The sequence below is a fragment of the Silene latifolia genome, unplaced genomic scaffold (assembly GCF_048544455.1).
Source record: "Silene latifolia isolate original U9 population unplaced genomic scaffold, ASM4854445v1 scaffold_156, whole genome shotgun sequence".
In the NCBI taxonomy this organism is placed as follows: domain Eukaryota; kingdom Viridiplantae; phylum Streptophyta; class Magnoliopsida; order Caryophyllales; family Caryophyllaceae; genus Silene; species Silene latifolia.
The window spans coordinates 1-72,089 of NW_027413141.1; the positions used below are offsets into that span (position 1 = coordinate 1).

The 72,089-nt window shown below is 38.2% G+C and overlaps 1 protein-coding gene and 1 non-coding gene across 2 annotated transcripts; one reads left to right on the top strand and one right to left on the bottom strand.

Annotated features, from left to right (window-relative positions):
- Window positions 1–5,146: 5,146 nt before the first annotated feature.
- LOC141637898 (small nucleolar RNA R71) lies at window positions 5,147–5,253 on the top strand. The gene has a single exon (XR_012541949.1). It is a non-coding gene; the product is annotated as a small nucleolar RNA R71 (small nucleolar RNA).
- A 16,190-nt stretch (window positions 5,254–21,443) lies between these two features.
- On the bottom strand, window positions 21,444–21,917 carry LOC141637886 (uncharacterized). The gene has a single exon (XM_074447294.1). It carries the CDS (start codon window positions 21,915–21,917, stop codon window positions 21,444–21,446), a length of 474 nt encoding a protein of 157 aa, XP_074303395.1.
- Window positions 21,918–72,089: the final 50,172 nt, after the last annotated feature.

Sequence of the window (72,089 nt, forward strand, 5' to 3'; positions counted from 1 at the left end):
TCTTCTTCTTTTCTTCCCTTTTCTTCATGAATTCCTTGGGGATTTCCTTGGGGACTCAAGGATCCTTTCTCAACAATGCTCTTCTACTATGCTATGTACAAAGGCCTTCTAGTCTTGTCTCTCCTTGATGCTTGGTCATTGAATATGATCAATTTAGCCTTGTTTTGCCATGAAAATGCAAGATTCTTACTCCTTTCCTACCAAAGGGATCAAAATCTGAAAGAATATGCAAAGCGAACTAAGATAAATGATAGTACTAAAGCTTGAGCATTGGTAGTCAGGGGAGCTAAATATCGCGATTATAGTCACATCAAATATCCATGCAACCTTTGCTTTCGTCGAAGCAAAGAGAGGTGATAAAAGACTAGGACCATTATTTAAACTAACACAATAAATAATGTAGATATGAGACAATTCGCGGGTCTCGCTCAGCCCCTTCAACTCGGCAAAACTGACCATGAGGCAGGATGCCTTCTTGCAAGGCAAGGTGGAGTCTTGCCAAAATGGCGACACATCCAATCATTAAGCACACAAAAACACATAATGGATGCATCTACAAAAGAATAGCCACTTTCCTCATCTAAGTGGTGGAAATTATCTACAAGGGAAGCGATTCAAGGGTACACACTCCTTCATAGATGCAATTTGTTCCAACTACTAAGCCTAGAAGGATACCAATAAATCACCTCCAAAATGTGTCAAGTTAGAAATTTTGCCTTTGTCCTCAATCGTTAAATGCTTTTGTCAGAATAGACTCCCTGGTGTTAGAAACAACTTTGGAGGATCGTGAATTCCCCCTCTTGCCTAGCAAGAAGAAGAGGGTCGTCCTCTCTACCATGCACAAAAATGGATATGATGGATAAAGGGATCAATAGATATTTGAGTTTCACTTTGGGAGTTTGCTTTTATTTTTGTTTTCCCCCCAATTTCTTTGGCATTTGACATTTGAGAACACTTTCTTTTTGCCATTTCTTTTGATTTTTGGCATTTCAATACTTTCATGACTTTTTGCATTTCTTTTGAACATTTTCAAGTCACCCTGATTAATGTGAGGGTGCCTTTATATTTGAAGCTTTAGGAGTTCTATTTTTTTTGCTCCTCTTTTCATTTGATCGCATTTTATGAAACTTTCTTTCTTTTCATTTCATTGAACTCAAATTGATTTCTTTTTTCTTTTGTAGCATTCCTTTGATGACAAAAATGTGGTAGAACATGGATGAATGATAGAAGTATGCATGGTTTCAATGGTCACCTTGGAATAAGCAGTATCCAAGGTTATCCACAATTACTCTTGACTAGGCCTTAAACCATTGGTCGAAGGATACTAGCATGACACATCTAGGGTGTTTTACAGTATTCTAACAAGCAAAGTCTTAAGAATAAAAGCATCTACTAGGGCCTATATACACTTGTCAAGCTTCCCAAGTAGACGGTTTCGCAAAATTTTCTAACATGCAACTACATGCCATGATGCAACTAGCATATAAACATCCTAATGCAAATGATTCTACCAACTAATATGACATATAAACTAAATGCAATCCTAAGTTCACATTGTTTACCGCATTCAATCAAAATAAAGCCACATAGTCATTAACATAAAAGAGGAAAAAGGAGATTGGAAAGATCATACCATGCGGTCTTCAATATCCTCATGTGTCGGATGTGGCGTAGTCAATCAATGTGAACAAGGATTAACAAACACAATATATACAAGACAATATATACAAAGGAAATGAACTTGTTTTTGGTTTTTCAATTTTTCAAATTTTTATGATTTTTTGAAATTTTTCAATTTTTATGGTTTTTGAATAAAAGTTAAGTGTTAGAATTCCGTCCACACTAATATGGGCATTATCTCGATGGCCAGGAAATGATCAGAATTATCCCAAAATGATGCATGATTTCTATACTAAATCAAGAATAATAAATAATGATACTGATCATGGTATAACACAATTAGGGGGATCTCAAAAGATCACAGACACACATGATAAAAGATTGAAAATCTTCAATTTCCAACTATACCCAAATCGATTTTAAGATGAAAGGATTTGCCTTTGTATTTCAAAAATCGACTCAAAGGTTGAAGATTTTTGTGCTTGGATTGATTATTGTTAGAAAAGGAGTGATTAATTGATGTTGTAAGGAAGTTTGGATTTGATTTTGTTGAATTTGGTTGAGGAAATCTTGTTTTGGTGATGGAGAGGATGAGGGTTTTGGGGTTTATGGGTAGTGTTTTGAATGAATGAATGAATGAATGAATGAATGTGGGAAGGGGTATTTAAAAACACCCGAAATTTTAAAACTGCAGGGGGAAGACGAGCGGATTCCCTTCGGGACGCTCGGATTCTACTTAATCTGGGTTCAGGAAATCTAGCCTAAAGACGGGCGTCTTTCAGTGAAGATGGGCGGATTTCTGCAATTCAGGACGAGCGGATTCCCTTAAAGACGAGCGGATTCTGTTATAGGAACTTTTCTTATTTCGCACTGGCAAAAAGACGGGTGTCTTCTTGCAAAGACGAGCGGATTCTTTCAGACGAGCGTCTTCTCTGCTGGGACGCTCGGATTCTCTAACAGTCCCAAATTTTCAACTTTGCAGCTCATTTGGACTGACGGTTTCAGCCATAGACGCTCGAATTCCCTCAAGACGAGCGGATTACCCATAGGGACGCTCGGATTCCACCTGGTCTACCCGGATTCAGTTCCATCCGTGCACTTGCATATCCCGTGTCATTTTCATTCTTTAAATCCCGTGTTCTTCATTGTAAGGGCACTACTAAGGCATAAATAGCCTAGGCAATTGCTATCCCCACACTAAGCTAAAGCACTACACATCAATAAAATCATTAGTCCCTCCCTCACTTCTCTCAAAAATGATAAATATCTTGATCAAAGCATAAAAATCCAAAAATGACAAAAATTGCAATGTAAGAATTAAAATGCAAGTTAGGGAGTTAGAAATATTTACAAATGGTGGTTTGGAGAGGACTCCACCAAATTCTCATCCTTAGTGAGATGTCATGGGGGCATGTCCAAGGTGTTGTTGATGTTGCTCAACACCTTGAAGAAGTAGTCAAAAGCTTGTTCATTATCATGATAAAGATCCTCAATAGATCTTTACCCTTGTTGTCCTTCATGTTGGTCTTGATCGATAGCATTACCAATGTAGGGATTGAAAATCCCTTCAAACTCATCGTCCCAAAGACCACAAAATTCATCTACTTGATCACTAAAGATCTCTTGAGTTGATAGAGACAACTCTCCCACTTTCTTGTCTTGGCCAATGAGGCCATCTTCTTCATTGCTTGACTTTGGTGAGCTTTTCAAGCTCTCTTTGTTACAATTTTCTTGCTCTTTGAATGGAGCATCATCGATTTTATTTTTCCATTGGAATTCCGACTTCTTCCTATCATCCTTCCGGCTATAATGATCAACCATAAAACATGGTTCATGCAAACGGGGAGCTCTCATGGTCTTGTCAAGATTGAAAGTTATGCTCTCATCTCCCACTTCTAGAGTGAGCTCTCCATGCTTCACATCAATCACCGCACCCGCGGTGTGCAAGAAAGGTCTACCTAGAATGATTGGAATATTGGAGTCTTCTTCCATGTCAACAATGACAAAGTCCACCGGGATGAAAAATTTCCCAACTCTTATGGGAACATCTTCCCATATCCCCAATGGTGTCTTTGTTGATCTATCGGCCATTTGGAGTGTGATATTGGTGCATTTAAGCTCTCCCATCCCTAACCTTTTACTCACCGAGTACGGCATAACACTCACACTATCCCCTAGATCACATAAGGCTTTGTTGATCGTGGTATCGCCAATGGTACACGGTATTGAGAAGCTTCCCGGATCTTTAAGTTTTGGAGGTGAACTCCCTTGTAGTATTGCACTACTCACCTTAGTGAAGGCGATAGTCTCAAGCTTCCGGATCGACTTCTTCTTCGTAAGGATGTCTTTCATGTACTTTGCATAGGCCGGCACGTGATTGATTAATTCCGTGAAAGGAATCGAGACTTTCAAATTTTTCACAATTTCCATAAATTTCCCAAGTTGGTCATCAAATTTGGGCTTGGCTTGACGACTCGAAAAAGGAAGTCTAATCACAATGGGTTCCTTCTCCTTGACCTTGTCTTCATTTTTCTTTGAAACTTCTTCTTTTGATGGTTCTCCATCCTTGGAGTTTTGCACAAATTTTTCTTTGTCACTAGCTTCCACAACTTCATCCTCAACTTGCTTCTCCGGTGCTTCATACATCGTACCACTTCTCAAGTGAATGGCACTAACCGTTTCATGTCTTGGGGGATTACTTTGAGGTGTTAATTGCCCCTTTTGTCTTTGTGAGCTTGAAGATGCTAGTTGAGTTAATTGGGTTTCCAACATTTTGGTGTGGGCTAGGATGTTTTTGATGGTGATTTCCTTTGCTTGACTATCCTTTTGCATATGAGTGAAAAACTCTAATTGATTCTTTTGCATTTGGAGGACCGCTTTTTGAACATCAAAACCTTGGTCATTTTGTTGATTGTATGGAGTTTGATTTTGGTAACCTTGGTTTTGGTTGTAAAAGGGTCTTTGATTTTGGTTTCTCATGGGAGGTGGGGTGTATTTTGGTTGAGGGTTTTGAACATTTTGGCTTTTGTATGAGAGATTTGGGTGGAATTTGGTGTTTTCATTGTAATAATTGGAATAAGGGGTACCACTCTTGTATGCTTGAAAAGCATTCACTTGTTCATTTGTTCCCCTACATTCACTTTGGTCATGTCCCAAAGTTCCACAATTCTCACATATCCCACTTGGGATTGATGAAGATGCCATCATGGCATTGACATGATGCTTTGGTGATTTTGAGGCTTCTTCAAGTCTAGCCATAGCCTTTTCGAACTTCAAATTGATGGTATCAATGTGAGCACTAAGTTGAGCACCCAGTTGAGTAATAGAGTCCACTTCATGTTTTCCTCCTCTAGTAGCCTTGCGAGGTCTACTATAATGTGAATTATGGACCGCCATTTCCTCAATATTGTTCCAAGTTTGATTGTCATCAACTTCGGTGAACATTCCATTTCATCCCATGTTGAGAATGTTTCTTGAGTCTTCATAAAGACCGTTCCAAATTTGTTGTACCAAGAACCACTCGCTAAGTCCATGATGAGGACATGAGCGACAAATTCCCTTGAATCGCTCCCAAGCTTCATTCAGAGATTCTTCATCCCTTTGCTTAACGCCCGTAATTTGAGCTCTTAGCATGTTAGTCTTTTCCGGTGGATAGAACTTTTTGTAGAAAGCTAGAGCCAATTTCTTCCAAGAATCAATTCCGAGAGTAGCCTTATCAAGGCCTTTCAACCATTGTTTTGCGGTGCCAATTAGAGAAAAAGGAAATAAGACCCATCGAATTTGGTCTTGAGTTACACCGGTTTAAGAAATCGCATCACAATAGTCGCAAAAAGTCTCCATGTGAGAGTGAGGGTCTTCACTAGGCATCCCCCCAAATTGGCTTCTTTGGACTAATTGGATAAATGCGGATTTGGCAATGAAATTTCCGGTTAAATGTTGTGGTGTGGGAGTACCATTAGGTAGGTTCTCCTCGGTTGGTACGGAATGTGATGAAAATTTAGGCATTGTTGGTTGATTTTGTGTTGGATTTTGTGTTGGGTTCTCCTCACCTTCTCTTGCAAAAGGGTTGATGAACTCAATAGTGTTTGGTTGAATATCTACAACCTCACCAATACCTCTCGAAGTTCTCCTAGCAAGTCTTCTATTGTTTGTCAAAGTCCTTTCAATTTCATGATCAAAGGGTAACAAGTTACCTTGTGATCTTCTAGACATTCAAAATATCAAACAACTTGAAAATAATTAGAACAAACCTTGAGGAGTTTTACTTCCCCAAGGCAAAGAAAGACACAACTAATAACAACTTAAGAAAATCTAAATCAAGTTAACACCGTCCCCGGCAACGGCGCCATTTTTGGTCGGACTCACGATGGAGGTTTAGCTTTCGGTACTTGTCGTTAGGAGCACCTAGACCAAAACACAATTTATAACTTCACAAACAACTCTACAATTAGTAAAGAGGCAAGTAAAGGTCGGATCCCAAGGGACGGGAATTGAGATGAGATTTTCAATTGCAACTAGTGGTATCTAAGGGTGTCATAATTTGGGGTTTGAAGTGGAAGATCACTAAACTAAATAGCAATAAAAGTAAACAAGCAAGATGATTAAAAAGGGATGTAAACAATTGATAAAAGGCATTAGGGTGTCATGGGGTCATAGGGGATTCATGGGAATTGATCATACAAACATATTCTCAAATTATAAGCAAGCAATTATTGTTGTGATGGATCGAGTTGGTTTATATCTTACAATCCTAGGAAAGTTTGGGTCCCGGAGCCGAATCTATTAGATTGTACAACACCTACAAGTCGACTTAATCTTCCCTACTCAACTATATGCATGGTCTAATGAGACTCGAGGTTGTTTATGTCTTACAAATCTCATTGAAAAGATAGGTGATGGGTAAAAAATGCAAGGATTCATAGGCTCACATTTCATCAAACATAACATGTGCATAAGTTGAGATCACAACAAGAAAGCAAATAAACTTTGAAAACATATTAATTTAAGCATGAATCATCCCTTATGTTGGTTTCCCCTAATTACCCATTAACCCTAGCTAAGGAAACTACTCACTCATTATCATGTTGAACGTGCTAGCAAGGTTGTCAATCATACCAACAAAGTGAAACATGATGAATAAATGAAAATAATTAACAATAATTAAAAAGGGATTAAGAGAATTATACCTACTAATGATTCCAATAATAAAGCAAAGAATCATAGAAGTACTTGATGATTGATTGGAAGGTTGCCAATCTCCCAATAATAACCCAAATAATCTTCAATTACCCAAAATGAAAGATGAACAAAAGAGAGATTAAGGAAATGAAACTTGTATTAAGACTTGATTAAATGTTGATTACAAGATTAAAGAGAGATTTGATTGATATTAACTACACTAGAGATTGCTAAGAAGAACATGCTAATCTAATTAGACTAATGAAGTATATATAGTGGGGATTAGTTACATAAATTAGGGTTTACTAAGGGCTTAAATGACGATTAAGTCCTTGAGGAATCGCCGGTCTCAAGGGAGACTCCGGTCTCCTTTTCGCCGGTCTTAGAAAAATATGCGCATCTTTCCTTGAAACTTGTAGAAGACGAAATGGCTGACACACAATCCGAGCGTCCAGGGCACGGGACGGGCGGATTGGGGGTGCTTTTGGACGAGCGGATTGTGGTGGTGGACGGGCGTATTCTGGTGGTTCTGGACGGGCGTCCACTGGGGGAAGACGCTCATATTGCCCTTGCTGGACGGGCGGCTTCCTTTTTCTTCATAAAATCCATGAGGATTTCCTCGGGGATGCAAGGATCTTTTCTCATCATTGCCCATCTACTATAGTATGTACAAAGGCCTTCTAGTCTTATCTTCTCTTTGATGCTTGGTCATTGAATTCAATCAATTTAGCTCTATTTTGCCATGAAAATGCAAGGTTTGCACTCCTTTCCTACTAAGGAAACAAAACCTCAAAGAATATGCAAAACAAAGGACTAAAGACAATAAATGACCCCAATATGCATTAAAAAGCATGGGAACAAGGCTAATTCGGGGACTAAATATGCTCTAATTATGGTCACATCAATTACTTGATCTAGAATAATAATAATCTTACTAAAATGACCCAAAATATTATTTTTGGTCTCTTAAAATTTCGGCCAAGAGAGGATGAATATTGAGATATTTTATTTCTCTAAGATTTCAAAAATTAGAGAGAATTTTAATTTTCTAACACTAGAAAAGAATTCAAGTTGCGAATGAATAATTCGAGAGAAAAACTCTCTATAATTACCCTTTGAAAACCGGGTATTGGGGGGGGGGGTGGCAAGGGCCAATGCATGACCAAGATACTCTTCACAAAAGCAACTAGGTGTGCATGACTATGAATTATGTTTTATGATTATGCTTTCCACTTAAAAATAATTAACATAATTTAAACCTAATACTCCCTCCTTATTTTTGGCACTTACAAAAAATGGGAGGTCCATTTTATATTTGTCATTTGTCAATTGTCACATGTTACTAGTCATGTGAAATTGTCATGTATTTTTAACATATTAAAAATCAACGTATAAATAAAAATACGTCATGTACAAAAATCGACTTATTAATTCATAATTACTTGTACCAAAAATGGTTTATCAATTATAAATCACGTCTTGTATTTACAATAAATTATTCATTCAGTTTCAATTGTTTCGCAAACAATAATTTTATCTAAGCAATAAAACAATTTGATTACTTAGACCGTATCTTTATTTAATTGAATTACAATAAGACACGTCAATAATACTCACAAAATCGTCCGTCAATTTTAAGCAATTTAATTAACCCGTATCGACATACGATTAATTAAATAATCAATTAAGAGTGTTACCCTTTAGGTATGACCTAAGGGGATCAACTGATCACCACCGTCGCACGACAGTAATGTCAAACTCTAGTCAGCCAATCATTACCGATATGTGTGGACCAGTTGACTGTAAAATATTACATCTCACATGTATTCTTAAAATGAGATTTAAACATGTGATCATCATGATCGACAGTTGTGATCGCATTATTGTTGGAGGACACATATTCCAACAATCTCCCACTTGTCCTCGACAAGTGTGCGTCACCAAGTCTCTTGTCCTATTACTATCTCCCACGCAATGCAAGGTGTCTTTCAGGTCGTACTTGCAAGTGATCATATCGAGAGTGGTTTGCTCGATCTGGAGAATAACTGATTGATCGAAATTATCTATCATAGATACCTTCCGAGCGTGGCCACGCATTTCCAGTTCATTACTCCTCGAGTGGCCCTGACATATTGTTATAACCCTGACAAGGGGTGGACAATTCCTATCGCACTTATTCCCTTCGACTAGCCACAGCCATCATAACCCAAAATATGCCCATTTGACCCCATTTACGAAGGTCGTAGTAACATAAATCAAAGTTAATCTGAAACTGTGCCACCTTAGGCGAACAGTCTTTATTCAAAAGAATCGACTCATTAGAATACTATAGTAGCTCTTGCCACGACCATGCTATATAAATTTGCCAGAACTATATAAGCGGTCATAAGGCCCGACAAAGTGTTCCTAACAGTCTGCCTATGTGATCGACTAGTCATCTCACATGACTCCATGGCACTTGAACTTGCCATCAATCGCATCACACTCTAGGCACTTCGAGGCGTCACCTCATGTAAGTGACTATGGGCGAATACAATGTTAATCCGTGTTCACTTTAACGGGGTCAATTGTCTCTACAACCCGTTTGGATGTAACAAAGTATATGGTGAGTTAATAACTCAAATGATGAATGTCGACATCACATTCGGGTAGTCAATACCATATTACAACCTTGTGATGTATATCGTAAGTGTGTAAACACTAGTCGTTTGCAACATGAGTTTAACATACCATGTGTCCATGTGTTCAAACTCTTGAATTGCATTTTCCTTTATTTTCATATTTGTCTCACATAGCATGAACCTTACCAAGTACACATCTAGGTTCCCAACCTAGGTTCAGTTTCTTTATCTTAAAAGAACTTTCTTGTTGTTTATCACATAACCAACGAATTGTGGTGGATGATATAACTTGCACTGGTCAAGTGTTCTACCAACTCGCAATGCACTAGGTATACGTTTTGTAGGGTCTTGCAACAATTGTCAAGATGATTAGCCTAGCACTTCTCATAAGTCCTAGCATATTAGAAAATATTAGTTTTGAGTAACTTCTTACTATAATAAGTATCTTTTCAAACTTCTTATTTCTCCTTTTAGCTTGAATAGCTTAGGATTTTCATAAATCCTTACGCATTTTCGAACTTCAATATGAGCAACTTCTTGTCACATAACATAGTGTTCTGTCAAACACTAGAATAGCTCATTAGTTCTCCTAGAGAATTCATGACGATTCTTCTATGGCTTGCCAATGACTCATCATGCTCTTAAGCATATGATTCATTATTGGACATGTCCATGATTATTCTAATGGCGGAAACATTAGAAATCTTTAATAATGTGATCAACCATGCTTAGGTTCAATGAATGACCATGACTGCTTATGGTAATTCCATTTTCATTGACATGAATAACCTACGTTTCTCGTTGATTTGATGTGTATATCTCAATACCTATCCAACATCCCATGATGTGATTGGATTTATCATAGTCCATTTTCATCCAGAATTGAAAACTCAAACACTTCTTTGTGAAAGATAGTACTAGCTCGTCATTCTCAATGAGTAATGAGTTATAAATTTTACAAGATGATTGCTCCCACTAAATTCCAAGTCTTCACATGATAATTTCAAACTCCCACTCAATTCCACATGTTTCGCAATTGACTACTCAATCGAAACATTTCAAGAATTGAAATAGATTTTGCTTTGCCAAGTTATTTAGATTAAAACCATATATGTTCCCAGCACTTTTTCATAGCGTCAGACTCTTTGTGGTAAGCCTCATATGCTTCCCTAGTGGCGGCACTCGACCTAGCATTAGGTTCGGGTGGAGAGGCCTCGGTGAGATAACGAAGCTTGTCGTCACCTTGGGCGGCTAATTTGAGTTGGGCATCCCAATCGGAGAAACTTGACCTATTCTTTTCAAGTTTACAACGATCCATGAAGGATCGGAGCCATGAAACATTAGTGAGAGGTGCGGCGTTGGTGTTTGGTGCGGCAATTTGTTATGAGAAATAAAAGTGGTCTACAAAACAAAATAGAAGGAATAAAAAATTTGTTGTTTTCAAAATAATAATAACACTCGTAAAGTTTTAATTTAAACAAGTTTTATTGCATTTATCTAGTGACCTCTACCCAACTTGATAAATGATTCCAAGACCCAAATTCATATCAACTTGAGGTACGGTGTGCCGAAATACCCTTTATTAACATAACTTGGTGGATTAACTCTTTAATCGATTCTACTTTTAGAACTCTTGGTCGATAAAATTACATTAATATTTATCTCTAGCTCGAAACACATCCGGAAATCGTCGTTAATACTTTCGATGAGTTCAATCCAAATTTCGAATAAATGTGTCCATGATCCAAATTCATATTAACTTAGGGCACGGTGTGCCGAAATACCCTTTATTAACATAAATTCGGTGGATAGACATTTATCACCCACTTCCCCTGCGTAGCAAGATTTGTACCCCGGTAAGGCCGAGTGCACTCCCTCACGAAATAGGTTTTTATGGTTTCTACTTTTTGGTAAGGCTAAGTCTCAATTGTTCATTTTAGCGAGAGGTCATGTCAATTTATATCTATCACGTTTTAAGTTAACTAAAGCAGTGAACTATGATACGTGCATTTTATATAGTCTTTTTAGTCTATTCTTGCACGCATCTTTATGCTATTTTAGTAGTTATTTGCTACGAATATGCCCCGAATTGCATACTTTGGAAGTTCTTGTATTAATTGCAGGAACGAGCTTAGAGATGCGGAATCAAGCCTAAAACATGTCCCTACGCATGCATTTAGGAGATGAGTTGAGTCGGAGCTTGGAAAGTGCTATTTTGAGATGCGCGTTGGAGTAAGGAAGTTAGGCGAGCCAAGAGAGTGCTTCAATTTGCTAGTTCCTGCTTGTAAGAGCCATATCTCGAGTTCTACAACAGCTATTAAGGTGATTTTAGTTTGAGGTGAAAGCTTATCCTCTTAGCGTTCCAACGCCACCAACCACGTCCTATTTGTCCAAGTAACGAAGGAATGGCAGCCGTTTGAAGTTCAGTGCGCGAAGCAGGAATTACGCGCTGAGAAGTGCTCGATCGAGAACTATTTCTATTCGATCGAGAGCCCATTTGCTCGATCGAGAGCTACTTCTTCTCGATCGAGTGATTAAAGGGAAAGAAGTCCCCGATCGAGAGGAATTGTTCTCGATCGAGAGGAATGCTAAGGAATATCACTCGATCGAGAGCCTTAGGTGCTCGATCGAGCAACAATCTTTGACGGGCTTGGCCTGTTTCGTTAATTAGGTTTTATTATGTTATGTTTTTGCTATAAATAAGGCTTGCACGCCAGTTTTAGGGGATCCGAAGACTCTCTTTTCCTCTCCCCTTACTCGGTCACTGCTACTTTTACACTGTTACTTTGCTCTTTCTTTTCCGGATCAATAATTCAGTAATTCATTCCTTCTCTTTACTTTTATTTAATGTTTATTTCTCCTTTATTTCTTGTTCTCCATTTAATTATGCGTAGCTAATTCCCCTTATTATGTTAGGATTAGGGAAGCCGTGGTAGCGATGTTTTAATTGACTTTCTTAGATTAGCCTTGCGATAGGAATTGTATTAGGCAATTTAATTGTTATCTGGTTGAATGAATGCATGCAGGAGACCAATTTATCTAGTTAACCCCGACCTGGATCGAAAGATTGGAAGGGAAGGCTTGCTTAATTACAATAGGGTATCGTAGTGAGGGCGAAAGTTAAGCTATTTACGCTCTAGGGTGGTTTAAGGACCGAAAGGTGACGACCATAGCTCTTCTTATCAATAGTGTAATCGCCTTAGTATTTCCGATAGTGTAGCTGCCACGGTGGACCGACTCTTAGCATACTCCCTTCTCTTACTGTTAATTCTCTTATTCATTTCCCTTGCCTTAATCTCTAGTTTAGTTAAATCAATCAAAACCCCCAATTGTGACATTTAGACAGATAAATAGACAAATAGATAGTATACCGCCTCCCTGTGGAGATCGACCCTACTTACCGCTGACTTCTGTTAGTTGTACTTAGGTATTTATTTTTGGTACGAAACGACAGTATCAAATTTTGGCCCCGTTGCCGGGGAGGCAATCTATTTATTTATTTGTTTCATTTTATCTGTTTTTAGCCTCAAGGGATTTTTCCCTTGAGGCCGTTTTAATCTTTTTCCTTTAGTGTTGTTTTGATAGGCCTTATAGGTACTACCTAGACAGTTCTAGGTGAAAGATCGTCAAAGGGAAGGCTTGAGTACCTTTGACCCGTCACCTATGTCCCATTATATGGAACAGCAGGTGATTTACTGCGGGAGATGTGGTGCTGCTGGGCATGATGCAGTTTGTTGTCTAACAGGGAATGACGAAGCCTACGCGTTCCAACAGCGTAGACGAGTTAGTCAAGCAGCTGTAGTTGTGCCGCCACATCCATCCTATCAATGGCCACCACAACAAGATCCTCCCGATATACAAGAAGAAGAATTTGCGGAGTTGAAATCTTTATTGGAGACACTTGCATCTCAAATGCAAGCTCAACAAGATTATGATAGACAATTCTACTCGCGAGTTGATGAGCTCGAGTCGTAGTTGCTCGTTAGCGGTGAGATGCAAGAAGAAGAGGTATACCTTCCGAGAGCGGTCTTTCCCCCGAGGAAACCATGTTACCCAATGCCGAGGATGACCTCTATGACTCGGATGACGAGTTTCTATCTTATTTCAATGCCTCACGCGAAGATTTGAGCCCTGTACAGGAGGAATCACTCGATCGAGTGACTAATATAGGTCGATCGAGTGATTTGTCAGGAGAAAATGCTCGATCGAGTGGAATTCAGGAGGAAGTTGGTCGATCGAGTGATTATTCTGCTCGATCGACTGAGTTGGCCATTGGGAGCTTTGATTCGTCATATGGGTTCGATTTAGATGATGATTTTGACGATGATAACGGTTACGGTGAATCCCCCTTATTCAAAGCCGAGTTAGATGCACTTGAGGCTGAGATTTACGGGACGAATTCCACTGAGGGCAACGAAAGGACAGCTGAGTCGGTATTTGCTCCTAGCACGGATGAGGTATTACATTCTTTTGTCAGTGACTCCATTGTTGAGAGCAACCTACCTGAGGTAATTAGCGGTAATTTTATTATTGTTAATTTTCAAAGTAAGCTACCTCATTTGACTCGCGCTATTTCTTTTAATGCTATACCCCCTCCCATGTGGACGAATAAATTAGCAATTATTCACCATCCTTGTCATCTCAATTTTGTTAATCTAAAACGAATCCCTACTTTATTGACGATTGCTCCCGCGCTCCTCTATTTTGTGGATAAATTTAGGAGCGCCCATAGGAAATTTGTTCGACTTAAAAAGTTAAACATTTTTATTTCCTATTTTGCTATTCCACTTTGGTGCTACTTATGCTTTTTTGTAGCACATGCGCAGATGTACGATCTAATGCTGCGCGCTTTGAGCTGTTTTGATTGCAACTAATTATAGAGGCTCGAAGAAAAGAAGGTCGAGCTGGGACCTGACTGAAGGTAGCGCTACCCGGGAGGCAACCCGGAGATTTTATTTTGCATTTTTATTTTATTTTAGTTGTAATAAATGGTTCTTATACCATAAAACTTTCTCAGTATGCTTGTCTTATTAGTATGCGGGCTGTTTTTATTGCGTTTTTGCAGGTATTCACTGAGGATTACTCGATCGAGTACTTTTTGTACTCGATCGAGAGCTTTTTCTGCTAAATTCACTCGATCGAGTGATTAATCTACTCGATCGACCACCTGCAAGATGAGGAACTACTCGATCGATTGCTATTCTCCTCGATCGAGCAGTTTTTGGATGCCCTTTCACGCTTTTGACTTGGATTAGCTTCCTGAGACGGTTTTCCGGGCCCTTAGCAACCTCCCATTTCATGGTCGGTTTGGGGAGGTCCCTTTATTCGCGCATTTTGTGAGTTTTTCCGTATTTACTCTTTTTCTCCTTCAGTTTGCATTTCCTTTCCATGTTTTGGTACAATGGGGGCATTGTACGGTTTGGTTTGGGGAGGTTATGCATCCATATCTGTGTCTGCATCTTGTTTTTATTGCATTTCTGCTATCACGTTTGATTTATGTATGCATTGTTGTTTATTTTCATAAAAATCAAAAATCTCAAAAAAATTAGAAAATTGAAAAAAATTGATAAAATTCAAAAATTCCACGTTTATTTTTGCATATAGGTTGAGTCGGAACGGTAGATTTCCATGATGATAATGCACTATAACTTGTCAATTTACTTGAGCCTTGCACTTCCGTTGATAGTTTTTAGCTTTGTCATACGCATAATCTACGAATTTCTGTTCAAATATAAGCTGACTGTTAGACTTGACCTATAAATTGGCAAACTATTTAAAAATTCTGAGATTTAGAGCCCATAACTGGTGACATTCATGACCAGTTCATTAGGAATTTTGAGTAGTATTCCTTGCATAGCATGTTCGTCTCTTTTGCACATTTATGACATTCAATTTCTCGTCAAAATGCACATATTCGGGTTCGTGGTTGGTGTCACATGCAGGGAGGGCCTTGCAAATTTCCCTTTCCTTATATTTTTCACCCATTTAGCTCCACATTAGCCAAATTTGCCTTTTGACCCATTAGCTACATCCCAAACTAAGCCTGCCTAGTCAAGCTAGTTAGTATGTTCTTTTGTGGTATGAGTTTTCGTCCGCAGTTTGGCCGTATCTCTTTTGTATGGAGTTGTTGGAAAATAAAGGAAGGAGGAAAGAAAAAAAGGAATTGAAAAAAGAAAAAAAAAAAGATGATACGTGAATAAAAGAAAAAAAAAGAGAAAAAAAAAATGAAAAAAAAGACATGGTGGTTCACGTGAAAGACCAGAGAAGCAAAATTATCAAATTTTTGAACTGGTTGTATTTCGAGACTGTATATGCTTATCTTTATCTTGCGACGGTCTCCCTCCTCCGTTTTATTCATATATTTTTGAGGACATAGCGTATTTGGATGGTGAGTTTTGTGCCAAATGAAGGGCACTTGTACTTAGTTTTTCAGTCAGTTGAGATTGGGACGGTCTTATATGGTCCTGTTAGGAACTAGCTTGACGCTTTTACCTCCACATTTCCATAACATGTTTTGCCCTTTCTCATTTGAACCTCACTGTTCCCAAATTATTTGTAAGCCCTCGGCTGTGACGGTCATTATTGGTTGGAGTATGTGCATTAGTACTTGAATTGTCTTTCATTTTTGTTGCATGCATGCTATGTAGGTCGCAGTTAGGTGAGTGACTGCCCTTTCTTCTCTCTTTTACATATAAATATTCACCCCTTGCTTCATGAGAGAAGAGTGACCACGAGAGAGTCCGATTTTGTTGGTCTTGCAAGGTCGATAGGTTGGCTATATTTCTGAACAGCTCATAATTCGTTTGCATATTGACTGCTTAGCTTAAACTGTTAATCTTTGTTGCATTAAATTGGTTCAAGTAGACAAGTTAAGCTAGCTCTGAGTTATTTTTCCGTTCCATTAGCGTATAGTTTTGAGTTTACTCAAGGACGAGTAAAGGTTTGGTTTGGGGAGATTTGATACGTGCATTTTATATAGTCTTTTTAGTCTATTCTTGCACGCATCTTTATGCTATTTTAGTAGTTATTTGCTACGAATATGCCCCGAATTGCATACTTTGGAAGTTCTTGTATTTATTGCAAGAATGAGCTTAGAGATGCGGAATCAAGCCTAAAACATGTCCCTACGCATGCATTTAGGAGATGAGTTGAGTCGGAGCTTGGAAAGTGCTATTTTGAGATGCGCGTTGGAGTAAGGAAGTTAGGCGAGCCAAGAGAGTGCTTCAATTTGCTAGTTCCTGCTTGTAAGAGCCATATCTCAAGTTCTACAATAGCTATTAAGGTGATTCCAGTTGGACGTGAAAGCTTATCCTCTTAGCTTTCCAACGCCACCAACCACGCCCTATTTGTCCAAGTAACGAAGGAATGGCAGCCGTTTGAAGTTCAGTGCGCGAAGTAGGAATTACGCGCTGAGAAGTGCTCGATCGAGAACTATTTCTATTCGATCGATAGCCCATTTGCTCGATCGAGAGCTACTTCTTCTCGATCGAGTGATTAAAGGGAAAGAAGTCCTCGATCGAGAGGAATTGTTCTCGATCGAGAGGAATGCTAAGGAATATCACTCGATCGAGAGCCTTAGGTGCTCGATCGAGCAACAATCTTTGACGGGCTTGGCCTGTTTCGTTAATTAGGTTTTATTATGTTATGTTTTTGCTATAAATAAGGCTTGCACGCCAGTTTTAGGGGATCCGAAGACTCTCTTTTACTCTCCCCTTACTCGGTCACTGCTACTTTTACACTGTTACTTTGCTCTTTCTTTTCCGGATCAATAATTCAGTAATTCATTCCTTCTCTTTACTTTTATTTAATGTTTATTTCTCCTTTATTTCTTGTTCTCCATTTAATTATGCGTAGCTAATTCCCCTTAGTATGTTAGGATTAGGGAAGCCGTGGTAGCGATGTTTTAATTGACTTTCTTAGATTAGCCTTGCGATAGGAATTGTATTAGGCAATTTAATTGTTATCTAGTTGAATGAATGCATGCAGGAGACCAATTTATCTAGTTAACCCCGACCTGGATCGAAAGATTGGAAGGGAAGGCTTGCTTAATTACAATAGGGTATCGTAGTGAGGGCGAAAGTTAAGCTATTTACGCTCTAGGGTGGTTTAAGGACCGAAAGGTGACGACCATAGCTCTTCTTATCAATAGTCTAATCGCCTCAGTATTTCCGATAGTGTAGCTGCCACGGTGGACCGACTCTTAGCATACTCCCTTCTCTTACTGTTAATTCTCTTATTCATTTCCCTTGCCTTAATCTCTAGTTTAGTTAAATCAATCAAAACCCCCAATTGTGACATTTAGACAGATAAATAGACAAATAGATAGTATACCGCCTCCCTGTGGAGATCGACCCTACTTACCGCTGACTTCTGTTAGTTGTACTTAGGTATTTATTTTTGGTACGAAACGACAGTATTAAACTACGATAATTGTAATTGACACGGTCGATTTACTCGATTTAATGATAATGCATGTTTTAGTTATGGCGATTTAGCGATGCATGCAACATATAAATAAAATGCAAAGCATAAATAAAATCCTAGTATGGCCTTCCTAAAATAGTAAATCTAATAAACTATTACAAATTCGGAAACCAACTCCTTTGGTCCCTTGAACTTCGGTCTTGGCACGCATTTCAAGGCAACATTTTCTTTGATGAATCGCCTTCTCGAGTGGCACCGTCTTCAAGGAACTCCAGAATAAATAAATTACATAATTTCCTATTATACATTTGTAATTAAAATAAAATAAATATATTAAATTACAAAACGGTGATACGAGATCACAATAAATTACAATCGAATCGATATTCCCATACATTTCGGGTAATAACAATTAAAACTAAGGCAATACTAAGTAAAATTACATAATTCAAAAAATTACATAAAATTAAAATTTGACAATCATAAATAAAATATAGCATTATAATATGTATGAACATGCCCAATTTTATGCTAAATTGCCTTTAAGGAGCCAATATCGTATATTAATCGGTTTTTACGGATTTGCGTGATTTAACCTTTTAAAATCACAATAATTACATAAAATCATATTTATGTACAAGTTAATTACCCTAACCATATTAGGACTCAAAATTAGTCTCCACTAACATTTGACAATAATTAACCTAGATTTCTTAATATTGTTCATGAATGGAGCTAAAATACAAAATTATTCCATAAACTTCAAATTAAATCATAAAAATTTCAAATAATTTCAAAATTTGAAATTTAAACTCATGAACATTCTGGAAAAATACCATGACACTCATAATATTAAAAAACTTAGGTTAAAAATTTCGAAACTTTATCGAGAAAAACAATGTTGCGGTTTATCGATTTTAACAATTATTACCATAAAAATATGAGAAAAATTATTTTTATCAACTTTTAACTTTTAGATCTGAAATATATGATAAAATGTAACATGTAACATTTTTCCTTAGTCATAAAGTATGTTTTAGCATTTTTACTAATTAAAGTCACTATTTATGTAATTTTTCATCAAAAAATTCATAAATCATGCATAAAGACTTTATTATAGCCAAATATTTTACACACATTTTGTAAAATTTCATGTGACAACATACTTAATTTCCATGACCAGATTTGAAATATAACTCATATTAACCTATTTTTCCATTTAAATACGATTTTAACTTGAAAAATCCATATTTCGAGCATAACAACTCATTTTATCATGAAATGTTACAGTCCATCAGTAGATAATATATGTGAAAACATATCCAAAAACCACTGAACAAATCAAAGTTTAGCTATTTTTAGTCCAAAAATGACATTTTTATGATAAAAATCACATTTTAATGCCAATAATCTATAAAATGAACAATAAAATCCATAAATAAACCAAAATATACTAAAAACATTTTAGGACCAGAAACTTTAACATGCAAATAAATTTCATGATATTTCATAATAAACACAAATTTATAGGTTTTGTTTGTTAATCTTATAACTTGGAAAAACAATAACCGATTTGCATGCAAACAACCTAAGGCTCATGATACCGCTTGTTAGAAATTCATTAATCTCATTAATTTACATATTCAAATATGTGACATTTAATTTAGTCATAAAATTAAATCTAGATCTTATGCATGCAAACATAAATAGAAATAGAGAAGAAATCGTCTTTCTTACAATGAAATTTCGGATTAGAGGGCACAAGTAAGATCTCCTTCTTACTTATTCTTGAGCTTTCCTTACAAATGGAAGAACAAGGATTCAAAGATAGAATCCCTCCCAAAGATGAATACCCAAGATAACCTCTTAATAGATTAATATTACTTGATCTAGAATAATAATAATAATCTTACTAAAATGACCCAAAATATTATTTTTGGTCTATTGAAATTTCGGCTAAGAGAGGATGAATATTGTGAGATTTTATTTCTCTATGCTTTCAAAAATTAGAGAGAATTTTTATTTTCTTACACTAGAAAATAATTCAAGTTGTGAATGAATAGTTAGAGAGAAAAACTCTCGATAATTACCCTTTGAAAAACGGGTATAGGGGGTGGCAAGGGCCAATGCATGACCAAGATACTCTTCACAAAAGCAACTAGGTGTGCATGGCTATGAATTAGGTTTTATGATTATGCTTTCCACTTAAACATAATTAACATAATTTAAACCTAATACTCCCTCCTTATTTTCGACACTTACATAAAATGGGAGGTCCATTTTATATTTGTCATTTGTCAATTGTCACATGTTACTAATCATGTGAAATTGTCATGTATTTTTAACATATTAAAAATCAACGTATTTATAAAAATACGTCATGTACAAAAATCGACTTAGTAATTCATAATTACTTGTACAGAAAATGGTTTATCAATTATAAATCACAACGTCTTGTATTTATAATAAATTATTCATTCAGTTTCAATTGTTTCGCAAACAATAATTTTATCTAAGCAATAAAACAATTTGATTACTTAGACCGTATCTTTATTTAATTGAATTACAATAAGACACGTCAATAATACTCACAAAATCGTCCGTCAATTTTATGCAATTTAATTAACCCGTATCGACATACGATACATTAAATAATCAATTAAGAGTGTTACCCTTTAGGTATGACCTAAGGGGATCAACTGATCACCACCGTCGCACGACAGTAATGTCAAACTCTAGTCAGCCAGTCATTACCGATATGTGTGGACCAGTTGACTGTAAAATATTACATCCCACATGTATTCTTAAAATGAGATTTAAACATGTGATCATCATGATCGACAGTTGTGATCTCATTATTGTCGGAGGACACATATTCCAACAGGACGCTCGGGTAAGGATTGTGGTGTGTGATGGTGGGTATTTATAGAGAAATGTGGGGTGGTAGGTCGGTTGAGTTTGCTTAGAGGCTAAGGAGATAGCTCCTTTAGGCGCGAGGCACCTAGTGATTCAAAGGGGTGTATTGTCCCTTTCAGAATTTTGGATTTTCCATTTGTTCTAACCAATGTTTTGTTGGTTGAGATTTGTGGTCTTAGGTGATTGATTAGCCGTGTAAGCTTGATCTTGGGTGTTATTTGGGGTAGGTATTTTGTGTTCTTGACTCGGGTTTGACCCGTGTGAGTCGGGATTTGAGTTTCGAGTCGGTTTTTGGCCTGGTGTCGGTTTAGACTCTAAATAGGGTCATTTTAATAGAAATGACATGATAAAGACATTCATGGCATTATTTTTGGCATTCGAGATTTGGGTTAACTTAAGTTGACTCGAGTTGTGGGTTTCTTAGTCGATTTTGGGTCCGAAGACGGTTTTTACTCTAAATAGTGTTATTTTAATGCAAATGAAGTTAGAAAACCATTTATGAAATCATTTTTCATATCCGAGTAGAGCATTAAACCATTTCATGTATAGCCAATCCACGCACGGATATCAAAAACACGTTATAGTCCGATCATCTTCTGGTGGTTTTCGGAAGGTGCAGATACTGGGTATCTATTCCTTGGCAAGCCAACAATAAAATCCATGGAAAATGCTCTTCCACTTTCATTATGGCAAATCTAAAGATTGAACTTTACCTTGTGGTCTCTTTTTCTCTACCTTAACCCTTTGGCACACCAAGCATCTTGCAACAAATTCAGCAACCTCTTTCTTCATCTTAGACCACCAGAACGTTTTCTTCAAATCTTTATACAACTTGTCCCTTCCAGGATGAACAGAATAAGGTGTAGAATGAGTTTCAGTAAGGATCTTTCTTGTTAATTCATCATTATCAGGTACACACCATCTCCCAGCAAATCTAAGACTGTCATCAAAATGAATCTCGAACTTGGAAACACCTTTAGTGCTCACGACACTGCTCACGGCCGCGCGCCACTTCGCCACACTTGGATCATCTTTTTGCTTCTCCCTGATCTCAGAATATAACTCGGGTTCCATGATCAAATCCCCAATTGAATCACCTTTTTGAATCATACAAATACCCATTTTCTCCACCTCTTTATGCAACTTCACCCTTGACATTGTGGATATGTGATAGGCTATCGCACACCTATGTAAAATAAATACCCTAGACACAAATACATGTAGTACGTAGGAGTCGAATCCACGAAGAGACGGTATTTGTTAATTAGTTGTTATGGAGTGAAATTTATCTTGAGTCAATGCGGTTGATTGATTGATTTGATTTATGTCGATGTAAAAACAATAATAAAGAATGAGTCTAGGGAAGTCGGGTCACACATGCAAATATATGTAAATGCTTTATGTCAAACTCGTATTGGATAGTAATGATAATTGTTTAGAGTTAAAGACACCCACCTCTCGATATTAGTGTCAACCATAGACCGGGTCCTTACGATCTCTCGATATGGCTAGGTCGTCTACTAAAACATACTTAGTCTAATTCATTTTCGTGCCTCTCGACTTATAAAAATGAATTAACAAATTTAATCTAAGACAATGGCCAATTATCAAAGATTAAAAATAAGGTACAAGCATGTTATAGAAACTAGTATGTGATCACTAAGCATCCTAATTTATCATGTTACAAATACTTTTTATGCATGACTCCCTTTATCCCCTAGAAAAGATATAATACTCTTGCATTATGTAAATTACGCTAATGATGAACAAATTAAAATGATAAACATAATGATAAAGAAATAATACTAGAAATAAATTACCTCAACAATGGAAATGGAATTGGAATTGAAGAACAATGCAAAAGGAAATAACTTGGAAATGAAATTATAATTTGTAATACTTAAAGGAAATGATAACAAACTAATGAAAACTAAAATACACAAATCTATTATAACTACTGAAGTTTAGAGAGAATTCTATGTGGAAAATGTGTGGCAAAAGGTGTGTAAGAAGTGTGTTGATCAACACCCTTTATATAAGAATAAGGGAGTAAAATTTGCAAAGGAATCCAATGCTATGACTTAATGCTCCTTAATTCCTCCAGTTGAATGCTCATATGGAATCCAAAATGGCATCCTAAGCACACTCTTAATTTTCCTTCAATTCTTGAGTAATTGCCAAGGGGATCCAATGCGAGCCATTAATCCCATCTTTAAGCCTTTGGTTAATCACACAATTTAGCATCCCATGAGCATCTAAAGTTGAGCATCCCATATTGAGTTTGTGTGGACTTCTTAATTTGGGCTTCATTTGTGATTTCATTTGTGCATCAACCCACTTCATAATTCTTCATGATTGGACTTGTCATTTCCATAATATCCTACCATGGTCCATCTTGCTTCCACACTTAGCCTTGTATACTAGCTCTTGAAAATTTGTTAGAAATAAGCTCCTAAAAGCTCAAGTTCCTAAAAAATGTGACATACCATGCAAAGACATCTAGAATACAACATTAGCTCATAAAACCACTAAGATTAGTACACATGTTATGTATATTAGAGCCAAAATAAGAACATAAAGTTTATATAAAATGGACTTATCAAACTCCCCCAAGCTAAACTCTTGCTTGTCCCTAAGCAAGAAACCATATCCCATCAATTGCAACATCCTAACACAAGCTAAGCATAATGATTCAAAACCCGAAACAACATGGCAAAAGGAATAATGCAAAAACATGGATGAGATTTAAATGACGGCATAGCATGGAAGACTTTGAACGAACCTTTAAGCACTTGCATGATCTTTTGACTAATGGACTCTCACGATGCACTCAAATTCATTTGTATGTGGAAGGACATTTTGTGTGAAAATACTCACCTATCCTCGACTCATGAGAATGTGCCCGCAATCTAATATGGTAATCATTTCAAAACCACATGTCAAAACATTCAAATGCAAGCATGAAAAAGAAGCCATATCACTACGCCAAATCTGGCAATCAATAAGGTGCGTATCACAACGTTTTAATACATTTAATAATGACACTTAGATTACCGTTTTCCAAATATTGGCGGAAACCTAGACCGCGATAATGCGAATAACGGTTTTCCACGAAAACCATTGTTATTATAATGTGACAACGGCTACTTAACAAACCGTTATCAAAAACGTTTACGGTTTCCAAAAGCTCGTTATAAAATCTCTCTTATCAACGGTTGTTAGACAACCGTTACCAGTTTAAGAAAACGGCGTTTCAAAAACCGTTGCTAAATTAGCACCAGCAACGGTTTGTGGTACCCGTTGTTATGTTATAGATACGGGTTTCTTGTAACCGTTATCATTTTCCATTATGAAAGAATGGTTTTTCAATTCAACCGTTGTCACTATTTGATTAGATTTCTCAGTTTGACCACTGCATGCAAAAATTTATCAGAACTTTAATAAATATTCAATTTGACCAAAATAATTCTATAAATATGTCTTCATAATGTTTTAGGTCAAAATCTAAATTATTATCAAACATTTACTCTTTAATTTCTCTCTAAAAAAAATATGGCTGGTGTATCGGAGCTACGATCACGTTATCGTTACGCACAACCTTTTGCTTGCATTCTCCGTAATCTCCCGGTTCGTTACGATGGGAATGGAAAGGGTTTAAACCCTAATTTTTAGTGGTTGACTCAAATGCTTCATGACTCCGGTTTCACTGCGGTTAAAAAGTGTACCCTGTGTCTACAAACAAGCAAGGTTTTGTAGGCTTTGATTTTATCGAGTTTGACAAAGGCAACTGCCATGATTGTTTTCGTCAGGCAAGAACATTAGTGGCTAGATTTGCGGGGAAAGATGCGGGGAAAGAGGACTTTTATTCGGATGCTAAACAAAAGAGCCCTTATCTATTGGTTGCAACCCATGTTGATCATCATCTGCTGACACAAGACATGAGGCATCACATTCCTGCCACCATGCCTATGTCATGGGAGAAAGAGGCCATTCCTCATGCGCTGCCCGCTGATGATCAAGAGTCGATCTACGACTTGATCTATGCCAAAATTAGGAATGAAGACTATCCTAATACTTCATCAGATTCTAATTAAGTCTTTAATTATTATCTGACATTATGAGTTGTATTTTGATTATGGTGGTTATTTGAATTAAAGTTTAATAATTTATGTTATTTGTTACGTTTTAATTAAGTCCTTACACGCAAATGCAATCCACCAAATAAAATATTATAATGACCAACTTTCTACTTATAATAATAAAAAAGAATGGAAACGGCATAATAAGATCCACTGTGAAAACTGTTAAGTTATTTTAAAGTCGTTGTCATATTTTAAAGTCGTTGTCATAATAAGATCAACAACGGTTATTTTAAAGCCATTGTCATATTACACCAATTAACAACGGTGTTTCCTAAAACCATTGTAAAAACAGATCCACTGTGAAAACTAAAAAGTTTGTGATTTTAGTTTACCAATGCATGCCCTATTATTATTTTTGATTGTTTGACCATTATTCACCTCATGCATGCATGCACAATTACAACGGTTCTTATAAGAATCGTCTTAGATTATGCAACTCTAAAAATAAATGAAATTTTAAAGGTATTAATAATAGAATGACTGATGGTGAACAAGTCATCTTTGGCGTCGTCGCCGTCATTAATATTTATTGCTTAAAAAAGGTAATTTCATTTTCATAGCTACTGGCTTATATATGGGTCGTACTTGGATGATTGATGGTGAAATTGGTGATCCCATTTATAATGATGGATTTGCTGAATTTTACAATTTCGTTATTGAAAATTTTCATCTCCACTCATCAATCCCCCCCCCACCCCCCTTGTATTAGATGTGGTAATATTAGGATTTTGCCTATCCTAGATGTCAAAATACACTTAGAAAATAATAGTTTCAGTAGAGATTATAGACGTTGGATTTTTTATGGAGAATTAGAGGATGAGGATGGGGAATCTGATGTAGAGGTAAATAATCATACACCTAAAGCTACTGGTTTAGATATAGGGGATGAGGGATATGATGTCTGTGTAAACAATTGTTCTCCTACACCTGAAGTTCTTTTAGGTGAGAAGTTTGCTGAAGATGATGGATTCGATGATTTTGAAGCCACCGGTGATGGGGAAATAAATGCTGATGATTTAATTGAGAAGTTGAGTCAATCTGAAATGCCTTTATTTACTAGTTGTAAGAAGTATACCAAATTGTCCGCGGTGGTAAAGTTATATAACTTGAAGGGGACAAATGGGTGGAGTGATAAGAGTTTTACGGATCTTCTAGATTTTCTATGTGACATGCTTCCTCACGGTAATGTTCTTTCGAGTCGGACATATGAGGCTAAAAAATGATTAGAGAATTGGGCATGGAATATGAGAAAATACATGCTTGTCCTAATGACTGCATATTGTACCATAAATATTATGAGAAATTATCATATTGTCCGCGCTGCTCTGTATGACGTTATAAGACAAAGGAAGGGATCCCATCTAAGGTGTTGTGGTATTTTCCAATAATACCAAGATTCATAAGGATTTATTTGAATGAAGAAGATGCAAGAATGTTGACTTGACATAATAGTGGAAGGATTGAAGATGGAAAGTTAAGACACCCATCAGATGGTCAAGAGTGGAAAGAGTTTGACGCTAAATATCCTGACTTCGCCAAAGAAGCAAGGAACTTGCGTCTAGCGCTCTCCACAGATGGAATGAACCCTCATGGAAATATGAGTACCCAACACAGTACTTGGCCAGTTGTGTTGGCCATCTATAATTTTTTCCCATGGGTTTGCATGAAAAGGAAGTATCTGATGTTGTCTTTGTTGATATCTAGCCCTCGATAACCTGGAAATAACATAGACGTGTATTTGGAACCACTTCTAGATGATCTGAAGATTCTGTGGGAAAGAGGGATACCAGTGTTTGATGGTTATAAGAAGGAAAGTTTCAATCTGACAGCAATGTTATTGTGTACAAACTGACTTTCCGGCGTACGGCGATCTTTCTGGACATACTGTACATGGGAAAGAGGCTTGCCCATTGTGTGGGGGTGGGGGGGGGGGGATGTTGAATCAGAATATTTGAAGCATTCTCGCAAGCAAGTGTACAGGGGAAATCATCGATGGTTATGCCCTGATCATCATTATCGTAAGCTTCAGAAGGCGTTTAATGGGTGTCCTGAGCAACGTGGGACTCCTCAGATTTTGAATGGTCATGAAGTGTATGAGAAAGTGAAAGATATTGAGATAACGTATGGGAAGAAGGGACCTAAGTTGTCTACTCGTGGTTATAAAAAAAACCATATTTTTTACCAAACTTCCGTATTGGCGTGACCTCCCGGTTAGACATTGCCTAGATTTTATGCACATTGAAAAGAACATTTGTGATAATATAATCAATACTCTGCTGAATGTTCCAGGTAGGACAAAAGACAACAAGGCAGCTAAGGATGATATGGTTGAGATGGGTATTAGGCCCGAGCTGGCAGCTAAAACAAAAGGAAATCGGACTTTTTTGCCGCCTGCGGCTCATACTCTTTCAAAAAAGGAGAAGAAAGAGTTTTCCGAATGCTTGCTTGGTATTAAGGTGCTAGAGGGCTATTCTTCTAATATTAGAAGCCTTGTTTCATTGCAGGACCTAAAACTTACTGGTTTAAAGTCACATTACTGTCATACATTGATAAAACAACTACTAGCTATGGCCGTTCGTTCCATTCTACCTCCAAAGGTTCGACATGCTATAATTAGATTTTGCTATTTCTTCAAATCAATCAACAGTAAAGTCATTGATCCCGATGAAGCGGAAACTTTGCAGGACATCCTTGTCACCAGTCCTTGTCAGTTTGAAATGTATTTTCCTCTCTCATTTTTCACTATCATGGTTCATTTGACTGTCCATCTAGTTCGGGAGGTTTTGTATCTCGGGCCAGTGTATTTGAGATATCAGTACCGATTCGAACGATTGATGAAAGTTTAAAAGGATTACAGATCTAATAGGTATCGTCCAGAGGGGTGTATTGCTGAGCGAGCAATTATCGATGAAGCTCTTTCGTATTGTTACGCGTACCTCTCCTTGGATGAGTTAATTGGAGCTCCTATGAATCGTCATAGTGACTGTATGAATGGAGAAGGTGTAAGGGGTCGTGTTTCCAAGGATATATCATCTGACATGCGACATAGATCTCATACATACGTTCTTTTTAACGATGATCATGTCGAGCCTTATAGTATGGAACACCAGAGTTACCTTAAGGGAAAACACCCTCATAAGAACGAAAGGTGGTATGCAAATGAGCATTACAAGTAATTTAGTAACTGGTTTAAGGATACTATTTATGATGATGACAAGCCAATTGATGATTGCTCAACCAGCCTACGACATCTCGCTTTCGGTCCTGATGCTCATGCAACTTTTTATAGCGGGTATACGATCAATGGGTACACTTTCTACACCCACATTTAAGATGAGGCGAGCACAATGCAAAACAGTGGAGTTTGCGTAGATTCTAAGGCAATATACTTTGCTAGTTCAAAGGATAAAAATCCTATTTTGGGTACAATGCAATATTATGGAGTTATTCAAGAGATATTGGTTTTAGACTACATGGATTTTGAGATACCTCTATTTCGGTGTAAGTGGGTTGACAACAACAATGGTGTTATAAAGGATGATTTAGGATTCACATTAGTAAATTTTGACAAGGTTGGAAACAAGGACGATCCTTTTATATTAGCGTCACAAGCAAAACAAGTGTTTTATGTTACCGATCTTATGGATAAGAAGTGGTCAGTTGTTCTATCTTGCCATCGCCGAATTCCAGATGATGAAGACGTCGAATTTGAAGGATTTGATCACAGTGCTATATCGCAATTTGGTAATGATGTTGAAAATGTTAAAATTCCAAACATATATACACGGGACGATCATGATGAAGGTATTTGGGTTAACAAAGGGACTAACAAATCCAAAAAACGTTCCCGGCTGCCGTGAAAATATCAGCAATCCAATCAAGATATCTTACGTCATGTGTAATTATGGTCTTGCTGTTATATATCAAACTGCTGTTGTAAACTTTTTCTGCTGTTGCAGCGGGCGGGTTAGGGAAAAATAATACTAAATGATGCTTTATTTCTTGGCGGTAAAATCAAACAAAATGAATTATTAAATACAACGGTTATACCTAAACCGTTGTTCAGGACGTGTACAGTTATAAAGGTTCAGGCCGTTGTTATCTATATAAAAATGATCCTTTATTTCTTGGCGGGAAAATCAAACAAAATAAAATATAAAATAAAACGGTTATACCTAAACCGTTGTTCTGGACGTGTTCAGTTATAACGGTTCAGGCCGTTGTTATGTATATAAAAATGATACTTTATTTCTTGACGGGAAAATCAAACAACATGAAAATATTACAGACAACGGTTATTTCTAACCCGTTGTAGATAGTACTAATCAATTACGGTTTCAAACAAAATCGTAGTCTGTTTGGAAACAAAATACAATGGTTTGTCTTATACCGTGTTTATTACTTTCCAATAAACAAGGTATTACAAGTGTTGCATTATTCACACATATATACCCTGAGCTTCCCTTCCCCCACATAATATTCTCAAACATTGAGCTTCCCCTCAAGTACCAGCCTACCCCATCGCCGTCGCAGTCATCGTCATCATCGCCATTGCCGCCGCCAGATCAATCCGAATTCTCTTCTTTAAAGAAGAATTAAACCCTCCTCTCTAGATATTTGTTTGTTATTATAAGTATGAATTGTTATTATTTGTTGTTGTGTAAGACAGTATGTGCCTCTCAGTACGCCGCGTATCAGTGAACTGAGTAAAATACGGAACACCGTGCTAATAAATAGAATAAAGGTATATTTATACAATAATAAATGTTTTAGCTGAAATTAAGTCACTACTTGATATGTGTTTTAGCCGAAACACTTGTACCAACTATGCTCATCATATATGCAGTTAGCTTACATTGTCCCCGAAAAGTATGATAAGTACCTAAAAAAAAGACAGGGGAAGCCCTCAGATCTTGGAAGTTAAAGATTGCTGAGAACCACTTGTTCAACAAGAAAACCGGGGAGATGAACAAGAACCCACCAAAAAAGAAGTATCCGTATGTGAGTCAGGACCATTGGGATAGCTATATCGCTTATAGGCACTCTGACAAGTTTCAGGTAACTTAATAATAATAAGTAAAGAAGTATACTTAGTTTAGTGTTTGGTCATGCTTACGTTTCTTGATACAATTTATTTGATGAAGGCTACGAGTGATAGGAACAAGGCGACCATTTCAAAGAAAAAGACCATCTTTTACGGCTCCCGAGGTGGTTATAGATTGGTTAAGAAGAAACTTGTAAGTAAACAATTTTTATAGTATTAGACTATTAGGTGTTTTAGTCGGATGTTATATATGTTCATAGTCATCATACATATTTTGAGAGGATATCAATGTGATGAATGAATTGTAGGCAAAGATTAGAAAATTCAGTCGTCACGACGCCTGGGTGGAAGGTCACACTCCTAAGAATGGAAAGACGAAAACTGAATATGATAAGGACATCAAAGAGAAAATTTTAAGTTTGAATAAATATGTCACTCCTACCGTTGGTGGTCGGAGTTATAAAATTGAGAGTTGCTTAATGGTTTTATGTGTATGTAGATGATCTGTGAGAAGGAGGTACATGAAGGAAATTGGAAGCCTGAAGGACGTGATGACATTCTTGCTAGGGCAATCGGCAAAGCAGAGAATCCAGGTCATGTGAGAGGGGTATCGACGCATGTTGGTATCGTTTAAGTATTTTGGGAAAACTACTCAAAGTGGTGATGATTCCAAGTAGGTCATCTATAAATACTGTATTTGAACCAACGTAATTTATAACTATATATGTTGACATTAATTTCTACTAGACAGCTACAGAAAATAGCCAGGTTGATGGTGAGAATGTTGGAAAATGGGGAAAAGCCATTAGAAAAAGAGTTGGATATGGTTCAAGAACTCATAAAGGAAGTAGAGGACGAGGAGGAGGAGGAGGAGGAGGAGGAGGAGGAGGAGGAGGAGGAGGAGGAGGAAAAAAAGGTAATAATATTTATGTCTTATATATATATACAATGTGTTATATGATTTGGAAAATCAGTACGTGTTATATGGACAAGTGTTAATGTACAAAAGGAAGCCGAGGAGGACATGGCAAGGGAGAAGGAAATGGCAAAGGAAACTGAGGTGGGAGCTGAGGATCGATATCAGGCAGTTGAAGAGGAAAAGGAAGCCAGGAAGGCCGTGACACAGGATGAGATCGAGGTAGTTGATGATCAGACGTTCTTCTCTACACCGAAAAAGGTAATAGCTGCTAGTTTATAATTATTCATCTCAATACACTTTTTTTACTTATGAAATTTATTAAAGGTAGTGAATGTATGTGTACTAATTGATTAAAGCTGTCGTGAAGGGCGATTGCAAGGTGGCTTGTCGTCTGTTCTATTTACAGGGGAAACAGAAAGTTGCTGTTTCCAGGGGAGACGTGTTCAATTACGACCGGCTTCAGCAAGTTAAGGTTCATGGTATACCCCTTCGTGACAAATGTAGGAAAGTGGAAGTGTCCCAATTATATAAAGACGAGTATGGGGAAGCAAAAGTACCATTTCCTAATGAGGAGGTCACTTATTTGAAAGAAGCCCTAAGCTCTTATGTGCAATGGCCTGACAACCTTATCAATGTTGTCATCCCCAAGGTACCTATATGCAGACGTTAATTATTACTTGATCTTTATATATATTAGGGTACGAATATTAACATATCATAAGTACTTTAATCTTTACATTTGAAGAAGTTAAGCAAAGCCATGATGGCAGCTAAAGCAATTACTACTACGTCAACGAAAGTTGTTGCAATCAAGCCTGCTTATGATTCTTATTATGAATCGTGTGCATATAAGAAAAAAATGAAAACTGCTTCGCTGATGGCTTTGCACCGCCTAGCTGTAAAAAAGTCACCTAGAGGGGATGTAGTCATGATTAACATTGAAGAAGAAATTATGGGCGCAGCTGATATAGCCGTACTGGACCCGAAGTAACTGATGGAATTTGTCGATCTTGACAATATGGATGTTGTTCACATTTTGATTTGGATAAATTAAGTTTTATTAATAAAACTTTTTGGTCATTTCCATTTACGAATAATAATGTTTGTTTAAATTATCAATTACAATAACAATCTTCGTTCCATGTGGCGTAATAGGTTTAATAACTCGAAACTTCAAATTAAATAAAACGATAAATAAAAACCGTCACAAAAACACATTTTTGATTTTCCCAATCAAAATAAACATCTTTCAAATTAAAATACAAATTAAAACTTTCAAAACAATTTCTAACGATAAATCGTAAATAAATGCTTGAAACTCGAATTAAATTCAAATCGAATGAAATAAGTTCCATTTATTTCAAAAATCATTAAAACATAAATAATGAAATAAAAACTTTTATTTCATAAATTTTCAAAATGAAAATGCAAAGAAACAAATAGCTATTTATTTCAAAACATTTCAAAATGTCAATTTAAATAACTAATTAAATTAACTAAAATCGTCGACGTAACCTTGCTTGACATCCATATGACGTATCCATATAACAAGCACGTCATTTGAGAATACATGTGTCCTTTCGTCACCGAGTGGCTGGCGGGATTTGTATAAATTCCAATATCGACAGATACGGGTATCTATAGACATAACAGTGCATAAAGAATGGACAAATTAAACCTCCTATTTAGTGCATCTGCCACTACATTCGCCTTCCCTTCGTGATATACTATCTCCATGTCATAATCTCCAATAAGCTCAATCCATCTTCTTTGTCTCTTGTTCAGCTCCTTCTGGGTATAAATATACTTCCAGCTCTTGTGATCAGAGAACACCATAAAAGTATCTCCATAAAGATAATGGCGCCACAATTTTAATACAAACACCACGGCTCCCAGCTCCAAATCAAAAGTAGGGTAATTTTCCTCATATGGCTTCAACTGTTTCGAGGCATAAGCAATTACCTTCCCATTCTGCACCAACACACACCCCAAACCATTCTTCGAGACATCAGTATTTATGCTTCAAAATTCTCACTCCCTTCAGGTAAAGCAAGAATATGAGCTGTAGTCAGGCGCCCCTTCAAGGTTAGGAATGCCTTCTCACAACTCTCATCACACTTAAATCTATTTTCCTTCCTCATTAAGGTAGTCAACGACTTAGCTATTTTTGAGAGTTCCTTTACAAACCTCCTATAATAACCAGCCAAACCCAGAAAACTCTGAATATCTCCAACATTTTTCGGCCTCTCCCACTTGGCAACTACTTCAATTTTACTTGAAGCTACCGACACTCCATCTTTGGACACAACATGACCCATAAGCGCCACTTTCTCTAACCAAAACTCACATTTACTCAACTTGGCATAAAGATTATTCTCTCTTAAGGTCTGCAACACAATCCTCAAAAGCTTCACATGTTCCTCCTTGTCCTTAGAATACACCAGGATATCATCGAGAAAGACAACTACAAACTGATCTAAATAGGGACTAAACACGCAGTTCATTAAGTCCATGAAGACTACCAGTGCATTAGTTAATCCAAAAGGCATAACAACAAATTCATAGTGTCCGTATCTAGTCCTAAATGCAAACTTAGGAATATATTCATTTTTAATTCTCAACTGGTGTTATCCCGACCTCAAATCAATTTTAGAAAATATTCCAGCCCCACTCAACTGATCAAACAAATCATTAATTCGAGGTAAAGGGTACCGATTCTTAATGGTCACATTATTCAGCTCCTGTAATCAATACATAACCGCATACTCTCGTCCTTGTTCCTGACAAATAATACATGTGCTCCCCAAGGTGATACACTTGGCCTCATATAGCGCTTATCTAATAGTTCCTCCATCTGCTTTTTAATCTCCTCGAACTCCTTAGGTCCCATCCTGTAAGGTGCTTTAGAAATGGGTCCCGTCCTAGGTTTTAATTCGATCTAAAAATATATGTCCTTCTGAGGTGGCAACCCAGGAATATCATCCGGAAACACATCCTGAAAGTCCTTCACTACCTCAATATCACACGCCCTAGGCGCAATACGCCAATTCTGCGCTTTAACAACAACCGTATAATAATGGTTTACTAAATATAATAACAAAACATAGATCACTGTTTCCCAAATATTGAAGCGCGTAATTCTGAGAAACGGTTTACAGTGAAACCGTTACTTAATAAAGTACAACAACGGTTATGTCGATGACCGTGTTCAAAATTATCAACAGTCTTGCAAAACCGTTATTATATTTTGTCAACGGTTTACAAAAAGCCGTATTAAAATATATCTCGTAAACGGTCCTGTAAAATCCCTTATCATATTTTTGTCAACGGTTTACATAAAACCGTTATAAAATATATATTGTAAACGGTTCTGCAAAATCGTTATCATATTTTTGTCAACGATTTACGTAAAACCGTTATAAAATGTAAAACAAGAACGGTCTTTTTATGTTCGTTGTTGTATATTTGGACAACGGTCATTTTTTCAAAGAAGTTGAGTTGAACTAATGCATGCGAAAAAGGTGTAACTTTATTCAGAATTTTATGCATGCGTTATACTATTCAATTTGGACTATAAATATGTCGTCATAATGTTATAGTTTAATATCAAACATTTAATTTTTCATTCTCTCTCTAAAATATTTCCCTCAAAAAAAAAAAAATACTCCGTACCTAATAATATGGTTGGTTTACCGGAACCACAATCACGTTGTCGTTACGTCTATCCTGTTACTTGCATTGTTCATAATCTCCCTGTTCATTATGAAAATAGAAAGGGTGTAAATAAGGATATTGGGTGGATTAGGTAAATGCTTCATTTCCGCGGTTTCACTGCGGTTAAAAGAGTCCACCCCGTGTCGACTAACAGGCAGGGTTTTCAAGCATTCACTTTTATCGAGTTTGACGAAGACAACCACCATGAATGTTTTCGTCAGGCAAGAAAATTAGAGGCTAGGTTTGCTAGATAAACGGGCCTTATCTATGAGTTGCGACCCATGCTAATCATCTTCTGCTGAGTCATTACAGGAGGAATCACAATCTTGTCACCATGCCTCTCTCATGGGAGAGAGAGGAAATTCCACCCGTGGTGGCTGCAGACAATGAAGGGGCCGCTCTACGATTTGATGTGGACTGAACTTCGTGAAGATTATCCTTTGTCATCAGATTCTAATAATTAATAATTATGTTTTTATTGTAATTTCTAGCAATGAAATTAAGTTTATCGTATAATAAAATTTGTTGTTGTTCTTTTCCTAATGAATTGAAGCTTAATTATTTATGTATTTTAGTTGTTAAGTATTCCTTTGCGTATTCAAAAACTAAACAAAGGAATGAAGCAAGACATAATTGAAATAAAACCATACGAGGTAATTTGATCTTAAAAATTATATCAAACAAAAAGAAAAAAACAAGCTAATTAATAATCAGGGAATAGAGCGCGGAATCCATCGACAATATCACTAAAAACATCTCTTTCACCTTGAACCCAATCCACCAAGTCGTTTGTCCATTCCAACGGCACTCTCCCTAACTCGAAATTACGATCGTGTACGTACAAATACGCCACTCGTCTACGGTCGTCTTCATTTGCGACCCATAAATATGGTCCTTCCCGTTCTTTATCGGTATCAAACCAAAACCTTGAAGAATCGTCGTTATAAAAAGCTCGCTCCAGTTTGCGAGCTTAACGGAAGCATTCCCGCTCCTCACCCCCACCAAACTCGATGATTGAGTGACCCTTGAACGACCCATCATGCGAAAGAGCCGGGTGGATAGCTTGAACTAAATCCAATCCGGCAGCTAGAATCACCCCTATTAACCAGTAAAGGTCATAGGACAATATTTTCTTCCCATTCCCGTCTTCTGTGTATGAGAGATTGTCAATGATGCACATCAAAAGTTTGACATACAAAATTCTAGTTATGCCTTCAAAATCTTCGAATCCGTCGAATGATTCGACATCAGATTCGTACGATCCTTCATCGGACGATGAATTATAAGACGACATAATTAATGAAAACTCTTTTGAATATATAATTTGATATATTAAAAAAAGAGTTTAGATTTTGTTGTGAATATTTCAAGTTTAATAATAGGGTTCTAATATTTATATATAGGGTTTAAAAGTCATGCATGTATTGGAAACGTTTTAATTAAATATATGAATAGGTTCAATGGAAATTGACAACAGTTACGGAACAACCGTAGTTATGGGATATATTAATCACAGTTTTTGTAAACCGTTTTAATTTTATATAGTTAAATTATGTTAAATTCCTATGTGTTATTATTTATATATAGGGGTTTAGAGGTCACGCATGTATTGAAAACGGTTTAACTAAATATATGAATAGTTTCAATGGTTCAAAATTGACAACAGTTAAAGAACAATCGTAGTTATGGGATCTATTGGTCACGCTTTTTGTAAAACCGTTGTCATTTTATATAATTAAACTACTTTTGTATCCTGTGAAAATCACGGGATTTTTAAAGGCCTTTTTTATATTTATATTTTCACTATTTTTTATTCATTTGCGGCTTTACTAATATTTTTAATCATAAATAAATCAAATGATAGATATGTACGTACAAGATACAAATACCTCGACCCTAAGTAAAGAAAGAAAATTTAGTAGCATCGGCAAGATTCCTCTAATTTATCACAAACGATACTGGAGTTGGCGGAACTTGATATGAATTACAAAAGTCACTCACCTCGTTTTGATCTTAAAAAGAAAATATGATCAGTAAACCGATAGAGCAAATAAAACATGAGAGATCAAAAGAATATAACCAATATTAATAAAGAAATTAATTAGAAATTTACGAACATGTAAATTGTTTTCCAAATTCACGTATTAACTCAATTTCCACCTTATTCCGTGTAAATAGTCCCCAATAAAACATTAATAAAACTCAACATTACAACAATCACCTCTTATCCCTTAACAACTTTATAGATACATTACGGCAAATTATTATATCAATTGATTCAAAATAGTAAGAAAAGTCTTCACTTAATCAATTATATTCTTTCTTTCATATTCTACTATTTTCTTCAACTTTGGATGATTTTTTCTCCTCTTTTATTTTCCCCTGCCATCCAAATCTTAGTCATGTATAAACGGTATATAAACATATTTTGCACTCGGTTAATTGAAAATAAAAAATTACATATGCTTAAAGAAGATCAATTCTTGAATGATCGAAGTAATAAATTTGATGAATACCTCTTTTGTAATATGATTCATTCCACGGTTAAACTTTCAATCTGAAACTATATTATAAAAACACAATTAAAACAATAATTTCATAACAACAACATAGAAAAGAAAATTCACCTACCTTCTTTTTATGATAAGAATGGGGATAAAAGATGCTTTGAGTTTATTTTTGTGAATGCTTGAAATTTATTGTTATGTTTTGGAAACAAATAAAGAAGATAAAAGACGTCATTATAAAGGAGGGATTGTAGTTATGAAAGTCATTAAAATTGTGAAAGAGTGTTTTATGACTCTTTATCTTTTTCTTAGAAATATTGAAGGGCAGATAAATGACTATTGAGGTCTTTATATTTATTTGCATTTATTTCGTATTATTAAGTGAAAATTTATTATTATTCATTTTTTTCTTACAAAATTTTTGTTATTATTCCTTGGGTTATTATTGCATAAATAGGTATGATAGGTGGCAAGAACATATAGCGTGACACGCGTCACTTCAAAAGAGGCTCAACATTCCTTTTTATGTTATTATATAGATTATGTTAAATTCATATGTATTATTATTGTTTTAATTTGTTTGACCATTATTAATTACTATGCATTCACATGCACACATATTTTCCTATTGTAGATACCTCATTTCTGCACCTCCCGCAAAATACCCGTTGATGATTGGGCCGCATGTTTGGTACGCGGAACGATTTGTGACAGTTCGTAAGTTTATCGTCAAGTGATCGCTCAAACACTTGTGTCTACCTCTTAATTGTCATCTACACGCCGATACGGTCGTTTTGACATTAATTAGAGTACATTTGGAGTCCGGGTCAAGAAAAAACCGTCTTTATTTTCTAAAACCGAGTCAGAATGTTCTGGAATGTTCCAGATATTTCTATTCCACATTTTGCAATCTTTTAATCGTTGGCAAATAATTTCCCGTAATATTCACACAAAACATTAAGGAAAACAATATTAATCCGTTATTCCATAACCAAAACACATAAATCTTTCTTCTGCAGGAGGAAACCACTTGGGAAAGGACGCAGCAGGTGCTACGCCTCTTCCAAGAGACGCAGTGCCTGCTGCGCCTCTTCCCAAGTCCTTTTCTGCGTATTTTTTCGTATTTTTTCATATCTTTTCGAGATTCATTTCCAAAGTTTATCCGAAAACCCTAACTTCCTTCGTGTGATTAGTATAAATAGAGACCTTCAGTCTCACATATTTCTCACGCGAGTATTCGCCCTTCTCTTCTCCCTTTGCATTCTAGACCACGTTCTTACTTTTTGGCGTCTACGTGCTTGAACATTCGACCACGTAAGCTCGGATCTTTCTGAGTACCAGCCTTGTTTTGCATGACCTACCAATTTGACCAACTCCACAATAATCAACTTAATCAATCTGTTTAATTTCCTCTTACGAGGGCACTTATGTCTACATTCGAGTCGAGCATCACTAAATGTATACTTAGTTCATCTCGTTTCGTCAAACATGTAAGTCTTAGGGTGTATAATCCTTCTTTTAGTTATTGTTCTTTATTTTTAGTATCATTATTGTAAGATTTATGTCGAAAGTGCTCTTAAAACAGATTTCTAAAACCGTGTTTAAACCCCTTTTTTTACGGATTATCAGAGGACAATCATCGAGAAAGGACGCAGCAACTGCTGCGCCTCTTCGAACGGACGCAGCACCTCCTGCGCCTCTTCGTGAGGCTGCCGCAGTTCCTGCTTCCTTTCTTCTTCTTCTGTCTTTTGTTAATTTGTTTGTTTTTCTTTTGTTTTCAATTGTTCGTTGTTTCTTTGACATAATAACTTAAGCATAATAATCTGACATATCATTAATACATCTTTTAAATCCCGACTTAAATCCCAAGTAATTCATATTTGCGGGTTTTCGTCATTAAAATCAAATTCGGGTTTTAGAGGTTCGATTCATCTATATTGAGTCTCTGGAATTCGTCGTTGATATATTTTTTCATCTGTTTTTCATCGTCACCATCATTAATTCGTCATTAATAACTTGTTTAGTCTAATTAATTTGTTTAGGTTGCTAATTTGTTAATTAATCCTTATAATCTTGTAAATATTAGTTCTAATCGGTTCCTTCCATGTTTTATTGCTTTTATGACTCAATCACATGTGAATAATGTACTAGATGACTTCCCTCCGAGTCAATTATTCATAATCAATCATTAAAATCACCAACGAATTTTAACAATTTGCAATTCCGGCTTCACAGCCAGAACTTATCCAAGGAACGGACGCAACAACTGCCACGCCTCTTCCAAGAGACGCAGCTCTTCTGCGCCTGTTCCTGGTTGATTTTTGTCCCTGAACTCCCGTGTTACCTTGACCTAGTGTATTTAGTTACGTATTTAACTAACTATTTCTCCAATTATCACCCTAATTCATGTTCGTTTATTTATTTATTTATTCTTTCTCAAATTATCCGTTTTAAACGTATTTTTCGACATAAATCAATAAATCCAATGTAACTATTGTAATTTTCTTTATTGTATTTTTATTGTATTTCTTTTATCGTATTGTTTGTATGCTCTCACATGTAATCAACCTAATTCCTACTTCGACCCAATTGCATGTTTAATTACGTGTTAACCGACTTAGTCTAATTCTTCACATGTTAGGATTAAAACGTTGGATGTTGCATTGCATGCATATAATCGACAATATATCGAGTATAGATAATTTCCCTAATCATTAGTAGAGGCTGCTATCAAGGCGGGCGGGATTAGGTGTTCGATCAGAAGAGCTTCTAATACGTACCCTCACCCCTTACTCCAAATCTCTGTGAACATCCGTGTTCATTGACATCCACGAGAGTCATTCTAGACATAGCATGCTATGGGTAACGTGTTCTTTGTGTTCATGTCACAACTTTGTGTCTTGACATAGCACGAGGTATTCGAACGGTTTCCAATTTTCCACAATAAATTGGTGGCGACTCCACAAATGCAAACGCTTATTTCCCAAGCGCCCCCATGGGCCCGCGTCCACAGTTTGGCGACTCCGCTGGGGAGTGATACACTTACGTGTAGCCAAAAGGGTGAAACTTGAACAAGGTTAGGGAATAGTTTGTACAAGACAATTGTAGGTTTTCATAACTCGGTCTTCCTAGATCGTTTATTCGGCCTTCCTAGGCCCAACCCAACCCATTCGACCAATCGTCCCGTCTAAACGGTCCTAATTCTTATTTGGGCCCAAGGATGGATAGCGATTGACGTCATCCATACCATGGTACTTACTCTTGTTTGTATCAAGGACTTTCACTACTTGAGGAAATGGACTAGGAATCGGCCTTACTCTTGTTTGGTACGAACCTCTCCAGAGACTTCGGGTTTGATTGTTCGGTATGGCAACCCACCCTTTATACCAAAACCCTTTTAAATGCACTCAGCACCCCGTTTTAATGCTTGTATAATGTTTGTGCCATATGTGATCACCATTTCTAAATTAAACCATGACGTTTTTTTTCAAAATCCTTCTTTAAAATGTAAAAAAAAAAAAAAAATTGAAACTTAGGCCTAATATTAGCGCAAAATCAGCCGAAACTCTGCCAAATTGTCGAGTCAAAATTCGGGCCTCAAAACCCATTTCAAAACCTCACTTCGAGTCCACTCCTACAACTACACTAAAGTTGACTAGGACCAACATTTTTCAAACTTTGTCATTTCCTCAAAACTCACTTGACACAAGTGGCACAATCCCACTTCACGAGTCTCAACATTTCTTTTCGAGTAAGTGTGCTAGAATGGTGGATCGTGTTTTGATTCGTCGTCAATCTCTTATTCAGTTTCCAAGATGCCTGAAACAAGCGACGTGAACTTCAACCAACTCCAGAATGGTAATGATCAAATCCTAGCCGCGCTAGCTCATCTCCAAGTTACTCAAGACCAAGTGTATGATCGCCTTGACACCATTGAGGGCCGAATATATGCCGTGGAAACAAGGATGCCTCCTCGAGAAAGTGAAGCGTCTGATGAATTTGTGAACAACTACGGGGACGAAAACCCTCCCATAGGTATGACTGCAGCTGAGAAATGACTCCAATTCTTGGAAGAGCAATTGATTTATCTCAAAGGGGATGACATTTATAGGGAAAAAAATCGCAAATATGAGGCCGTGAGTTCCAAGTTGCCAACCAACTTCAACATGACGGATATCCCTAAATTCAAGGGGCATGAAAACCTTTTGAACCATATCCGTGCTTTCAAGGATTACATGTCTATCAAAGGCATTAAACCCGAGATGTTCTTAAGGATCTTTCCTTCATCTCTTGACACCATCTCAAAACAATGGTTCTATTCGCTAGAGCACAAGAAAATCGCTACATGGGATGATGCCGCAATCGAGTTTGCTAAATAATACGCGGATAATGCTGAAATCCAGGTCAACATGCGCACTTTAGAGGTTCTTACCCAAAATGACAAAGAAGGTTTCACCGACTTCCTAAGTCAGTTAAGGAAGACTAGTACTTAACTTGTTGAACGTCCGGATGAATCTACTCTCGTGGAGAAATTCGTGGACAACCTAAAGCCCATCTATGCAAATCATTTGAGGTATCAAAACATCAAGACCTTCAAAGATTTAACTGTACTAGGGACGAGGATCGAAGATGACATCCGTAAAGGGCTCTTGTCCAAAACGATAGGTCGCGGATATCAAGGCTCAACAAGTCGTTCTTACGGCTCTACTAGCAAAACTGATGAAGGTAACCTTCTCGAGCCATCTAAGAAGAATACCCCTCCAAGGAAATTCACCAATCTAGGGGACACATATTCCAACGCTCTAAAAAGGTTGATGAAGCTGGGTAAACTTCAACCCATAGGCCCTACACCCGAACCAGAAAAGAAATCCAAGTTATGGGACGAGGATTCATACTGCGAATACCATAGAGGTAAGGAACATGATACAGAAAAATGCTACAAACTGAAAAATGTACTTCAAGATATGATTGAAGACGGTCGCCTACCAATACCACCTGGAGGTAAGCCTAACAACACTCGGAATCCTCTTGGAGTTCTGATGATTATAAGTGATGAATCTACCTTAAATTGCTCACATCTTATCTCCCTAAAAGAAGAGGTGATCAATGGGATATAGGCGGATAGCGAGGAAGATGTCTACCTCCAGGATCTTCCCTTAATCAAGAGCACCGAAAGCATTATAGATGAGATCATTGCCACACTGGGCACAGAAACCAACACCAATCAGTAGAAAGGATGGAGAAAATCGATCAAGTGGACAAAAAATCAAGGAAGACTCTTCAAGCTCACCACTGGAGAAGGAGAGATGTTCAAAGGAGAACCAGAAGACGATGAATTCGAGTCAGAGTCAGATTCGGAGTCAGAGTCGGAGTCTAGAGAAGTTCCTAGAGAGTCTCCTCCTATCGTCATTCCCACTCCCCTCATTTCTCCTAGCTTAGTGTCAAATAGCAACAGTAGTTCGGGAAATGTCTCAACCGCTGTCCCTTTACCACCACTGACTATAGATCAGATGGCTTCCTTGTTTCAACTTTTCTTAAATCTTAATATGAATAAATCAGGTTCTGCTTCTCTTCGTGTTATCTTGAATGCAATTCTGTTTACGATGATAATGAGAATGACCCAGACCCAGACTCAAACGAAATACCAACCTACATAGCCAAAGAAATACTATAAGAGGGGGAAGGGGGGCCAGTGATAGAAAATACTGAACCCATCAACGTAGGAATTGAACTAGAACCCCAAGAACTTAGGATAGGGACAACCTTGAGCCCCACCAAAAGGGCCAATTTCATAGACCTCCTGCACGAGTTCAAAGACGTTTTTGCTTGGTCCTACAAAGATATGCCATGGATCGACAAGGACATCGCAGAGCATAGAATCCCAATCAAACCAGGTTTCAAACCTGTGAAACAGAAGCTTCGTCGAATGAGGACAGAATGGGCTCTCAAAATAAAAGAAGAAGTCGATAAACAATTCAAGTCCGGGTTCATCAAAGTTTCCGAGTACTCAGACTGGGTAGCTAACATAGTACCCGTACCCAAAAAGGATGGGAGAATCCGTGTTTGTGTTGACTTTAGAGACTTAAACAAAGCGAGTCCCAAGGATGACTTTCCTCTACCACATATCGACATATTGGTGGATAATACGGCAGATCGCGCGTTACTATCCTTCATGGATGGATACGCAGGATATAACCAGATCAAGATGGCCTTAGAAGACATGCATAAGACCGCCTTCGTCACTCAATGCGGAACTTATTGCTACACGGTTATGCCATTTGGGTTAATCAACGCCGGAGCTACATACCAACGCACCGTAACCACGCTCTTACATGACATGATTCATAAAGAAGTTGAGGTATACGTAGATGACATGATTGTCAAGTCCAAGGAAAGAGAGGGACACATTGCGAAACTTCGCAAATTCTTCTCAAGGCTACGGAAGTACATCATGAGGCTCAACCCTTAGAAATGCGCATTCGGAGTGACATCTGGCAAACTCCTGGGATACGTTGTTAGCCAACGAGGTATAGAAATAGACCCTTCCAAGATCAAAGCTCTAATCGAAATGTCGCAACCTCAAACAGAGAAAGAAGTTAGAGGATTCCTAGGCAAGGTGCAATACATAAGTCGATTCATATCAAAACTCACCATGATCAGCGAACCTATCTTCAAGAAGTTAAAGAAAACAGATCACACCATGTGGGATGATGACTGTCAGAAGGCTTTCGACCGAATCAAGGAAATACTAGCCAAGCCACCAGTACTCATGCCACCTCAAGGAGATCAACCTCTTGGTTTATATCTCATGGTAACTAAAACGGCCATGGGCGCCATGCTAGCTCAAACTATAGGAAAAGAAGAAAGAGTTATCTACTACCTTAGTAAGAAGTTCTTGGAGTACGAGTTCAAATACACACCACTCGAGAAGACATGCCTCGCTCTTGTGTGGGCAACGAAGAAGCTACGCCATTACATTCTTAGCAACTCCGTCAAAATATTCTCCAAAATGGACCCTGTCAAATACCTCTTCGAGAAACCCGTTCTCAATGGACGTTTAGCAAGATGGACTTTGATGCTCTCAGAGTTCGATCTCAAGTATGTACCTCTGAAAGTTATAAAGGGGCATGCCATTGCCGAATTCTTCTCGGAAAATCCCATCAATGATACACAAACGATAGACACCTGGTCGTTTCCGGATGAGGATATACTCCAAACGGATGTAGACTTCTGGGACCTCTATTTTGATGGGGCATCGAATTTAAGAGGATGTGGAATAGGAGTGTTGCTCATTTCTCCTGAAGGCGAGCATACACCAATCTCTGTCAAACTCGACTTCGAGGTGACAAATAAAGCTGCAGAATACGAAGGCTGTCTCATTGGATTGCAAGCGGCAGTAAGTTTAGGCATCAAAAATCTTCGAGTACATGGGGATTCATCTTTAATCATGAATCAAATTACGGGATCTTGGAAAATACGAAGCGAAAGCTTGGCACCTTATCAAGCCAGAATAGACCAAGTAGCCCAATTCTTCGATCAAGTGATCAACCTACATCTACCTCGAGAAGAAAATCAATTTGCAGATGCTCTTGCAAAACTTTCATCTTTGATTAATATGCCGGATCGCATGGTAGAAATGCCTTTATGCATCGAATGATGATCAGAGCCTGCTTATGTGCACCAAATCACCGATTAAGAGGAAATTACAGAGGAACCTTGGTTCCAAGCAATCCTAAACTTCAAGCTCAATGGCACCTACCCACCAGAAATGGACAAGAGGGGACAACACGCTATCCGCTTGCTAGCTTCCCAATACGTTCTCATGCAAGGAGAACTATACAAAAGAACACCTCTTGGTGTAATGCTACATTGTCTTGATCATTCACAGGCACGGAAAGTGATGGAAGAAGTCCATGATGGAGAATGTGGCCCTGACATGAGTGGACCCATGATGGCAAAGAAAATCACACGTTTAGGGTAATATTAGACCACGATGGAATCTGATTGCATCAAAAAGGATGGGAGAATCCGTGTTTGTGTTTCCTTTAGAGGCTTAATCAAAGCAAGTCCCAAGGATGACTTTCCTCTACCACATATCGACATGTTGGTGGATAATACGGCAAATCACGCGTTACTATCCTTCATGGATGGATACGCAGGATATAACCAGATCAAGATGGCCTTAGAATACATGCATAAGCCCGCCGTCGTCACTCAATGGGGAACTTATTGCTACACGGTTATGCCATTTGGGTTAATCAACGCCGGAGCTACATACCAACGCACCGTAACTATGCTCTTACATGACATGATGCATAAAGAAGTTGAGGTATACGTAGATGACATGATTGTCAAGTCCAAGGAAAGAGAGGGACACATTGCGAAACTTCGTAAATTATTCTCAAGGCTACGGAAGTACATCATGAGGCTCAACCCTCAGAAATGCGCATTCGGAGTGACATCTGGCAAACTCCTGGGATACGTTGTTAGCCAACGAGGTATGAAAATAGACCCTTCCAAGATCAAAGCTCTAATCGAAATGTCGTAACCTCAAATAGAGAAAGAAGTTAGAGGATTCCTAGGCAAGGTGCAATACATAAGTCTATTCATATCGAAACTCACCATGATCTGCGAACCTATCTTCAAGAAGTTAAAGAAAACAGATCACACCATGTGGGATGATGACTATCAGAAGGCTTTCGACCGAATCAAGGAAATACTAGCCAAGCCACCAGTGCTCATGCCACCTCAACGAGATCAACCTCTTGGTTTATATCTCACGGTAACTAAAACGGCCATGGGCGCCATGCTAGCTTAAACTGTAGGAAAAGAAGAAAGAGCTATCTACTACCTTAGTAAGAAGTTCTTGGAGTACGAGTTCAAATACACACCACTCGAGAAGACATGCCTCGCTCTTGTGTGGGCAATGAAAAAGCTACGCCATTACATTCTTAGCAACTCCGTCAAAATATTCTCCAAAATGGACCCTGTCAAATACCTCTTCGAGAAACCCGTTCTCAATGGACGTTTAGCAAGATGGACTTTGATGCTCTCAGAGTTCGACCTCAAGTATGTACCTCTGAAAGTTATAAAGGGGCGCGCCGTTGCCGAATTCTTCGCAGAAAATCCCATCAATGATACACAAACGATAGACACCTGGTCGTTTCCGGATGAGGATATACTCCAAACGGATGTAGACTTTTGGGACCTCTATTTTGATGGGGCATCGAATTTAAGAGGATGTGGAATAGGAGTGTTGCTCATTTCTCCTAAAGGCGAGCATACACCAATCTCTGTCAAACTCGACATCGAGGTGACAAATAAAGCTGCAGAATACGAAGCCTGTCTCATTGGATTGCAAGCGGCAATAAGTTTAGCCATCAAAAATCTTCGAGTACATGGGGATTCATCTTTAATCATCAATTAAATTATGGGATCTTGGAAAATACGAAGCGAAAGCTTGGCACCTTGTCAAGCCAGAATAGACCAAGTAGCCCAATTCTTCGATCAAGTGATCTACTTACATCTACCTGGAGAAGAAAATCAATTTGCAGATGCTCTTGCAAAACTTTCATCTTTGATTAATATGCCGGATAGCATGGTAGAAATGCCTTTATGCATCGAATGATGATCAGAGCCAGCTTATGTGCACCAAATCACCGATGAAGAGGAAATTACAGAGGAACCTTGGTTCCAAGCAATCCTAAACTTCAAGCTCAATGACACCTACCCACCAGAAATGGTCAAGAGGGGACAACACGCTATCCGCTTGCTAGCTTCCCAATACGTTCTCATGCAAGGAGAACTATACAAAAGAACACCTCTTGGTGTAATCCTACGTTGTCTTGATCTTTCACAGGCACGGAAAGTGATGGAAGAAGTCCATGATGGAGAATGTGGCCCTCACATGAGTGGACCCATGATGGCAAAGAAAATCACACGTTTAGGGTATTATTGGACCACGATGGAATCTGATTGCATCAAATATGTAAGACATTGCCATAATTGCCAAATCTTCGGGAATGTGCAACATGTCCCTCGTTCATTGCTTTACACCATGACATCTCCCTAGCCATTTTCTGCTTGGGGAATTGACATCATCGGCAAGATCACTCCAGCCGGAACAGGAGGTCACTGTTTCATCCTAGTAGCAATCGATTATTTCACCAAGTGGGAAGAAGCGGCTTTCTACACCAGTCTTACAGCCAAGAACGTGGCAAAGTTCATATAAAGCAACATTATCTGTCGATATGGTTACCCACATGAGATAATCAGTGATAATGGATCACATTTCCAAGCCGAGACTGAACAATTGCTAGCCAAGTATAAAATTAAGCATCACCACTCCTCACCATATAGACCACAAACAAATGGCGCGGTAGAAGCAGCAAACAAAAATGTTGTCACGATTCTCAAGAAAATGATTGACAACTATAGAGATTGGCCAAGCAAGATACCCTTTGCTTTATGGGGCTACCGTACGTCTGTTAGAATGCCCACTGGGGCCACCCCTTTCTATTTGACCTACGGCATGGAGGCTGTACAACCAGTCGAGCTAGAAATACCATCCTTGTGTATTTTACTCGAAAGTCAAATCCCAGAAGCCGAGTGGAAAAGGGATAGATATGAAGAACTCATCCTCCTGGATGAACGAAGGTTACATGCATTACACAATGTGCAAACATATCAGGCACGTATCAAACGAGCCTTCAACAAAAGGGTTAAGCCAAGGAACATTAAAGAAGGAGACTTGGTCCTCAAATCAATTAGGGCTCTTTTACCTGTCGATCCACGAGGAAAATTCAAACCCAATTGGGCCGGGCCATTCCTAGTCAAGTCCATACTTCCAGGGGGTGCGGTTAGGATCACAGACTTAAATGGGAACGAATTTGCCAACCCGACCAACCTCGACCAACTGAAACGTTACTATGCCTAGAATAGGAGCAAAAACGCGCCTCGCGTAACCTCACGTGTCGCTCTTGTGGCACGAAATAAACGGCCCTTGGCCAAGCTGAATTAAGCTAATGTCATCTTTCTCTTGCACTTTGGCGATTTGTCATTTTCATATCATCAAATAAACTAAATTGCATTTTAGGACTAAGTAAAGCTCATGCTTATTTTCTAAGTTCATTACAAGCTCTTGCTTAGAACAATTATTCTTTTACATTTACTCGAACTACGCGCAAGGGTTTGATTTCATTTTTTAAATGAATACGTAGGCAATCCTTCACGGGATACAGCCCATTTAATTGTCTTGAATGTAAATAGAAGGACATTTGCAATTGCATTTGAAATTCGACAAGAATAATCATAGAAAATCATAACGGTTTCATAACCAATCAACTTTTTTTATTTCTTTTCTTTAATAATAATAGTACGTTACATAATAAAAATAATGGCTAGGATTCTAAAAACCCTACCTTCTTATTACAATAATAATAATAATAATAATAATAATAAATAATAAAGACTTAGGCTACTCTTCCATTTTCCCCTTGCCTTTGTCATTTCTATCATATTTCTTGTCCCGACCTCGAGCCGGACGCTCTTGCGCCACTTCCGACCTAATCACCAACGGTCTCTCTCATGGTCTTGCTTTGTCATTCTTGTCAACCACCATCTCGACGACATGAGAAGTCTTTGGTTTCTTCGAATGATGAACAACTCGAAATCCGGCTTCTTCCTCTCCCTCAGTCAGATGCATCTCCTTCGCCTTCTCCACCTCGCGAACCTTGTAGTCAATAGGCTCGCGCTTCTTTAATCTCTCACACTCCTCCAGAGTAGTAGCTTTTCTCCACCGCAGATAGGAATCCGACACCCATAGAGCACTAACAGAAGAATTCAAGAACCAAATGTTCCTCTGAGCTCATTTGATAGCCCATTCTCTTCGACTCTCAGTAGTAAGCACCACGGCAGTCTGCGGGATAGTGTCAAGCTTCGGGATCATCTGCTTCAATACAACCTGCCTCATCAACCTCTCCGGAAAGATGCAAATCATAAACTCCAAGCCGGGAATGCGAACAGATCGGGTAGGATCCAAGGATGATACCCCAGTGACAGATTTGAGATGCCACCATGGTACGATCCATCTAATCAAGGGACCATCATCACTCTTCAATTTGTTTTCCCAGTAATTGCAAACTCGAGTGAAGTCCAACATGTAAAGCCTGGTCCTCATTGCAATTGAGCGAGCATGATAAGCAGGAACATTAACTGGGGGCCCGATCAATCGAACATGCTCCATAAGTCAGACCTACCAAAAGCAGGTATTGTTATTAAAAAAAAAAAAACGAAAAAAAATGAAAAAAAAAACGAAAAGAAAAAAAGAAAAGGGTTCTCTTACCTGCAATATAATGGGACTTCTCAAATAGGGTAGGTCGCGATTGGCTTTCCTGTTATCTAAACCCAATAGGATCTCTCCTAAGCACAGACAAACTGGGCTCCTACGCAGCTCCATTTGCTCAATCAAGCTCAAGAGACAGGGGTCGCCTCTCATATCCTCATCAACATGCCATTGAAGGACATATACATGTAATAGGCAAAATCCGAATGCCCTTCGCCTCGCAACATAAGAGATGGTGGGATCTGCCCTATTGATGAATTGATCAATGAAGTCCAACATTCGCACTCCTTTAGAAGTCACAAGACGGTCAACATCAGCTCTTGCCAACCCAAGCAAGTCTCTAAACTTGTTCTTATACCCTTGAGAAGTGAAGGGAATAACAGGCAAATGTTCCGGGTCCCAACCACCAATCGCAGCAATTTCTTCGGGAAATGGGCAAATGTCGCTTCCGGGGAAGGCAAATACGTGATAATTCGGGTCCCAATAATCAAGACAAGAATCTAAGAATGGTTTGACTACCTTGATCAGCTTCAAGCTCAAAAGCGATCCCAAATTATAAACACCCATGTCGTGTTTCTCCACATTAGAGAATTCATTTGTCCATTCTTTTAGACGAATTTCGAGAGTATTCATGATGTATGCTTATTTTGAGAGCTTTATGTAATAAGACGAAGAGATACGGAAGAATTATGTGAATAAAACCTCCCTCGACGTCTCTATTTATACTAAAAACTGTTTCCTAAAATCCGTCAGGACGGACGCCTTTGGGAACAGGCAAAGACTTCTTTGCGCCTCTTGAAAGGGACGCGGACTCTTCTTGCGCCTCTTCCTCGATCTTCTTTGTGATTTTCCGCGTTGGATCTTTCCTAAATTCCTCAACGAATAATTTCCTATTCATACGGGTTATTATTTTGGTAAATATGTCAAGTTGCCATATTTCGTGTTTCCTAATTTCACGGGCACGCATTTCGAGGCGATATCGACATTTTCGTCATTTTTAGCACACTTATGCATTTCTTTTTATTTTTCTTTTTTGGGGAATCATTTCACCAATTTAATTTATTCATTTTCAAAATTATACATTTCTTTTTCATTTTTCTTTTAGGGGAATCATTTCACTCCCATTCCGCATTAACCTTCAAACTTATAGGTTTCTATTTTTTTTCTTTTTTCGGGGGTAACCCTCCCTACCGTCTGGTCATTTCCGGCAAAATTTTTGCATTTTTTGTGTTTCCGAGTCATTGGTTTCGCGCTAATTTAGGCCATGTGTACAAATGTATGTTCTATGTGATTTCTATGTAAATTTCGGCAGCATGACGGCGCAAATCGTCATCTACCAAACCTTTTCAAAGCTAACCTGCAGGTACAAACAAAGCAACCCAGCAGCAAAGGCACTAAGGCCATCATATATACAATCAAGAGAGTACATGTACACCAAACTGGGGGCTCGAGCCCCAAAACAAAGCCAAATGTCCAAAATGTGGGTCCTAAAAATGTACAAAATGTACAAAAATACAGCAAAAAAACAAGAAACAACAAAAGAGCTACTGCTGGTCGCCGTCAAGCTCAGCAACTCTCGCCTCGAGAGCAGCAACCTCGGCGTCTCGATCCTCGAGCTCTCTCAGCAGGCGAGCTAACTCCTCCCGGGACTGGGCAAGCTCTCGCTCCAGCTCGCGCTCCCTCTGCAAGCAAGAAGAATTGGCTCATGTCAATCATTTCAAACATAAGGAAAGAAAAATTCGAAAATGAAGTAAACGGAAGGTTCATACCTGACGTCCTCGGCCGCTAGTAAGTGCCTCGACGGCAGTCGCCCGCAGCCGGTTGGCTACCCTCCACAAAGCCACGAACCGGGATGGCGCAACCTGCATTTCAAAAGGGAAAATATCAAATGATTGGATAAACTCGAGCAAATGTGTTCTTACACAAAATTATACAAGTTAGGAGACTCACCCTCCGAATCAGATGCTGCCACTCGTCCAAGCCAGCATCTCTCACCGCCACGTCAAAGTCACGTAGCTCGGAGATCGTCATCATCCCCGTCGCGTCAGTATACTCAAGGGTCTCGGGGTACTCTGGGGGCTCGATGCCCGCCGCCTCGACATCCTGCAAAGTCAGGTGATTCCCATTAACCGATGATCATTCATCGTGTTCTCAAATAATCAAAAATAAAAGAGGATAAAGCACTTACCACAACCGGCCAGTACGCCAACCTCCCGTAGAGGAACGTCGAGTAGTCCTCACCAGGAAGAAGGAGGGCGTTGCAACCGACGCGCCTTGACCGGGTCGGCCTCCCTCTCGGCCTCGAAGGCTCCTAAACATTGTCCGAGGAGGATCGATGGGAACCGTCAAGACATCCCGAGAGCACTGACGAGCCAAGTGCTCACCCAAGTACCACACAGGACCTATCGACGTCCTCAGCAGCAACCGGCTCGAGCTCCTAGGTCGAAGGACCTCAGCCACGAAGGGAGGAACGCCAGCGTACTCCTCCCAAGGCCTGGGCACCCACTATAAAAGCGAATGAAGGGTCATTCTTATGATCAGTTCTAAAAGTAAAAGAAGAGAGACAAACAATTCAAGGTAAAATACTCACCCCGTCCAGCTGAAGAGCGTTCACCTCCCACCGACAGACGTCGTGGAAGGAACGTCGGCTCCGCGTGCGACACATCACCCAATCCCTCACAACGGGATAGGCCTTCTCCAACGGCTCCTTCCTCTTGGCGTGAGGCCCGGAAAATAGGAGTACACCCATGCCTGTAAAACGAGATAAGTCAACAACGATCTTTCGTGATTCGACAGAAAAGGAAAGGATCTCTCATGAAATGAAGTGAAGGTTCATACCTCCAACAGCAGTCCAGGGCCTACAGCAGCAGGAGAAGTCCCCTTCTCCATCAACTCCGGACGAACCATGGCCCTCATGAAGCGGATGAGGACTGCAAAACCAGCAGTGACCCAGTCCCAATGGCCTAGGGAGCTCAGGTCAGAAAGAAAGGGAAGGAGCTTCGTCAAAAGCCTCTCTCCCTTGTCTCCGAGATAGATCGAAGACAGAAACCACCAGAGCCACAAACGGACCCGCTGCTCTGCAGTACAGGGAGGAGGAGCCATCTCCCTCCCCTCGATCACCACCAACGCCGGGGTCTTCCCCGCAAAGTAGTCCCGAACGTAAGAACTGGGAACCGAACCAGGTACCGCAGCCGCCTTCGGCGCCAAGTTCCAGCCGATCAACCTCTTAGCCTCAGCCGAGTCAACCCTCATGGCTGTCTCCGGCCACTCCACCACCTTAGTCCCACACGGCAGACCAGAAATCATGTTGTAGTCCTATAACGTGACCCCCACCTCGCCAAAAGGCATGTGAAACGTGGAGGTCGTGTCCTAGAATCGATCCAAGAAAGCTCGGACGAGACTGAGGTTAGCCCGAAGCTTCCACCTCGCGATATCACTCCAAGCCTGTACCAAAGCACCGAACGCTCCTCGCTCGATCATGGCTCGCTCCTCAGCCGACAGCCTCTCGTAGCACCCCATCGCAGTCGTATAACCCGAGAACGATCTGATGTTCCCGACCTCCTATGTTGATTTGAAACAAAAGCTATCTTTAGCTCAAATAAAGAAGAAAAGGAATGACAAACAGAAATGAAAGAAGATGAATTAAGAGCAGTGAATTCGATTTACCAAGCTCTTCACCGTCCTGTGGGACAGGTGACCCTCCATGAGACCAAAGCGGTGCCCTCTTGTCCCGAGTCTCGGCCACGCAGTGTTCCCCTCAGCTGGCGACCACCCCGTCCAACGTTGGCCCATCTCGGGGCCTCCTCCTCCTCAACAACCTCCTCCTCAAAGACCTCATCCTCGGCAGACGTCATCGCAGCAGTAAAAGCCTCCTCTAACGCCTCCTCAAGCACCTGAGAACAGCAGTGTCCACGTCCATGGGATCTCTCCCAGATGTAGAAGCCTCGTCACCTGCAAAATTAAAGTAAATTTAGGCCGCGTCAAGTGACGACAAGCCTTAATTAGGGGATTTTCGAGTTTTCGGATCTCCGAAATCGCTCTTTTCTCGCCATCTTTGGCAATTTTCCCACAAACCCGTCCACTCATGTGGTAATTTCGGTCAGGTCAAGCCTAAGTTGGAGCATAGTCATGGGTTCGAGTCGGAATTTCGACAGCATTTTGTTATAACGGCGATTATGCCCTAGAAAGTGTCCTGAAAAAGCCGTCACAAATCAAAATTCCGAGATGTTAGGAAGTTTAACCATCATGCAAGGATTCCGAATACCAAGTTTCATCACAAATGGACAATCCTAAGGCATATTTCGAAGCGATTTACGGTTTAGCTGTGAAACCGTCTCAATTTCACTCAAACGCTCAAAACTCAATGAAAATTCGAAACAAATACATGTTTATGATCCTTATACTACCAATTAGCCATTTACAAAGTCAATTTCTCAAGGCAAAATCATTTGGGGGAAGAGCCCCAAATTTTTGACTAATTAGGGTCGAAAACCCTAATTTTGTCGCTTTCATTTGGTCAAATACGGAAGATAAATGCAAGATTGATACACATACCTCGATTAGTCATGGCAAATTCAAGCTTTTGGATCAAATTTTGATGGAAATGGTTGGAATTTGAGAGAAAAATTAAGAGTTTATGTTTCGAAATTATGAAACAAACCCCTCTGTTTCATCGGGTTTTTAAGCAGAATTGCCGCGCTCAGGAAAAGATGCAGCTCTTTCTGCGCCTCTTTTTGAGTTTCCCTCCATAGGAATTTTCGAAGATTCGTTATAAGTTCGTTATTTTGTGGGCCCATCTTTGGCGCGCCTCTTCCTCGATGCCGTATCACATATTTGGTCCGTTAGACGTATATTCTTCGCCCGGATCCGTATTCCCAAGCCAACAGAAAACTTTTGCCATGTTCTGCCAAGACCTAGCTTGTCACAACGAGCGGTTCTTATTTGACAGGTGTTTCGACATGCCTTTATTATGTTCCCCCAGCGATAGTACACGGATAGACATTCCCTCTCGAAACATGGAGATCAGTTCCCGATTATGTTCCCTCAGCGAGAGTTCACGGATAGACATTCCCTCTCGAGACATGGAGATCAACATCGACCCCGAGCTATTCCGAAGTTTGTTTGAAGCTGACTACAAGCAGATTTCTCTCAGCAGTTCCAGACTATGTCCCGCTGTCTTCTCCCAATATCGCGTTTCCCCTGGAGTTTCAAGGAATTTCAGGTATGGTCTCTTCTTATGGCTGGCGAGCCTCCTTACGTAGTCTAATGGACTTTAAACGACCCTCCTCGGAAGTCGACAGACTCTAAAATGTTCCCGACGACAGGTCCTTGGCTCAGACCCCTTGAGCCGCCTCGCGTCGCCATAGTCGTCAGGTTGTAATCTTCGATTGACCTGATGGCTATACTTTGACTTTTGCCTTGTCCAAGCCTCAGTCAAAGTGGGGGCTCTGTAGATACCTCATCTCTGCACCTCCCGCAAACCACCCGGTGATGATTGGGCCGCATGTTTGGTATACGGAACGATATGTGACAGTTCGTATGTTTATCGTCAAGTGATCGCTCAAACACTTGTGTCTACCTCTTAATTTTCATCTACACGCCGATACGGTCGTTTTGACATTAATTAGAGTACATTTGGAGTCCAGGTCAAGAAAAAACCGTCTTCATTTTCTAAAACCGAGTCAGAATGTTCTGGAATGTTTCGGATATTTCTATTCCACATTTTGCAATCCTTTAATCTTTGGCAAATAATTTCCCGTAATATTCACTCAAAATATTAAGGAAAACAAGATATTGGGAGGAAACCACTTGGGAAAGGACTTGGGTATTTTTTGGGAAAGGACTTGAGGAAACAAGATATTGGGAGGAAACCAAAACATGGAAATCTTTCTTCCGCAAGAGGAAACCACTTGGGAAAGGACGCAGCAGGTGCTGCGGCTCTTCCAAGAGACGCAGTGCCTGCTGCGCCTCTTCCCAAGTCCTTTTCTGCGTATTTTTTCGTATCTTTTCATATCTTTTTGAGATTCACTTCCAAAGTTTCTCCGAAAACCCTAACTTCCTCCGTGTTATTAGTATAAATAGAGACCTTCGGTCTCATATATTTCTCACGCGAGTATCCGCCCTCCTTTTCTCCCTTTGCATTCTAGACCACGTTCTTACTTTTTGGCGTCTACGTGCTTGAACATTCGACCACGTAAGCTCGGATCTTTCTGAGTACCAGCCTCGTTTTGTATGACCTACCAATTTGACCAACTCCACAATAATCAACTTAATCAATCTGTTTAATTTCCTCTAACGAGGGCACTTTCGTCTACATTCGAGTCGAGCATCACTAAACGTATACTTAGTTCATCTCGTTTCGTCAAACATGTAAGTCTGAGGGTGTATAATCCTTCTTTTAATTATTGTTCTTTATTTTTTGTATCATTATTGTAAGATTTATGTCGAAAGTACTCTTAAAACCGATTTCTAAAACCGTGTTTAAACACTTTTTTTACGGATTATCAGAGGACAATCGTCGAGAAAGGACGCAGCAACTGCTGCGCCTCTTCGAACGAACGCAACACCTGCTGCGCCTCTTCGTGAGGCTGCCGCAGTTCATGCTTCCTTTCTTCTTCCTTCGTCTTTTGTTAATTTGTTCGTTTTTCTTTTGTTTTCAATCGTTCGTTGTTTCTTTGACATAATAACTTAAGCATAATAATCTGACATTTCATTAATACATCTTTTAAATCCCGACTTAAATCCCATGTAATTCATATTTGCGGGTTTTCGTCATTAAAATCAAATTCGGGTTTTGGAGGTTCGATTCATCTATATTGAGTCTCTGGAATTCGTCGTTGATATATTTTTTCATCTGTTGTTCATCGTCACCATCATTAATTCATCATTAATAACTTGTTTAGTCTAATTAATTTGTTTAGTTTGCTAATTTGTTAATTAATCCTTATAATCTTGTAAATATTAGTTCTAATCGGTTCCTTCCATGTTTTATTGCTTTTATGACTCAATCACATGTGAATAATGTCATAAATCACTTCCCTCCAAGTCAATTATTCATAATCAATCATTAAAATCACCAACGAATTTTAACAATTTGCAATTCCGGCTTCACAGCCAGAACTTAGCCAAGGAACGGACGCAGCAACTGCTGCGCCTGTTTCTAGTTGATTTCTGTCCCTGAACTCCCGTGTTGCCTTGACCTAGTTTATTTAGTTACGTATTTAATTAACGATTACTCGTATTATCACCCTAATTCCTGTTCGTTAATTTATTTATTTATTCTTTCTCAAATTATCCGTTTTAAACGTATTTTCGACATAAATCAATAAATCCAATGTAAGTATTGTAATTTTCTTTATTGTATTTTTATTGTATTTCTTTTATCGTATTGTTTGTATGCTCTCACATGTAATCAACCTAATTCCTACTTCGACCCAATTGCATGTTAAATTACGTTTTAACCGACTTAGTCTAATTCTTCACATGTTAGGATTAAAACGTTGGATGTTGCATTGCATGTATATAATCGACAATATATCGAGTATAGATAATTTCCCTAATCATTAGTAGAAGCCGCTATCGAGGCTGGCGGGATTAGGTGTTCGATCAAAAGAGCTTCCTAATACGTACCCTCACGCCTTACTCCAGATCTCTGTGAACATCCGTGTTCATTGGCATCCACGAGAGTCATTCTAGACATAGAATGCTAAGGGTAACGAGTTCTTGGTGTTCATGTCACTACTTTGTGTCTTGACATGGCACGAGGTATTCGAACGGTTTCCAATTTTCCACAATAAATTGGTGGCGACTCCCCAAATGCAAACGCTTGTTTCCCAAGCGCCCCCGTGGGCCCGCGTCCACACCTATAAATATGTAATAATTCATAATTGAATTAACCGCAAGCACCAATTAATCGAGTAATTAATTATCACATATAATTTAATTAAACATTTTATACCTCGATCATCATGTTATCGTCTTCTACAACCGCTGAATCACAATCAAACACCCGCTATGTCCATCTTATTACGTGTATTATACACCACATTCCAATCAAAGATGAATACAATGGTAAGGGTTCTTCGAAAAGTTTAACGTGGATGAGAGATATGCTTCGTCAAGATGGTTATACAAACGTTAAAAGGTCCACCCAGCTTGGGCTAATGATTGTGGTTTTCTTGGTTACGCAATGATCAAGTTTGAAGGTTTTGGGAAGAAGCTGGACTCTTTTCGTCAAGCGAGAAAAGTCCAGGCAAGATACGAGGATTATGGCACTGGAAAACACAATTATTATACGGATGATGGGTTACAAGCACAATATCTATGGATTACGACCGATCGGGACATTAATCTATTAAGAACATATCGGTATGATATTAACACCATGCCTCGTTCATGGGAGGCAGAACAAGTGCCTCCTAATAATCTCCATGTTGAACTTCTGATATTTAACTCAATAGCGGGGACATTACACGATGATTATAATTATGATTAATTAATTATTGTTATGTATTTTTCTTTCTCTAATTAATGAATATCGGTTTTCTTTCTCATATTAATTAATTAAACAGAAAATTAAATATGAAAAAATTAATAGGAATATTGAATACGAATATAAATAGTACGTTATTGATCTAGTTGATAAATAAACCAACTTTAAAAAAACATCATCCCCATCACTCAAAATTCAAAAAAGATGATGGCATTTAACCCAACTTTAATCAACAACAAAGAGTGGATTAAACAAATGATTGCAGATGAGGAGGAGGTTCTAGCCGGGCTTCCCGCACATCAACACCCATAAATCAAAGCATCCATAGAACATAGCCGAAATTGTTGGAGTAAGAGGCTTGATGCAGTCCGGCTTGTCAACCAAGCGTTATCATCCTCATCACTATAATAGCTCAGATTTATGAGCTGTTGGGTACTTTATCGAGTAAGTTAGTCTTGCGTTCTGGAGTGGGTTATGCCTGATTGATACTCGATCGAGTAAGGGAAACTCGATCTAGTAGGCGGTACTCGATCGAGTACCTCAGTTACTCGATGGAGTAAGTTGGTTTATACGGGTTTTGCCGAGTTTGATAGCAACGCGTGAAAAGATTATATAAACCTTTCCGTCAGTATTCTTTTACCTCTTTACTTATTCTAAAACCTTTAGAAGTGAAAATCAAACAACGTAAGATCCTTCTCTCGCATGGCTATCAAATCCAAGGGGCTAGAGTCGTCGGATTTCAGAGTTCTTTATACCGTTGAGACCGTCGTATTGTGGGTAAGATCCGAGTACATTTTTTATGTTGTTTTGTTAACTTTGGTTTAAACCCTAATTGGGTAATTTGGGGGTTTTGGGAGTATTGTTGGTATTAGTTGGTGATTGTATGTTTATGTGTTGATAGGAATCGGTCTACCGTGGCAACTACACTATCGGGTCAACTGAGTCGATTAAATTATTGATAAGAAGAGCGAGGTCGTCACCTTTCGGTCCTTAAACCTACGATTATACCCTTTCGGTCTCTAATCGCCCTAGGGTCTCCTAATTTAGCTTTCGCCCTAGTTAGGTATCACCTATTGTAATTAAGCAAGCCTTCCCTTCCAATCTTTCGATCTAGGTCGGGGGTAACTAATTAATCGGTCTCCTACATGCATTCATTCAACCTAATCACAATTATATTGCTTAATACAATTCTTGTCGCAAAACTAATCTAATCATGTCTATCCTAACATATTGCTACCACGGTTTCCCTAATCCTAACATATTAAAGGCTCGGGATACTACACTAGCAATTGCTAATCTAATAACATAAGACATGATAACTAAATAGAGGAATAATAAAAGAAATAAAGAAACAAGAATGAATTAAAAGGGAAAGATTACGGTTACAAAGTTGTAGATCGGAAATCGTAGCAAGCCAAATCCGAATCCCCAATAATCGTAGCCAAGTGTTGAGATGTAAACTAAGAGATGTATGATAAGATCTCCCCCTTAACCTAATTATGAAAGCTTTAAATAGGAAAACAAAAGTCTATCCCGAAATTAAGCCCAATACGGGTTAATTAATCCTGCGTAACATCAAAACCACTCGATCGAGTAACTTTAAATCACTCGATCAAGTAAAATTAAGCTTAAAGCACTCAATCGAGTAGAAAATCTACTCGATCGAGTAAACCTTAAATTGAATCTACTCGATCGAGTAGAAAAAGGACTCGATCGAACATAAATCTACTCGATCGAGTACTTTTCAACACACAATTCCTCCTTCGCGCACTGAACTTCAAACGGCTACAATTTCTTCGTTACTTGGGAAAACAGGGCGATTCAGGCGGCGTTGGAAACCTAAGAGGACAAGATTTCTTCTCCAATTGGAATCACCTGAATATCTGTTGTATAACTGGAGATATAGCTCTTCAAATTAGGCACTAGTAATTTGAAGTTCTTCCTTTGCTCGCCTAGCTATCTTTCTTCTATGCGCACCTCAAACTGGTAGTTTCCAAGCTCCGACTCAACTCCTCGTTCTCCGTAAATGCATGCAAATGGGACGAATTAAGGCTCGATTTAGCTCCTCTTTGGTTTATTCCTGCAATTTACGTAAAACGAACCAAAGTAGAATATTCGGGGGTATTTGTAGCCAGAAGCTACATAAATAATACAGAAATGCGTGTAAAAATGAGGTAAAAACCTTATATAAAATACACGCATTAAATATACCCAAACCAAACCTTTACTTGTCCCCAAGCAAATTATATGCAACTAATAAGGACCTAAGGGAAAGGAGTAAATCTCAGAGCTAGCTACAAGTCAATACTAAACCATTTTAATGCGCAATTTAGCTACTACGGCTCAAAACGAAGCGAACGAAATTTATGCATATCTTGGAAATAAAATGTACTTTCGACCTTGCACGACTCATAAATAATGGACTCTCCCGGTTCACTCTTCTCTCAACAAAGCAAATGGTAAGTAAGAATATGTGTGTAGAGAAAGACGAAAATGCAGACTCTCACCTAGACTGCGACCAACACAACATGTAACGCTAACTAACATGAGTAATGATTCAGTCACCGTACACACGCAAAACCACCGTTCAAGGACTATCATGTGCCGAACAATTGCATAATATGGATATGTGAGGCTCAATTGGTAAGAAGAGGCAAAACAAATATGGAAATGTGAAGGTAAAATAGCCGAGCTAGAACCTAACCAAGACCATAATAAAATACATCCCGCTCTTCCAATCATATAAATAACTCAATTCCTTATAATTTGGCATATACAACACAAGAATCCATAATAAATGTACCTCGTAAAGTATAAATAAGCACGAGAGGTATAAAATATTTTTCAGCCATTTTTTCCTTTTTTTTTCTTTATACACGGTTTTTTTCGTCTTTTCATAGGCTGATTTTTTTCTTTTCTTTCTCTTTTCTCATTAATACACACTCCAAAATAAGATATACGAGCCAAAATCCGATAGATAACAATATATTCCACAAAACTACTAACTAGCTCAGCAAAGGTAGGCTAAATATAGGTTGTAGTTTCAGGGCAACTGGCAGATTTGGCTAATGTGGAGTTAATGGGATAAAATGAGAAAGGGGAATATGCAATAGTTCTCAAAACACGTAATACCGACCACAAACCCATGCGTGCAGGCAAAAAGAAATCAAAACTCATATACATGCGATACAATGAAATGTGGGGAGTAACTACTCTCAATCCTAGATAAACCGGTCATAAATGTCACCAATTATAGGCTCTAAAACTTAGAAAATATGAATAGGTTACCAAAATTACGAGTCAAGTCTAATAATACAATTTAATTTCCAAGACAAAATTCGAGAAATCGCTTGATTTTACTAAACAGTTTGTGAAAAGCGCAAGGCATAGCAAAAATTTGATTTATAGTGCAATATCATCATCGGTAATACTCCAATCCGACTCAACTATATGCAAAAATAAACGTGAATTGTTTTTTTTTTTTTTTTTTAAATAAACAATGCATACGGAAACGAAACGTGATAACGGAAATGCAGTAAAACAATATGCAGACAAGATATGGATGCATAACCTCCCCAAACCAAACTGTACAATGTCCCCATTGTACAAAGTAAAGGAAAAGAAATGCAAACTAAAGAGAGGGAGTTAGAAACTTACAAGAACGCGCGTACCACAGATCTCCCCAAACAAGGCCAGACATGGGAGGGAATTAGGGCGCTCGATCGAGCAGAAGGGGAAGCTTCACCGCTCGATCGAGCCCTTGTCGCATCAGCCAGCGACAAAACAGCAGCGGGAAAGAATGCGCACAATCAAAACAACTCAAAGCGTGCAGCAACCGATCAAATAACTGCGCATGTGCTACACAAAACTGTAAGTAGCACAATAAAACAGTGACAGCATAGGAAATTAAAATGTAATAACATTTAAGTCTAACAAATTTCCTATGACAGCTCCTAAAAATATCCACAAAATTATTCCTCCCTCCAGCTAAGGGCGGAATATAAACGCTGGACTTAACCGCAAGTGGAAAAAGCTCAGGAGCATTGGACTCGAAAATAACGCAAGTAGAATTCAGATGCTCAGACGGGTAGAAAAGGTGAGGCGGAGGAATCTGGTCTTCTAAAGGGGAAGGTGGGTATTCATCCCAGATGCAAGGGACGGTAAAGGCAATTGGGTCAATTGGGTCCTCTATAATAGGTTCATCTACTATATCATCGTAACTATCCCATTTAATCTCAAGACAGTAAAAAATTGTCTCCTCACTCCCCCTAGCGCTAGACTCGTCAGTAGGGAAGTTCTCAAAGAGACCCTCCCAGTCGTCCTCACAGTCTGTGAAAGAATCATAAAGGGGTTCTAGATTTTCCCTATAGAAGGGATTGTCAACCATGCTAGAAGTCTCCTCTATGTCTCCGTAAAAAATTATGGAATCCTCTAGATTGGTCTCTAAAGTCTCACCCAACCCCACGTCTGAGTCAACATGAAGAGAGAAATTGGGTTTAACAGTTTCAGCATCAAACCAATCAAAAAATTCTAATACCTCTTTTGTGGGGAGTCCATCAAAATCCCCCTTACCTTTAGCCTCGAGGTATGCTCGCGTAGGGACATTCATTCCCTTGATGATAGACTGGCATATTTGGAGTCCCGAAAGAATTCCTCGTCTTGGTTCGAGAAACTCCTCCAACCTGTCTATATAAGCACCAAAGCTTTCGTTCTCATCTGCGGAAATGCGAGAACGGAAGACATAAACAGTCTCAAGGAACGGAAGTTCCCCGAGACAAGAAATAAACTAAAAAAAAAAACAGATAAAACTATGTTGCCTCCCAACAACGGCGCCAAAATTTGATACCTGTCGTCGCAATATCAAAAATAAACCTAAGTACAACTAACGGAAGCTAGCGGTAAGTAGGGTCGATCTCCACAGGGAGGCAAAATGAGATTTATCTGTCTAATTTTAGTCTATGAGTAACGGGGTTGATTTATTGTAATTAATCTAAAACTAATCTAAAGCAAAGAGAGAAAGAGTACGAGAAAATAAGAGCAGAGTAATAAGAGAGAAAATATGGTAGGAATCGGTCTACCGTGGCAACTACACTATCGGGTCAACTGAGTCAATTGAATTATTGATAAGAAGAGCGAGGTCGTCACCTTTCGGTCCTTAAACCTACGATTATACCCTTTCGGTCTCTAATCGCCCTAGGGTCTCCCTAATTTAGCTTTCACCCTAGTTAGGTATCACCTATTATAATTAAGCAAGCCTTCCCTTCCAATCTTTCGATCTAGGTCGGGGGTAACTAATTAATCGGTCTCTTGCATGCATTCATTCAACCTAATCACAATTATATTGCTTAATACAATTCTTGTCGCAAAACTAATCTAATCATGTCGATCCTAACATATTGCTACCACGATTTCCCTAGTCCTAACATATTAAAGGAATTAGCTATGCATGGCTCGGGATACTACACTATCAATTGCTAATCTAATAACATAAGACATGATAACTAAATAGAGGAATAATAAAAGCAATAAAGAAACAAGAATGAATTAAAAGGGAAAGATTACGGTTACAAAGTTGTAGATCGGAAATCGTAGCAAGCCAAATCTGAATCCCCAATAATCGTAGCCAAGTGTTGAGATGTAAACTAAGAGATGTATGATAAGATCTCCCCCTTAACCTTATTATGAAAGCTTTAAATAGGAAAACAAAAGTCTATCCCGAAATTAAGCCCAACACGGGTTAATTAATCCTGCGTAACATCAAAACCACTCGATCGAGTAACTTTAAATCACTCGATCGAGTAAAATTAAGCTTAAACCACTCGATCGAGTAGAAAATATACTCGATCGAGTAAACCTTAAATTGAATCTACTCGATCGAGTAGAAAAAGGACTCGATCGAACATAAATCTACTCGATCGAGTACTTTCCAACACACAATTCCTGCTTCGCGCACTGAATTTCAGACATCTACCATTTCTTCGTTACTTGGGCAAACAAGGAGATTCTGGTGGCGTTGGAAAGCTAAGAGGACAAGTTTTCATCTTCAGTTGGAATCTCCTGAATATCTGTTGTAGAACTCGAGATATAGCTCTTCAAAGTAGACACTAGTAATTTGAAGTTCTTCCTTTGCTCGCCTAGCTATCTTTCTTCTATGCGCACCTCAAACTGGTAGTTTCCAAGCTCCGACTCAACTCCTCATTCTCCGTAAATGCATGCAAATGGGACGAATTAAGGCTCAATTTAGCTCCTCTTTGGTTTATTCCTGCAATTTACGTAAAACGAACCAAAGTAGAATATTCGGGGGTATTTGTAGCCAGAAGCTACATAAATAATACAGAAATGCGTTTAAAAATGAGGTAAAAACCTTATATAAAATACACGCATCAACGTCGATTATGGTGATTGCTTTTCAGGTATGGTGTTCTACTTAGTTACTGTTTCTATGATCATGAGTTAATTATTGATTGTTGGTTGTTGGTTGATATCATTTGTCTATATCGTGTTGGAATTGGTAATTGTTGTTGTTGTTGTTGTAGTTGGTTATGTTGTTTGTCTATGGTTCGCGAGGTGCGCCCTCGGCTGACTGGAGACACTTGTGGGAGTGGCTTCATGCCCTTGATTCGCCCCTTGTGGAACCCGCCATAAGAGGGGATGTGCACATTAAGGAACATGGGTTTGCGATCGGTAAAGATGAGCGGGGCGTAGTTGGAACTGTTAGTAATCTATATCTTATTACTTAACATATTCATATATGTGATGATTTAATTTAGTCATAAAATTAAACATTGATCTTATGCATGCAAACAATAATAAAAATAAGGAAGAAATCATCAACCCTTACATTGATATTTCGGATTTTTGGGCACAAGTGAGTTCTCCTAATCACTTGTTCTTGAGCTCTCCAAATGTTGGATGAACAAGGACTCAAGTGTAGAATCCCTCCCAATGATTAATACCCAAGGTAATCTCTTAATAAAATTAATATTATTATTACTAGAACAATATTAATTTAAATAAAAGACCCAAAAATATTTATTTGGTTCTCTTAATTTCGGCTAAGAGAAGGAGGTGGAAGAATTTTCTTTATCTCTCTAAAAATCTTATTTTAGATGGTTGAATGAATGAATAATGTACTAAGTCTTCATGTAGTATATTAGGTTTAATTATAGAGAAAACTCCTTTGGTCTTTTCTATAAGGAAACCGGGCAGGGGGAGGGTAAAAGGGTCAATGCATGAGCAAGGTTGTCTTCACAAGAGCAAGTAGGTTTGCATGGCTAGGTTTAGGTAAAATAATTGTGTTTTCCACTTAATAAATCAACACAATATTTATCCTAAATCACCCCACTATTTCGGTCCAAATAAGATAAAATAGACTCCATTTTATCTTTGTCAATTTGTCAATTTGTCACATGTCACATGTCATGTAAAATTGTCATGCATTTTTAACATATGAAAAATCAACGCATTAATAAAAACACGTCATATACAAAATCGACTTAGTAATTCATAATTACTTGAACCAAAATAATTTACCAATTATAAATCACAACATTTTGTATTTATAATAAATTATTCATTCAAATGCAATTGTTTCCGTAAACAATAACTTCATCTAAGCAATAAAACAATTCGATTACTTAGACCGTACCTTATTTAATCAAATTATAATGAGATACGTAAATATTACTTCCAAAATCGTCCGTCAATTTTAAGTAATTTAATTAACCCGTATCGTCATACGATCAATTAAATAATCAATTAAGAGTGTTACCCTTTAGGTATGATCTAAGGGGATCAATCGTCACCACCGTCGCAAAAATCTAAAAGTAATGTCAAACTCTAGTCACCAATCATTACCGATATGTGTGGACGGTTGTGATAAAATATTACTTCCCAATTGTATTCTTTAAAATGAGACATAAACATGTGATAATCATGATCGACAGTTGTGATCGCATTATTGTCGGAGGACACATATTCCAACAATCTCCCACTTGTCCTCGACAAGTGTGCGTCACCAATTCTCTTGTCCTATTACTATCTCCCACTCAATGCAAGGTGTCTTTCGGGTCGTACTTGCAAGTGATCATATCGAGAGTGGTTTCCTCGATCGGAGAATAAGCGCTTGACCGGATTTATCTACCATAGATATCTTCCGAGCGTGGCCACGCATTTCCAGTTTATTACTCCTCGAGTGGCCCTGAGATATTGTTATAACCCTGACTAGGGGTGGACAATTCCTATCGCACTCATTCCCTTCGACTAGCCACAGCCATCATAACCCAAAATATGCCCATTTGACCCCATTTACGAAGGTCGTAGTAACACAAATTAAAGTTAATCTGAAACTGTGCCATTTTAGGCGAACAATCTTTGGTCAAAAGAATCGACTCATTAGAATACTATAGTAGCTCTCGCAACGACCAGGCTATATAAATTTGCCAGAACTCTATAAGCGGTCATAAGGCCCGACAAGGTGTTCCTAACAGTCTGCCTTCTCATATGACTTCATGGCACTTGAACTTGCCATCAATCACATCACACTCTTGTCACTTCGAGATGTCACGTAATACAAGTGACTATGGGCGTATACTATGTTAATCCGTGTTCACTTTAACGGGGTTCAACTTGTCACTACAACCCGTCTGGATGTAACAATGTATAAAGAAAAGATAAAAGACAAATGTGATTATGAACATGCACAAAAATAACACTTTTATTTCATTTCAAAATCTAACAAAAACTTGGTACACGTTTAAGTCCCATGGATGCAACATGTCCATCATGCTTGGCCTGCGATAAAGGCTTGGTGAGCGGATCGGCTTCCTTGGTACTACTCTTAGACCTTCCGTGAATTGCCTGATCCATACAGCTTCCTTGGCAGCTTATGATGCTGCAATGTACTCAGCCTCCGTTGTTGAATCCGCAGTCACAGCTTCCTTGAAGCTTCTCCAGCTAACGGCACCACTATTGAGAATGAAAACGAAACCAGCTTGTGATTTCATGTCATCTCTATCCGTTTGGAAACTTGAGTCCGTGTAACCATTAACACGGAGCTCGGTGCCTCCTCCAAACACTAAGATAGAATCCTTAGTCCTTGATATCTACTCGTCATGCTCAAGGCATACGAGACATCAGGACGTGTGCATATCATGGCGTACATGATTGATCCAACAGCGGAAGCATAAGGGATCATCTTCATGTGTTCAACATCTTGAGGTTCGGAGGGAGATTGAGACTTGCTCATATTGTCCCAGTTACCATAGGTACCAATCCCCTTTTTTGATTTATCCATGCTGAACCGTCGAAGAATCTTATCAACCTAAGACTCTTGACTTAGTGCCAATATCCTCTTGGATCTATCTCTATGGATCCGGATACCTAATATGTGTTGTGCTTCTCCTAAATCCTTCATTTGGAAGTGGTTACCTAACCACTTCTTAACAGAAGACAACATTGGAATATCATTTCCAATGAGTAGTATGCAATCGACAGACAAGATTAGGAACACAACATTGCTCCCACTGAATTTCATGTATAAACATGGTTCCTCAACACTTCGAGTGAAACCATTCTCTTTTATCACATGATCAAATCGATGATTCCAAATTCTAGATGCTTGCTTAAGACCATAAATGGATCTCTTAAGCTTGCACACTTTTTTAGGATTTTTAGAATTAACGAAACTTTCGGGTTGTATCATGTACACCTCCTGTTCTAAATGCCCATTTAGGAAAGCAGTTTTGACATCCATTTGCCAAATTTCATAATCATGAAATGCGGAGATCACTAACAAAATCCGTATGGATCTTAGCATGGCTACGGGGGCGAAGGTTTCATCATAATGGAGATCTTGGACTTGGGTAAATCCTTTTGCCACTAGCCTAGCTTTGTAGACATCATCATGTCCCTCTATGCCATTCTTGACTTTTAAAATCCATTTGCATTGAAGAGGTCTTGCCCCTTTAGGCAAATCTTCTAAGTTCCAAACTTGGTTTTCATGCATAGAATCCATTTCGGACTTCATGGCTTCAAGCCATATGGAAGAATTTGGACTAGAGATTGCGGCCTTGTAGGTGGCGGGCTCGTCACTTTCTAAAAGCAACACATCGAGTGTTGCATCTTCTTCGATAAGTCCCACATATCAATCGAGATGGCGAATAACTCGGCCCGTTCTTCTAGGAGGAGGAGGGACAACCGCGCTAGATGACGAAGGAACATCTTCTTGCGTCTCTATCTCGGTTTGTGGCTCTTGAACTTCATCAAGTTCAAAATTTCTCCCACTCTGTCTCTTAGATATAAATTGACTTTCTAAGAAGACAACCTCTCAAGACAAAAACACTTTGTTCTCTTGAGGTTTGTAGAAGTAGTATCCTCGAGAGGTCAAGGGGTAACCTACAAAGATGCATTTTTCGGATTTTGGGGCAAGCTTGTTGTCGGTCTTTGCCTTGACGTAAGCATCACATCCCCAAATTTTCATGTAGGATTGATTAGGAACTCTTCCTTTCCACATCTCGAATGGAGTCTTTTCGGTTGCTTTTGGGGGACTATTATTCAAAGATATAATTTCCGTTTACTCAAGTCATCGGTGAAGGTTATGAAGTAGTCATAATTTCCACGAGCGGTGATACTCATTGGTCCACACACATCGGTGTGTATGAGTCTCAATAGTTCACTAGCTCGTGTCCCTTTACCATTAAAAGGATTACGAGTCATATTGCCAAGAAGGCAATATTCGCATGTACCATATGATTAATAATCAAATGGTGTAATCACATTACTTGAAATTAATCTTTTGATTCAATTCTCGTTTATGTGACCTAATCGACAATGCCAAATGAACGATTCATTTGGGTCACTTGATTTGAGTTTCTTTGATTGAATGTTATAGATATCATTCGTCGGATTCGAGGTTTCTAAAATGTAAATGCCATTAATGGAAGAAGCTTGGCCTATAACCAAATCATTCCTCGAAATAGTACAACGATTGTTCTTAATGACAAAACAAAAGACGTCCATATCTAACATAGCGATAGAAATAATGTTTTTAGAGAGTGTAGGCACATAAAAACAATTATGTAAATACAACTCAAATCCATTAGGCAAAGCTAATACATAAGTTCCTTTGGATTCGGCCGCTACTCGAGCTCCATTTCCAAGGCGTAGATCCACATCTCCTTTGCTAAGCCTCTTCACGTCTCTTAAACCCTTTAAATGATTACAAAGGTGAGAACCACAACCGGTATCCAGTACCCATGTCGTAGTGGAAGTATAATTTATATCAATAACATAAATTTCCTTAGGAATTTTACCTTTAGGAACGATGATTCCTTCCCTTATATTTCGCAAATATACGGGACAATTCCTAAACCAATGTCCCATGTCATAGCAATAATGGCACTCATCATCAACTTGCTTGAAATTTTTCCCTTTCTTTCCCTTCTTCTTGAACTTTTTGCCCTTTGAAGCAAGAACTTGATTGCTTGAGCTCCCACTAGTTTTGGTATCTTTATCTTCCAAAGACAAAGATCCTATAGATTTTATGAGGCAGTCTTCCTGAGACCGGCTCACAAGAGATCTTGTAGTAGTAGGAGTTTTAGAGGAAGTGATAAAGTTTATGTTTCCATCCGAACCTATCCCAAAATGAAGTTCTCTAGTAGTGTTGAAATCATTGTTGGAGCAAACGTCGTCGAAAACATTTTGGCATGACTCAATAGTTATCGGTGTAGTAGCGTTTGATGGATTCATTGTAATGAACTACAAGTATGGAGGAAAAGGAAATATTAACATTTGTCTTTTTAATATCATACTTGTAAATAATTTAACAAGATATGAGAATTTATATAGTGACCTCTACCCAACTATTATAAATGATTCCGAGATTCGAATTCATATTAACTTGGGCACGGGGTAGCCGATGAAACCCTTATCAATATAACTTGGTGGATTAACTTTTTAATCGATTCTACGTACTTTTAGAACTCTCGGTCGATAAAATTACATTAACCTTTATCATTAGCCCAAAACACATCCGACAAGGGCACGGGGTGGCCGATGAAACCCTTATCAATACTTTTGTTGAGTTCAACCCAAATTTCGAATAAATGTGTCCATGATCCAAATTCACATTAACTTGGGCACGAGGTAGCCGATGAAACCCTCATCAACATGAATTCGGTGGATAGACATTTATCACCCACTTCCCCTACGTAACAAGGTTTGTACCTCGGGGTGGCCGAGTGCACTCCCTCGCGAAATAGGTTTTCATGGTTTCTACTTTTTGGTAAGGCTAAGTCTCAGTTGTTTATTTTAGCGAGAGGTCATGTCAATTTATTATCTATCACGTTTTAAGTGAACTAAAGCGATGAACTACGATAATTGTAATTGACACGGTCGATAAACTCGATTATAATGACAATGCATGTTTTAGTTATGGCGATTTAGCGATGCATGCAACATATAAATAAAATGTAAAACATAAATTAAATCCTAGTATGGCCTTCCTAAAATAGAAAATCTAATTAACTATTACATATTCGGAAACCAACTCCATTGGTCCCTTGAACTTCGGGTTTTGGCACGCATCTCGAGGTAACACTGTCTTTATGTATCGTCTTCCTTGAGTGACACCGTCTTCAAGGAACTCCGAAATAAATAAATTACATAACAAATTACATAATTTCCTATTATACATTTGTAATTAAAATAAAATAAATCTATTAAATTACAAAACGGTGATACGAGATCACAATAAATTACAACCGAATTGATATTCCCATACATTTCGGGTAATACCAATTTAAAAACTAAGGCCATAATAAGTAAAATTACATAAAATAAAATTACATAAAATAAAATTATGACAATCGTAAATAAAATGCATCATTATAATATGTATGAATATGGCCAATTTTATGCTAAATCGCCTTTAAGGAGCCAATATCGTATATTAAACGGTTTTTACGGATTTGCGTGATTCAACCTTTTAAAATCACAATAAAATACATAAAATCATATTTATGCACAAGTTAATTACCCTAACCAGCTTAGGATTCAAAATTAGTTTTCACTAACTATTTGACTATAATTAACTTATATTTCTTAAAATTGTCCATTAGTGGACTCAAAATTACAATAAAATGCTATAAACTTCAAATAAATCACAAAAATTCAAATAAATTAAAATTTTGAAATTTAAACTCATGAACATTCTGGAAAAATACCATGACACTAATAATGTTCAAAAAACTTAGGTTAAAATTTCGAAAAATTATCGGAAAAACTATGTTGCGGTTTATCGGATTTATCAATAAAAATCATAAAAACATGAGAAAAATTATATTTATCAACTTTTCAATTTTAGATCTGAAATAGGTAATAAAATACAACATGTGACATTTTTCCTTAGTCATGAAGTATGTTTTAGCAATTATTCACTAATTAAAGTCACTATTTATGCTATTTTTCATCAAAAATTCATAAATCATTCATAAAGACTTCATTATAGCCTATTATTTTACACACATCTTGTAAAATTGAATGTGACAACATACTAAATTTATATGACCAGATTCGAAATTTATCTCATGTTAACCTATTTTTCATTTAAATTCGATTTTTATCATGAAAAATCCATATTTCGAGCATAAAAACTCCAAAAATTATGAAACATGACAGGTCATCTAAAAAATATATATGTGAAAACATATCCAAAAACCACTGGAAAATTCGAAATTTAGCTAATTTTAGTCCGAAAATGACATTTTTATCATAAAATCACATTTTTAATGCCATTATTATATAAAATGAACAATAAAAATCCATAAATTAACCAAAAAATCCTAAATATATTTTAGGACCAGAAACTTTAACATGCATAATTTATTTCGTGATATATCATAATAACACAAATTTATAAGTTTTATATGTTAATCGTATAACTCGGAAAAACTATAACCGATTTGCATGAAAACAACCAAAGGCTCTTGATACCGCTTGTTAGTAATCTATATCTCATTACTTAACATATTCATATATGTGATGATTTAATTTAGTCATAAAATTAAACATTGATCTTATGCATGCAAACAATAATAAAAATAAGGAAGAAATCATCAACCCTTATATTGATATTTCGGATTTTTGGGCACAAGTGAGTTCTCCTACTCAC

Coding starts and splice junctions, on each gene's coding strand:
- LOC141637886 (XM_074447294.1), bottom strand. CDS start 21,917: ATGTCAAGGGTGAAGTTGCATAAAGAGGTGGAGAAAATGGGTATTTGT.